Below are 72,089 nucleotides of genomic sequence, written 5' to 3'. Positions count from 1 at the left end.
ATCATGTTACAATCCACAAACAAAGCGAGGCTGAGTAACAAGGAGGGCTCAAAAAGGGATGCACGAATCTCTCTGGGAAGGGGAAGTGGATCTTGGAGTAGACTGGCAGCGGGTGGAGTTGGGAATAGGAGGAATCAAGTTGGGGGGCAGAGGGAGAAAAGTACTGGGAGAGTTGGCTGGAATTAGGGGGCATTTGGGGTCCATGTGGAAACCTAGTGCAAAGGAAACCCTCTGGACTCTATGAGGGTGACTCTAGTGAAGACTCCTAGAAATGGGGATACAGAGCCTGAACTGGCCAGGCAAGGCTTCCAGTGGTGGGACTGGAACATCAACCTAATCACAAAACCTTCAACCTCCAATTTGTCCTTCCTGCAAGATGTTCTGGGGTAATGATGGTACAGAACGTGTGAGAGTGGCCAACCAATGATAAGTCCAAGTTGAGGTCAGCTCTTGACACTACCTAGATGGCTAGGAATCAGAGGCCGGATAGCCCAGAGATCTAGGACAGAACTAAAAAAAGTCAATGAAATGATTTCTAATGGTATTTTGCTATACTTATAGACCAGAGCCTCACCCGATCATCATCAGAAAGGCTTCTTCCAGCAAATGATGGGGGCAGATACAGAGACCTACAGCCAAACATTAGGCAGAGCTCAGGGAACCCTCCAGAAGACAGGGAGAAAGGATCGTAGGAATCAGGGGGTTTGGGGGCACCATGTGAACACACCCCATCAAATCAACTAAGCAGGGCTTACAGAGACTGAAGCAATAATCGTGGAGCCTGTATGGGTCTGTGCTAGGTCTTCTGCATTTCTGTTATGATAGTGTAGCTTGGTGTTCTTGTGGGACTCCTAACAGTAGGAATGGGGAGGTATTTCTTACTCTTTTGCCTACTCTTGGCTCCCCTTTTTTCCTGCTGGGTTCCCTTATCCAGCCTTGATGTGAGGGTTTGTATCTAGTCTTATTGTAACTTTTTATGCCAAGTTTGGTTGATATCCCTGGGAAGCCTGCTCTTTTCTGAAGAAAGGGAGGAGTGGATCTGGGGGAGGAAGGAGGTGGGGAGAATGGACTGGGAGGAGTGGAGGGAGGGGAAACTGTGGTCAGGATGTAGCATAAAAAGGTAAATAAATAAATAACCTAAGAAATATAGAAAACCTAAAAAAAATCCTTAAAACTTGACTTCATAAATAGTAAAAATCTTTATTATTCTAAATACTTCATTAATAAGTAAGACAAAAGTATTATACTCCCAACATAGAACACTAGTAACTTGATAACAAGATAAGCAAGTCAGGGCTAATGGGAAAGAACAGTTGCTAAAATGCCTTCTACATAATCAGGAAGACCTGAATTTGGATTATGTCTTAAGATTTCTACTGCTACAAGGAAACACTATGACCAAAAAGCAAGTTGGAGAAGAAAAGGTTTATTTGGTTTATACTTTAAGATTACTGTTCATCACTGAAGAAAGTCAGGGCAAGAATTCATTCAAGCAGGTCAGAATCCTGGAGGCGGGGGCTGATGCAGAGGCCATGGAGGAGTGCTGCCTACTGGATTGCTCAGTCTGCTTTCTTATAGAAACCAGGACCACCAGTCCAGGAATAACACCACACACCATGTCCTGGGCCCTCTCCCACTGATCACTAATTGAAAAAAAAATGGCTTACGGTTGGATATCATTGATGCATTTCCTCAACTGAGGTTCCTTCCCCTCTGATGACTCTAGCTTGTGTCAAGTTGACACACAAAACTACATTTCCTTAGAACCAACATAAAATGCTGGACACAGTGGTACATGCATGTATGTAACCCCAGTGCTTGGAAGGCAGAGAAATTGGGAGCTTATGGCCAACAAGCTTATCCAATCTGATAAGCTTCAGTTTCACTGATAGACCCTGTCTCAAGAAACAAGATAGAGAGAAAATGAGGAAAGATACTCATTATCAGCGTGTGGCCTCCACACAGGCATACATGTGAAGAGTCACTCACATGCACTCCTGCTGACAAGTATATACACCATACAACATACCTACTCACCCACTCCACACAGAAAGAGAAAGGAAGGAAGGAAGAAAGGGGGAGGAAGGAAGAGAAAATTTGACTTTTTTTAATGGACAAATAATAAATCCCATATCTATACTGGCCCTGATTTTCTGGCAACATCTCAAGTAGCCAAAAACAGTAGGTACACAAAAGGCACTGGTCTGGGGATCAAGAGAGTTCTCTTTGGTTCATTGGTCGACTTGTTGTGTGACCTAAAGAGGACCCTTCCACCTCTGTGCTCTAGATACCACTTCTGTGCAGGCACAGTTTTTACCTTTAAGCAATGTGTGAAGCCCACATTAATCAAACAGAAGGAGTTCTAGATGTACCGGAAGTTCTGTAGAAAAGAGGCAAATTGCTGTCACATAAATCCTTAGAGGTGGTTGTCACAGAGGGTTGCTACGATAGAGCCATCCCATCTGATTATCAGATAAAATGACATGATATATGTGTATGCATGTCTACGTGGTCTGTGATGGAGCACAGGTCCTCCTGTGTACATGCAGAGGACAGGAGTTGATGTAGGGTGTTTAATCACTCACCTTCTACGTTGCTTTTTGTGAGACACGGTCTGTCACAGACCGACTAGACTAACTGAACAGCAATCCTCAAGACCCACCCATCTCTGCCTCTCAGCTTTGGGATTGCAGGCACAAGCAGTCACACCCAGCTTTTATATTGATTTGGCATCTGAACTCATATCCCCATGCTCATGCGGCAATACTTGATCTACTAAGCCATTTCCCCAGGCCACGACCTGACATGTTGACACTCACGGTCACATACAGGCACAAGCATATGACATAAAACACATGAACATTATAGTCACACATTCATCTGTTCATATACTTAGAAGTGCCTGCCTACAATTCACCCACTCGGCCACATACATATGCAGATATATATAGACACAGGTAGTTGTACACACACATTAATAGGACTGCATTCTTCCGAAGCCTGCATGTAGTGAGCACAGGCAGGCACATGGATGTTCCCAGGCATCACATCATCATGAACATGAAGAGACACACTGAAATGGAGGCACACCCTCAGGCATGGAGAACTAGAGTACAAAGGAGTCTCACCCAGGGAAGAAGAAGGCCATGTATATGCTATCGAGCATGGAAGAGGTCAGGGTCTCCAATGAGGGAGGGGATCCAGGAAGGCTGCAGGCTCCTGAGGCATAGGGATGAAGAGCTGGCAGAGCTGAGGGACAATAGCAGAGGGTGTCCATGTATTAATAAGTAGTACCTGATGGGCTCCCAGGGTAGGCAGGATGTGCCTGTGTGTCTCCAGAGGTCCAGTGGGGACTTCAGAGCAGTTTTGTCCATAGCACCACCAACCAAGCAAGTAGGAGTAAGTGAGCAGGAGGCAGCTGAGTCTGGAGTTGGACAACCAGGAGTTGGATCACATAGTTGACTTTTAACACTGAGCTTTGTCAAATACAAATTGAATCTGAAGCATGGCCTAAAGTCAAAGGGAATTGTACTGCTCCATTCCCTGGCCCAGGGAGGGTGACAAACACACCTGTAAGAGTGCCATACCCAGGTTCTGTCCCCAGCTCCACCTTGGTCCAATTGTGTGACTGGGGAAACCATTCTTATCCTTGCCCAAGATGACATCTAACCTATGAGGCAAGATTTACCCAAGAGATTGTGTAGGCCTCTCTCACCCTGAACCAAGCTTGTTAGACTTGTTCTGTAAATGGCCAGGCAGAAAACACTTCATGGTTTGTAGCCTGAATGATTCTGTCCAACCACTGAACTCTAGATTTGAGCTATGAAAACAGTTGTAGACAAGAGGCTAGCAAATGAAAATGGTTGTGTCTCAATAAAACTTTATTAATAAAAATAGGGGATAGCATCATTTATGTCTTTTTGTTTGAACAAGTTCAAAATTCCAGGTACTAAAGACATACACACATCACAGTCTGATAGAAAAGCCATCCACGAGAACCCCAAACTATAGAGTAATGAGTAAGATGGAATGGTGTAGGGCCTGAAGCCAGCACAGTGGCATAGTTAGGGGCATGAGGGACTCAACAGTTAGACCACAGGACAGTGGGTGACTGCTATGTGACTCTATTCCTAGGAATATGTGGACAAGTGTCTACTCATCCCAGATAGGGAACTGACAACAAATCAAAGTATAGATACCCTTCAAGTCCAACTTGGTGAACCAATGATTTCTATTGGGGTTACTTTCAGGAGCAAAAATGACCCAAAGGCAGCTGCATCGTCAAAGCTCACCCCAGCACGGGTAATGCTCAAGAAAGTCGGGAACCTGAAGCTCAATGCACAGCGTGCAGACTGCTCAACAGTCTCTTTCAGGAAAATCAGATGGTCTGAGCCTCATCTAGGTCTGCTGATTTGTTGTTTAGGTGGACCAGCTGGCCTTTGCTTCTTGCCGGTGGCACTGTTATTGTCTGAGCCTCTTCTAGGCAGCTCAAGCTTGTCGGATGGTATCTCACAGTAGTCTTTATAGTTTATAATTATGCGGAATCTGGTCAGTTTGGGGGACTTCCTGAGGCTGTTGAATTGTCTTCTTCCTGAGCATAGTGAGTGCCCTCACAGAATGGGATGTTTCACCTCCTTGTAAACACCCTGTGTCTTAAGGAACTTCAGTGAACAATGGATGATTTGATGCAGGGAAATGCTAAGCAATAGTGACAGCCATGAAAGGTGGGGTGAAAGACACTCGCATGGTCAGACGCCTGAAATCATGGCTGTTCCTGGTGTCTTATTGAAAGCTGTAGGACTTACTGGTTGGAGGATAAACCAGATCATGGGGCCTTTTTCATCGCTGCACTAGACAACACACATTTGGAAACAAACAATTCTCAATTATTTACCTCCCTTTAGCGACTAACATTTTTCTTGGAAAGAGTCCATCCCATAACTGCTGATTTCAGTAAGGAGTTCTGATTAGACACTTTCTTCCGATTGCATAACAATACTGGATGTTTCTTCTCTGTGTGCACTGAGGCCCTGGGAGTGGTGATGGATGCCCAGGTGACCGGAAGAGGAGCCCAGGAGCTGAGCATGGCTGATTTACACCGCTGTAGAGTCCTGGGCTCTGGTTTCCTACTCTGCCCCAGGCCAAAGCGATTCTGCCTGTGTCATCATTATGCTCATCAAGGGCTGCTTTGTCTCCCCTGGTCGGCCTAATTGCTCTCCTCATTTGGACAGCCCTGGAGTCATTTAGTAATGAAGATCGCCGCGTGCTAATATGGCATCAGGAGCTCACCTGCTTGTTGGCATTCGGAGCAGTGTTTGGAGAGGGGAAGAGGCTCCGCTTGTCATTACAGGTGCAGAGCCTCGCCGAGCTGTTCATGTGCAATTACCATCCAACAGCCTGGAAATTACAGTCCGGTTACAGTGGCTGCTAACGAGAACTAATTATACCACCGCAGAGCTGCCCTCAACACTTAAGACAAATGGCCTCTGTGGGAACTTGGAGATGGGTAGAGTAATCCCGTCTGTTCTTGGAACAGAACAAAAAGCCACTAGAGGCTGGGCTGAGATTACATGGGGGCTCCTGGGTATTAAAACTTGATTTTCTAATCAATACAAACAAACCAGAATTTCATAAAGATGTCCATCCATCCACCCTTCTCCATTTATGCATTCTCCAGCTTTTCATTCTCACATCCATCATCATCCCTTATTTAACCACCATCAATCCAACCATTCATTCACCCGTTCACCTTCATTATCTCACCATTGTCCTTCCATATATCCCTCATTGTCTTTGATCTTTCCTTCGTCCCTACAACCAGCTCTCTATCCACCCAACAAGCTTCCATTAAACTTTTGCTCAGTACCTGATCAATACTTAATGGTGAAGCCAGACGTAACTAGAAGAGAACTCACACATAGCAAAGAATAATACCCAACAAACATTTTGGGGTGGATAAAAAACAATGACTATTTTCTTCAGAGAGGAGAAAATTGTAGAGAGTTAAGAGAGAAGGTAAAGGAAGGAGAATACTCCATGTGAAGGAGAACCATCGACATGTTGGTGAAGGAGCCAGCAAAGGAAGAGGGATTAAGATGCCTATGCTCTGTATTTGGATGTGGTGAATCTCAGCATCCCTGCCCACAAAATGGAGAGAAGCTAGCACCCTTCTCATGGAGTTATCGTGAGATCTCTTAGAACTGTGTGGTAGGAAGTAGGTACCTGATAGGAGTGAGGGTTTCCTGTCATTGTCAACTCTTTTGTGTTGCTTTTCTCTTGGAATCTGGGTCCCTGTAGGTCTGACAAGCCTACTGCCCATCTCCTCTGGGCTTTGGAGGCTGAGTCAGAGTCCTCCTGGCTTGGAAAACAAGCATCCTAAAAATCTGTGATGAGTACATGCTTATAACAGGGGGAGGTCTGGTATTTGTGGAATGCTGATTCTCTTATGACTGGAGCCCAAAGAATGGGGTCATAGGCATAGAAAGCAGTAGGGTCAAAGCCATCCTGATATAGGGACAGCTAAGGTTAGGGATTGGCTGAAAGGAGGATGGGAGTCCCTGGAGGACCTAAAGCAGTCTATTCGTGTTTAGTATTGCCCTGGATAAGGGAACTGATAATTGCTAAATGATGCTTTCTTTGTGGGGAACTAACTGTGGGGGGGACGACTGGGTCAGCATGATTTGGGCATTGTTCCTTCATGGTCCTTGCTGCCTACAACTCTGGTCTCTAGGTTCTGAGCCCATTGTTTCCAACCTACTCTAAAAAAATGGCAGAATTTGAGAGCTGGGTCCTAAGGCCTCCCCACTTCCTACCTCCCAAAGCTCAGAGAACTCTGCTGGGTGGCCATTTCATTCCATTCTCAGTATACGCCCCCCCCACCCATGACAAAGATATTACTCTTCGCTGAGCCAGCTGGATCCCTTTTGGCAGAAAGCCCTTTGTCATATTAAACTTCAATCCAATTCCCTAGACTCTATTCTCCCTCTTCTACTACTGAAAGGCAAGATAGAACGGCATTCTGTGGCAGCCCATAAGCACGGCTCATCCAGGATGCAGGCTCAGTGTGTATGAAGTGGATGCTTGAGTGGCTGCCACTGGGCTCATAATAGGGGTGTTGATAGTCGCCAATATACTCTACCTCCTTGACGTCATTCTCTCCCACACTGACTACTTTTTACCACGTGACTTATCTTTGCCAATAAAGTCTGCTCCAGTTGGGGTTAAGTGAGTTCAAACTTGCTTTTATGAGACCTAAGAGCTTCTACACTCCTTGATACTGACCTCTTGAAATGTGAGTCATACCAGTAACCAAGGGCTGGTCCCATAAAGAGACCCCACAGAGGGAGGTATATGGCTGCCAAGGACATCCCAGCTTCATATGAGCTTCCTGAGAACTGCAGCCATAGGGATTGACCTTCCCTGGGTCATGTGGGTCCCACCCATGTCACATTCAGAAATATGTATTTTTTACTGCTGCTCTCTACCACACAGTATGGCCGTAGTTTGTACACAGTAGGGAGTGACTGACTGATGGGGGATCCTGAAAAGTATTTGCTGCTCATCCCTGGACAAAGGAAAGCCCCAGCAGAAGCCAAAAGGTTTGATTCCTGCTTCTCTCAGTTCTAGCATCTCTGTGATGAGGTGGGGACTCCAGATGAACTGAAGCTCTCATTCCAAGAGAGGCACCTTCTCCAGCCATGGGTTAGTGGTCAGCCTCAAGACTGACAAAGTAGTCAAGTGACAGTCCTCCTGGCTGTACCCCCATGGAAACATGCACTTCCAGACCACTAAAGTCAGTCAGCCTACTGTCCCACCAGACACTTGCAATCAGCCATTGCAAGGATGCTAGCTGGCAGGGCGTGTCTAATCATAGACTGTGAAAGATGGATGAGCCTTTCACTGCATCTTTATCCCTCCTTAGGCTTTGGCGATAAACGATTCATTCCAAAGGTGATGGGAACAGGCGCTAGTATCTGCAGTCTTTCTCCTCGGATCACTTCACGGTCTCCTCTCTATTTTATTATGCTATCAGCAAAAATATAAAATAAGATTAGGATGTTTATGCAAATTATGTTTTTATAATCACATCTGAAGGAGTCTGTGGATCAAATTTTCAAGACAGTTTCTCTAAATGTGAGCTTTTCCTTTATTGATGGCGAAGGATGCTTCTAGGAGATTACACTGCATCAAATTTGGAGCTAGCAGAACCGGGGAGGGTCAGTTACAGCCATCGCTTGCAGGGGAGGGCAGGTATCTGCCCTAACACACACACTGTAATAGTCTGGTTTTCATGATTATCACAAGATAAACAGATGCAAGAAACTAAAGAAAAGAGGGGTCTTTTTAGTTTCGTAGTTCACTTTTCTCAAAGGTCCAGTTCTAGCTATACAGTAGGATTAATTTCCATTCTTTTCATAACACAAGACTCCAGGGACCAAATTCCTGACTCAGGTCTAGTGACAAAGTGATATCACAGCAAGTTCCATCCACTAAACTTACCAGAATCTCTGGGTCCAGGAAAGAGGAGCTCTGAACAGTATGTGTTAAGTCAAAGCACTGAAGAACAGGGAGGGGTCTGTGCAGTCAGGCAGAATTTTCTAGAAGTCTGAGTTATCCGAAGAGTGAGCTACTTTAAAAGGATGCACAAGACACAAGAGCAGACAATACCATAACTCAAGAAGCAAAATGGTCTTCCCAGGGTCACAAAGCTAAGCTGACAACTAGAGACTGAAGCAAACACAGCTCTGGCCACATAGATCCTGGAAACTAAAAAGGGGACAGGGCATGTCCCACTCACCCCCAAGGCATATTTGTTGGGCAGGTTAGTGCCAAAATCCCCCGTCCCTCTAAGGGCTTCTCCTCCATGGTGAGGGGTTGTAGGCGGGCCACAGTTAGAGCCGCTTCAACTGCTGAGCCTGGAGGGAGAGCCCACCTGATGAACCTCTTCAACATTTCTTTTCCCAATAGATCCAGACCACTCCAAAGAGACACAATATTACATTTCTTAGACATTTCCCCAAATACATATTTATCAGGGAAGCCTGAATAAGCTAAGAAGGGCTCAAGCCTATTTATTTATGTATTCAGTCATCTCTAGGGTACAGGTTGTGCCGGCGTTAACAACGGGAGACTGCAATTAGATTGCATTTGGTCTGATCCCCTGCTCCCGGGATGGGATTAGGGACTGGATGCCAGAACCTCGCAATTCTCCACACTCATGATGCCTTTCTTCCAAGTTTATGCCTCCGGGATGAGAGGTTCTCAAACTTGGTTTCATATTGGAGTCACCTGGGACATTTTAAAAAAAAATAATACCGATGCCTTTATCCTGCCTGCGGAGATTTTGACTTTGAGAGTAGCTTCAACATGAGAACTTTGCCCAGCTCCCCAGATGATCTACTGTACAGCAAGGTTTGAGGTATGGACCAGGTAGACCAGGCAACATTCGCCGGTCAATCATTCTCCTTCTCTGATTTTGACAAACAGGAAGGACAGAGCACCAACCAAGGCTAGGTTAAACCTCATGGACAGCTTCACAGAGTAGCAACCTGAGTAGTCATAGGCTTGAGCCCTTCTTAGCTTATTCAGGCTTCCCTGATAAACTTTGAACTTAGAGGAACATGTGCCTGCATTCAAGTTCCCTTGCTGTTGTCTGGAAATTCTGAATCACTATTGAGCAAAACAAAAAAAAAATCATTTTTGTTTCATCCCATGAATTCTATAACTGAATCTGAATAGAAGACCTGGGGCTCTAGACTCAACCCTGTCTTGACAACTGACTTGCTGTTCAGCCTCTGGCAAAGCTTGCTTTGTCTCTGGGTCTGTGAAAGAGAAACATCTTGGGGCTGAGAGGAATGGCTCAGCTGTTAAGAGAACTTACTGCTCTACAGAGGACAGGAGTTTGAACCCCTTAGTATCCCAGTACCCTCATCAGGTGACTCACAAATGCCTATAACGCCATCTCCAAGGGATCCTAAGCCTGTTTCTGATCTGTGTGGGTGCTAGCATCCCCAGCCCCTTGCAAATAAAAGTTAAGACAAATAAGTATAGAATCTTTATTCAGAAGTAAAATCAGTCAGTTGGAGCATTTTCCAGAGCCCAGCTCTGTCTGCACACACAAACAAGACCATTTAAGACACAGCCAAGCTACCTTCACTCAGATAGTAATAACTCAGGATGACTGGCTAGTTCAGAGTCACTTATTGCTTGATTGAATTTTGCAAGGCTCGCCTTCCTATTCCGCCCCCCCCCCATACCCATAAACAGGTGTATGTCTTCAGAACTGGGCCTGCTTTAACCCAGGGCACAGATTACAAATGGGAAAACATTGCCAGTTTCCCTTCTCTCTCCCTCTCCAAATAATGGAAAACCATTTGTTCTTCACCACTTTTTCTCCCAGCAACCCCTCCTGTGTCTTCTGAGCAGAGCCCTGGCCTTGCCAACTCAGTGCCTGGGCTTTTAGACAGCACAGAATTGGATGCTGGTGGGAAACTGGGGATGGGAGAAGAGAGGGCTGGAGCTTTGCATTGGAATAGAAAAGAAGGAAAAGCATCCAGTGGGTGAAAGGGGAAGGTGGAAGAGGGAGGGGCCATGGGAAGGCAAGATGATGGGGAGCTAGGGGGAGAAGAGAGAAAGATATTCGAGGAACAACTGCCAGATATGTGGCTATGGAAGGTGGCAATTGAGGGGGGATCTGTAAGGTATTTGCTGTGCACCCTTCTTCCCCTATGCACACATGACATGGCTTTCTCAAGAGGCTACACATGGATCACATTGATCTCACTACATTCTACTGGTAGGCTGTTCCCTATGCAGAGACGCGTCCACTAGGGACCCTGGTTATATTTGAAAGATACTGCTCAGGCTGGGCTGGGCGGGACTGACAGCAGTGGGAAGCTGGGAAGCCTTTTGCCATCTGGTACAGGCGGTTGGCTTCATAGACTCCTGAACTCTCAGAGTGGGAAGAGGATTTTAGCAACAGGGATCTTAGGAGATGCAGAAATAGCTCAGTAGTAGAGTTTTTGGTCCATCCTCTGTTCCTAAAGCCCTCTGAGAGGCAATGCACTGCCTGTATGGAAAGTTTCTCGCATCAGAATATAGATCTGGAACGTAGACTCACCCATCCACACTCTCAGCTCTATTAGTGGTGTGAATTGTGACGGTCCCACTGGGCTTCACTGCAGAGTCCTGCCGTAGCTTGAAATCTTTGTTGCTTTGAACCAGCAGGCTCACGTCTAGGAAATAGGTGCCACTCCCACTCCCCCACAGACATGTGTTCAGGTTTACTTATGTGGAAACATAGCTTGCAATAGTGAATGTCTAAAGCAACTTCAATTTAGGTCCATGGAGGATTGCCCACAGGCCATGAAACTATGGCCGATCTATAACTGCAGGGTAATTCACACAGCTGTGCTAAAGGGGAAAGGCTTTTCCCTATCTTAGTTCATTTTCTATTGCTAGAACAAACTATCCAAGATACAGTAATTTATAAAGAAAGGGGGTTTATTTGGTTCAAGGTGTTGGAGACTGCCAGCATCTGCTCACCATCTGGTGAGGGTGTTCCTGCTGCTTCAGAACATAGCCAAGGGTACCACACAGGAAGATGGACATGTTGGCAGTCCAAATGTCACTTCCTCTTTGTAGAAGGCTGCTAAAGCTGTCATGGGGGCCATTCTGACAATTTCATCTCACCTAAAAACCCTGCAAAGCTCTGCTTGCAAATACATGAGCGTATGATTTGAGAGTCAGGGGTCAACAAGGGAGCATTTGGGTGATGGGTTCAGACAATACCAACCTCCAAGACACAGCGAGAGGAAAGCGTCTACAAGGGAATGAGTTAGCAGGGAGCTTGTGTGTGTGCAGACTGTCAAGAGCAGCAGCAACAAAGCCTCAGATCCATCCATTCATGGGAACTAAAGATGAAAAATATACAAGAAAAAGAGCCAGTATCTATAACATTCTTAACAATTGGTCATTAGAGATCCACAAATCAAAATCACAAGATGCTGCTTCACGGGGATGGCCACTGGTGCTCTGTGTTGCTTTAACAACAAATTCTGACACAGTGAAGGAGGAACCAGACCCTTCATCCCTTGTCACTAGGAATGAAAAATGGTGAGAGCACTTTAGGAAGCAGTGCATCCCTTCCTTGGAAAGTAAAAACACAGAATCACGATGAGCTACAGCAATTCCACACCCAGGCATGCACGAATGCAAGCAAACTAAAATCATGCATTTATAAGAAACTTGTGTATGAATATTCATAGCTGCATCATTGACAATAAGCAAAAGGTAAAAACAATCCGAATGTTAGTGGATCTAGATGTGGTATATCCCAAAGGAGTGGACTAGTGTTTGATCATGAAAAAGAATATTAAGCACTGAACCAAATTACAGCCTGAATTAAATTTGAAAAGACTATATTAAATTAATCAAGGCAGTCATCAGGAACTGCATGCGAGCAATTCAATTTCTGTGAAATTACCAGAGTGGGAAAGTTTATAGAAGGCAGAAATTAGATTTTTGGTTACTTAGGGCTTGAGGAAAAAGTAGACTAGAGATTGATGCTGAGAGTGATGGAGCTCCTATCTGGGACAAGGAAACTGTTCTAAATTTTAGACTGCTTTGATGGTTTTCCGTCTCAGAACATACTACCAAACACCGGACTATGCTCTTTAAGTGGGTGCACTGTGTGGCATATTCATATCTCAATAAACATGCTGTGTAGCACAGGGTGGCCTTGAACTCTCTATCCCCCTGCCTTAGCATCTCCACTGCTAGGATTACAGCCAGGCCTTACCCAGTCAGCTCTTTGGTAGCTTTTTAAGCCTTTACTTGTAGCTTTCACATGGGGGGAGGGTGTTGCCTTAGGAAGTGAGGTGACTTGCTTATCTGGCGACGACGATTCCCATCAGGTAGAAAGACTAGTGACTCAAGCTTTCAAGGAGGAGGTCCAGGCAGATGACAGATGGGTGTCTAATTCTTTGTCAAAGCCAGTTCTGTTCCACACCTCCTTTACCCTTGGGGCCAGTGGCTGTCCTCCACAAGTGACACAAGGCCCTCAGCAGCTGCATGCACACACAGGTGAATTGCCAGCTTTCTCCTTCTGCCTTGGGAACTTGTCCTAAAGGATGTTCATTCCTGTATTCCATCAAACCTTCTTACTTAGGGGAAAGCCAAGGCCACGTTCTTTCTGGTCCACTCATTCCTGATGATCCTCTGTCCCAGGGAGAACCACATATAGGAAGGGGCACTGAACTTACCAGATATTGTGGTGACAGACAGGAGACTGGACAAAGTCTGACTGCAGCAGGAGAATTCATGCAGAGACAAGGGTGGCCCTCCTTTGCAGACAGAGGTGGAGGACAGCCCCAAGATTGGCTGGCACATGGCCCGTAGGCCAGCAGGAGTGGACACAGCAGAGCACCTCTGCAGGCAGGAGTCCCATGGAGACCACCACAGTCTACCAACAGGAGCTGAAGCCTGGCTGGCCTCTTTGTCTAGGATGGCAGAGTCTACAACACACCTCACACAGAGTTGAGAATGACACGTCCAGTACAACGATAGCCCGAAGCAATCTGGTACATTCTCAAAGAATAGTCCTATCCACCATACCACTAATTCACAGCAACCAAAAACTTACACAAATGTACAAATGCAGACAGAATAGGCTATACACAAGCAGCCTGCTCAGTGGTTAAGAGTGAGTACTGTTCTTGGAGAAGGCCTGAGTTCAGTTCCCACCACCTATTTGGCCTGACAACATTCTGTAACTCCAGCTCCAGGAGACCTCCCACCCTCTTCTGGGCTTCCTAGGCAACTACACCTACATGCAATACCCCAACATAGAAAGGTAGGAATGCATACATGTGTGTATTTATATATAACATTTATATAATATAAAATTATATCAAGATATAATTTTAAAACTAAAAATAAATCTTAAAACAAGAATACTGTACACTTAAGTCCAGTCCTGAAAACTAACAGATAAACAAACAGTACAGGTCCTCGCCCTGCATATCCACCAGACTATCAGCACTGATCCAGACAGCTGAAGCTCCCATTCCAAACCCTCATTGTGGGTAAAATCCTTGGTTCACATCCCTCCATCTCTCTTCCTTCCTCTCTCAATACACAGACACCGTTTGCTCAGTGTCTTGGGACTATTGGCTCGTCTGTTACCTTTCCTCCTAGATAAAGATGCCTGGAAGTGAGGACTGTGTTCTCTTTATTTCTGTCTTTGCCTCTTTGCAGGCTCTGCCGTGAGGCTCAGGGTTAATGTGTAAAGTTTAAATGAATGAATAAATGAACAAAGCCATCCAAGTGTATGTTTATTAGAGAGAGTGCTCAACCTTCATAACTCTCAAAGAAAAGCAAATTAAAATGAGATGTAATTTTACACCTATTAATTTAGCACAAATTAAGAAATCTAATTATCACACCCAGGGCTGAGACAGTTATGGTCTCACCAAGGCATCCACACACGGCCAGTGGCTGTGTGTAAATTGGGAGCATCCCCTTTGGAGAGCAATTTGATAATCCACATCAAGAGTCATTAGAAGACCACAGCCTCTGGCTCGATGATCCCCCTCTTGGGAATTGGTGTAAAGGAAACTCCCAAAGGGAGAGGAGCATTCGCTGACTGTCATCAAAACCTGTTTATGTTCTAAAGACCCTGGTCACCAAGCCAAAAATGGAGACACATTCTGGAACACTCAGTTTGGGAATGACTGGGTAGAACAACTTTGGAAGAACTAGAGATAAGGCCAACTCTGACTAACTTGGGAACATTGAACAGGGGGTGTACGGTCCTCAGGGATAGGGAGGTGTGTGAGAGTCACCCTGCATTCCCAGCTCCCAGCAGTGAACCTGGTATACAGCAGGGAAAATACTGCGCAATAATGATAGTGTGATGCGGCTGGAGAGATGGTTCAGTGACGGACACTCACTGCTTCTGCAGAGGACTCCAGTTTTCTTCTCAGCACCCATATAAGGCAGCTCACATCCGGGGATTTGATGCTTTCTTCTGGCATCCTTAGGTACCTGTTCACATGGGACAGGTACTCCCATAGACACACACAGACACAATAATAAAAACAAAAACAAATTATTTTAATAATGATAAGAATAATCATAGTAATGGAATTCCATGATTAATGACTATCTGATAAGTATTAGGCAGTTTTGCCATCGTGTGGCCATCACAGAGTGGACTTGCATGAACACAGATGATACAGCTGAGCCACCTGTGTGTCAAGCATGAGGGACAGAAGCCACCATGATGTGGAAGGTGCCACACTGACAGGAAGCTATGTTTTTCTTCTGTGAGTAGAAGGAGTACTCTCTGAACTAACAACACAAGGAGAGCTTAGTAAAAATGCAAGAGCAGCTACAGTGCACTGGCCCTAGTTACACAAAAGAACTTGGTTGTGTCATCAACAGACGTGGTACAATGCCACAGTCAGAGACCTTTCTGTTAGTCTTATGGTTCACCAAACATGTGGTCTGTCTCCGATGCATAGTCATAGTAGTTAAGTCATGTGTGTGTGCGTTTACTATTCTGCATATTTTTATTTAACAATAATTTACACCTAGCTACCTACAACACACACAGACACACACACACCACACACTGGGTAGAATGCTGTGTGGATATTCAAGGTTCCATGGATATGCAAATATGTCCTAAGATACAAAGCTATAGAGACGTTATTCAGACAACTTTCTTCTGCTATGCAGCCCTGCTGGGGCTTCCAGGACTCCTGTCTAGCTAGGACGGACGGACTGAGCCACTGCGTTTGCCTGCATTCAGAACGGTGGGTTTTCTTCACAGAGGAGGGTCTGAGCTCAGTGGCCCAAACGCCGATTGAAAGGTGCACAGTATTAAGTTATAGAGCCAGACTTAGGATTCAAGTCTATGTGAGACAAAGAATTTCAGCTCTGTGTGGGTGATTTTAAGTCAAGGTGACAGTCTCAAGGACACAGCACCTAAAATATTTTTTCATAACAGTGATTTGGACTCCCTGGCATCAATGGGCCACTGTGCACTGAGCCCTAACTCTGCCTGAGACTTTCTTGCTAAGATTTGGATTGGCTCCTATCCCTGTCTGGGCCTCAGTTTCCCCTGATGCATGATAAGGCAGTTGGAGTGAATGAAAAGGTTTCATGGACCTTTTACCCCAAAAGCATGACCACATCCTTTCCAGGACCAGGCAACCAGAACTTTTCTTTTGAGAACATGGGCTCTAGATTCTGAATTCCTGGGATCCTAAGGTCCTAGGGATACTCTGGGTGCTGAGGCTCAGTGGGGTCTGACATCCTGAAGTCCTGCAGACCCTAAGAGTGTTCCAGACAATTATTGATAGTTATACAGGAAGAAAATGCAGTCTGCCCTCATGGGTCTCTGGCAAGGAACTGAGCACTCTGGAGCCTGCAACTCCTTGTAAAAAAAAAAAAAATCCTCCTTCAGGGTCTGAGGACGGGGCAGTGAAGTCTATAGAAACTTCTTTGTCATTCAGCCACAATGAAATCCATCCCTGAGGAGAGAGAGGCCAACAGAAGAGGTGGAGCAAAAGTGTGGCGATGGGTGTGAGGGGAAGCTACGGCTGTGCCAGTGTAAAGTGAGAGAGGCGCCCACATGTGGAGACCCGAGAGCCCATGGTTACTGGGTGTGATAGCGCATGTCTGACAATGCATGCTGGAGACTCCGACACTAGGAAGGCAGAGGCATGAGCATTGAGAGCTCAAGACCAGGCTGTGATGTGGGAGTGTCATATATCAATCTGTTGATTTCATTGGTTAAGCAATAAAGGAACTCCTTGGCCCTGATAGGTTAAAAGATAGATGGGAGGAGGAAACAGAATAGGATGCTGGGTGGAAGAGGAAGTGAGGTCAGACTCTGCTCTGCTTCCAGAGAGACTCGACAGCTCTGTGCTGGAGCAGAGACACCAGGATGGATGGAGGCTAGAATCTTCCCGGTAAGCTCACCTTGGGGTGCTTACACGCATTATTAGAAATGGGCTAGTCCAGGTGCGAGAATTAGCCTGTAAGGGCTAGAGTTCATGGGCCAAGCAGTTCTTAAATGAATACAGTTTGTGTGTTGTTATTTCGGGCATGAGCTAGCCAAGCGGCCGGGGTGTTGGGGACGCAGCCCCGCCGCCGCTTCATATTTCAACAAGGCTGGATCTATAGAGGATGCAGGAAGGACCTGAGAATTGATCACAAGGGTGCTGAGGTCTTGAGGATCTGATGTCATGAATGTCCTGAGGGTTCTGAGTGGCCTAGGCTCTTCCTTTCTGAATTCCTGGGGGTTCTTGGTGTCCCTAATGTCTCAGCTTTTGAAGACTCTGAAGCCCTGAGAGTCCCTGATGTCCTGAGCATTCTGAGATCATGAAAATTTTAAACATTCTGGTATCCTGAAGGTTCTGATGCCCTATGAATTTTAATGTCCTGAAGGCACATATGCCCAAGTGACCTGTGTACTGATGGTCCACATTGTTGAGTCCTGACTGATCTAAACTCTAACATCTTGAGTTTTTGAGGGTTCTAATGTCTTAGGGCTTCTGATATCCTTAGGGTTCTGGGTTCCTAGGGTTATCAGATCCTGGGAGTGCTATGGGGTTGAGGGTTCTGAGGGTTTATGAGTGTCAAATATTAACCAAACCTAGAAAATTATTACTGGGAAGATCCTAGTAACATATTTAAATGCCTTGCCTCAAATTTTGCCATTTCCCACTGAACATTCACAACATACTTATGCTTAGTTTTGTCTCCTCTCATCTGGCATAATCCAGTCTCATGACTTTTGAGGAATCCTGTGTAGTTATTTGGAAGATGGTTTCTCCGCTGAGTCTTGTCAGGTGTTGCTCATGACTAGATAGGGTATTGGTGATACCTGGCAGAAGTATTCTGTGTCCTCCTCAGTCCGTCATCTTATCTATAAGTACACAAAACCAGGATACCTTGTTCAAGGTGATGCTCGCTAATTTTCTCCACCAATCTCCTCTCTTCTTGTAAGTTCCCTTCACCTATCAAACACTAGAATAATCTTTGTCGCTACCCATGACACTTTCTAAGCTGAAAGCCATATTCATATCTCTTATCTCATTGGAACTCAACCTCAAGATGGAAGGGAAGTCTATACATGGAAGAAAAGGGGGAAGCAATGGTGTTTGGATTTCTCCTGTGGGCCAAGGACATGCCATGGGCTTTTCTACACTGCTCTGTCCTATCAAAATCCTTTTAGTGACCATGGTTAATTTACTTTGTGGGGATGACAGACCTCAGAAAGATCAAGGTGTGACCCAGGTTGACTCAACCAGGACATGGTCTGTTCTAGAGCCCAGTTTTTTTTCCTTTACAGAAGACCTGTTTATATTCTACAATAAAGTATTAATGTCACTGAGTCACAGAACCAAATTCCCAAACAACCTCTCTTGAGAGGCCTGGGGATCAGTGCATTAATGCTAATAAAATTATATAGTTCTTTGTAATGGACAAGCACTCTGTCTTGGGCTTTACAGCAGACTGAGAATTAGGTGTCATGGTTTCCCTGTGTAGATGAAGTTCGGGGTTAGTTGATCTGCTTTGTTCCACATTTCAGCCAGATCAAAGCAGACATGGGATATCAACTTACAGTGTTCCAGACCCCATCCTGCAGTGCCAAATCCTGCCTTTTAAATCCTTCTGGACAGTAATGTGTTGGCATCCAGGCAGGATGAGCAGGTGGAGGCCAGACTGTGGTAAAGGCTTGTCTGTTTTAGAAGCACCTCTGTCTCCCTGGCAGTTCCACAGGTGTCTTGTAGGTGATCTGCATACTCCACAAAAACCTAATTTATATGATGGATAAAATTTTATGTGCTTTGTTAAGACATGTTAAGCAGATGAGGGAGATGGCAGGACTCTTAGATCTCTTTGCTGTCCCGGGTTTGGTCAGTAGCAATTGCCCTTTATCTAGAGATTGTTCTGTACTGGGAGTCCGTTCTTGCTCAATCTCCTGCATAGCATATCTGAGGCCCCACATTCATCCTTCAGTACTGCAAAACCTACCAAAGTAAAGACTGCTCTACACGCTGCCCTAGACTAGGGAAGGGCATTAGATTCGACCTTAAGCTGATGCACAGAGGCCATCCCAGGGCTGAGAGTAGGGGGATGAGGCAGACAGTAAGCTCCCAAGAACAGGGCAGGAAATCTCCAGGACTTTAAGTACGAAAGCATCCTGAAAGGCTTTCCAGAGGAGAGAGCATTGGAGGAGTCTTTAAAGCAGTTGGAATTTAAGCAGATAGGAGTTGATGGTCACAGTAAATACAGGCTGTGGTGTGGGTTCCGGGAGAGGAGAAGGAAGGAAGCTGGTGTGCTGGTGGCCTTTGTGTCATGATCAAGGTTGCTTTGAAACAAGATTTGAGGATAAAGGAAACAGTAAGTCCTGATGGGCTAGGATACCTGGACCATGAGACTTGTCCTTTACCTGCTATCAGAAGGAGAAGCTCCAAGTGCAGGAAGAGTACAGTATTCCTTTCCTCTACCAAGACTGACCCTCATGATCCCTCAAGAGCACCCAATCTGCAAAGGGCAGGGGCAGGTGATCCTAAGACCTCAGATGGCCCGGGACTGCAACAAGATTCCCCCCAGCAGTACAGAATAGCCCTGACCTGTTGCTGGCTGCTTTTTCACTTTTGACTCTTTGCTCTTTGGGGGCCTGCCACCCAGCTCCCAAATAAATCACACAGAAACTTATTCTTTCTTATGAATGACCGTCCTTAGATTGGCTTGTTTCTAACCAGCTTTTCTTAAATTATCCCACCCACTTTTTGCCTCTGGACTTTTATCTTTCTCTATTCTATATACCTTCCTTTACTTCTCACTCTACGGTTTACTGTGTAGATGGTGGCTGCCCCCTAACATCCGCTCCCTCCTCCTCCTCCTTTTGTCACCCCTTGATTCTCTTCCCAGATTTCTCTTACCTATCTATCCTCTCTGCCTGCCGGCCCTGCCTATCCTTTCTCCTGTCTAGCTATTGACCACTCAGCTCTTTACTAGACCAGTCAGGTGTTTTAGACAAGCAAAGTAACACAGCTTCACAGAGTGAAACAAATGCAACATTAAAGAATACAACCCATCTTTGCATCATTAAACAAAGGTTCCACAGCATAAACAAATGTAGCATTATCTTTAATATTCCACATCATGACTGTCTCTAAGCACATGCCTGGGGTCTTGGAGTCTCTTGACCATGTGAAGGGGAGATCCTGCTGGGGTAGGGGCAGGTGGGTTCCTTGTGCTCTTGGTATTTCCTAAGCCTTTTGGGTCACGCTGTTTAATTCAGTTCCTCCCCAGGAGCCCGAGGAGCAGGCAGAAGCCTCCATCTTCATAGTCATCATTTTCTAGACAGTCCTCCTCCCTCCTGTGCTGGTCATGCTTTCTGACAACACAGCCACCACAGACAGCTTAGAGGGAGGGGATGTGTTTCAGTTCCCGGTTTCCAGAGTCTAGATCTGTGATCCTGGCCTGCGCTGATTTTACGTCCCTGAGGAAGTAAAGGATCATGGCAGGAGACTCCAGTGGTAGAGGTTAGTTACTTCGTAGCCAACAGTAAGAGGAGGCAGGTGGGAAGACAAACATGTATAACCATTTTAGGCACACCGTTGGTGATCTTGCATTCTCCAGGATGCCTTGCCTCCCAGGTTTCTACCACCTTCCAGAATAATAATTCATGATTAGATCTGGGAGGCCCGAGTCTTGAGGCTCAATGGCCCCTTCCTGAGGCTGCTCTCAATTTATGCCCCTCCCCTCCATTCTTTCCTCTTCAATCCTGAGTCCTCCGTAATCAGATTGCCCAAACCAGTTTATTCTGGAACCCTGGTGAGTTGTTTGATCCCATTCCTACTAAGTCACTCACACTCCGCTCTGGGCTGTTGACAGTCTTTGGAGAATGCTCTCTGCAAGATGTTGATGGAAGCCATTTCCCTCCTTGGGGACCACGCATAGTGCTTCCTCTGTGTTTATATGCACAGTGACTTTGTTCTTAACCAAGCTTTGTCTCAGGCATCATCACCTCCTCAGCACATCTCGGCCATCCCTCCTCCCCCTCCTGACTTTCTCATCTGCATTCATGAGAATGCTGTCTCCAAGGACAGAGACTGGCCTCTTCCTTCACCTACAAATTCTCTCTAATGCCAGGAAGAGTTTACACATGGCAACGCTCAGTACCTACTTTCTGACTGAGCAATGGTGGTTTTCTGTCTTTTTTTCCCCCTTGATGTGATTAATATGCATGGGTTTCTCATCAAAGAGCAGCTAGTGTCAAACTCACCGAGGGCCTGCCTCTGCTATGGGTCAGAACTCATTATCTTCCTGCAGCAAACTGAAAGAATCTTGGACAGAGATTTAAGCAAATGCTGGAGCTGCGGCCCTGACCCAGCTGACCTTCTGGTGAGTTCAGAGTCAAAGACTCTTACTGTCTCCACGGGTGGCAAGTACCTGGGGTTCCTCTTGGCGCCGGGTGTCTCCTCCTGAAGCAGGAGTTCATCTTTTCTGTCTGATGCCCAGCCAGGAAAGACAGAGTTTTCTGTGTCCTATGCGAGGCTGCTCTTGGCATCTACAGTGGCACTCTGGGACCACAGGCAGAGTCACGGAGCCCTGAGGGTTTTGTTTGTTTGTTTTCAGAGTCTGAAAGAACTAGCAAATAAGAAAAGACTTGCCTGCGACTGTGCAGAGCCTGGATCACAGCCCAGTCTCCTATCTCCCGACCTAGTGCTTCCTCACTGTTCTGGACTCTTAACAGCTCCCCTGAAAAGAAGTTGTGTTGAATTCTCCAACCGTCCAGAATGTCAATGATTGTGGGCAGTAGGAAGGCCACACATCCAGAGCCAAATCGTTCGGGGCTATCATAGGCCTCCTAAATGGTCATTTATTGCCCACTGTGTATTCTGAGGAATATAGCTAAATCTTTTGGAATGTTTGCACAGACTCCTGGAGTTTCCATCAACCCAAAGGCTAAGAATGTCATTAATTAGTTAATTAATGCTAAGATTAAGTAATCTTGGGCTGATATTGGAGATTCCCCCACGTTGTTGTCACGGGCCCACCTGATCTTTGCCCCCAACGCCCTTGTAAAATGTGCTGCTTTATGACTTCCTTGGTTCTCTTGGCACAAAGACTTTTTGAAACTGTCACTGCATTGGATCGTGGAATCCGGGGTAACTTAAATCTGTCTCTGGGCCACAGTCACTCATATTTGACTCCATCTCTTACACCCTTTAAGGTGGGAGCTGTGTTTTGGGCAAGTGCTCTGGTCACCAGCCTGCGACACTCATGGGGAATGAGGAAACCTTCAAGAGGTGGGGCCTAGTCAGAGGAAGAGAGATCCTGAATATCCCCTTGAAGGGGACATTGGGATTCTTATTTATTTTCCTATCTAGTTTTGGTTTCCATCTGCTGTGGGGTCAACAGTGTCCTCAACCACATGCTGTCACCATGATCTTCTGTTTTGCCAGAGATCCAAAACAATGGGGACAAGCAATCGTGGATGAGAACTTCCCAAACTGTGCGCTGCATTGAACCTTTCCTGTAAAGAGACTGTTACTTGGTCTATTTACATTTTGTTATAGTTCATTCCCACTCCTGGTGTTTTACATTCTATTCCCTGTGCTTAACACCTGTGGGACTGCACAAAGCTCACTCTTGCCCCCGGCCTTTGCTGCAGTTAAACACTCACGGGTGCAATATCCGTGTCATGTCCAGAAGATGACATTTCATGGCCCTCTCCCCATCCTCCAGCTCTTACGTTCTTTCGGGCTCCTTTTCTGCAGCATTCCCTGAGCCTAAATAAGACCTCTCCATTTCCTGGATTCTTCCTTCTTGTGTCCAGGGGCTCATTGAATCATCGGACAGAAATCATCAGAAAGATGCAATAATGTGTTGTTCAAAAAAACTCAAGTAGTTCCCGTCCACTCAGAGGACTGCAATTCAACTCTGCATTGGTCTTTCTGCCACTGGGTTTCATTCTGATGGATTCTTCGGATTAAGTGAGAGTAGCTTCTAAAGCCATTCACTCACATATGTTAACTGATGCTCAGGAATGGTGTAAAATAACTTGACTATACCACAAGAATGCTGTCTACCTGTGCCAAAGGTCTGGGTTACTAAACCAGAACCAACCCCAGAGGGAGCATTGCTATTGCTGAGCTAGTGTTTTGCCAAGCCTTATAGGAAGAAGAACCACAGAGGGGACCCGCCACAAGGAGAAGCATTGTGTGTGTTTGTCTGTGTCTCTGTGGAGTTCAGAGGCATCGTTCTGTTTCTTGACTGTTTTTTGGTCCTTGCCTTCAGTTTTTTCAGAGCAATGCAAAGTCCTTGCATTCAGTCCTATGACTGCTGTATCAAATTGCAAGGAACACAGTGGCTATAAATGACCCAGACTATCTCACAGGGCTGGAGGTTGGAAGAGGCTATGTCTCACTGGGCTAAAATCAAGGTGACAGCAGAGAGGTATCCTTTTCTGAAAACTCCTGAGAAATCTATTTTCTTGCCCCTTTTCATTTTCTAGAAATTTCCACTTGATGCCTTCCATCTCCAAACCAGAAATATGTCTTTTGGTTTTTGACCCCTCTAATCGAATACTGGACATGTTTTCTATTTCAGGTCTTCTGATTGGCAACCTTGATTCTGTGTGCTGTTGTAATTCACTTTGTCAAATCACACATGCACAGGTTCTGGGGATAGGGGTGTAGATACCTTGGGCAGTGGATACAGAGAACATTAATCTCCCTGTCACTGTCCTCCAGCTGTTCTAAGCTGTAGTTCAAGTTACTTTGTCACTTGGCCTTTTGAGAAAATAAAGTCCACGATGCTTAAAATGTCATAGCAAATTGGGAAACCCTATTGCAAGCAGGATAAGCCCTAACCAGAAAAATGACAGTGAAGCCCTTTACAAGTCGGTACATTAGCATATGAAATTCTTTAGAGAGATAGATACCAGATTGCTGCTTGAGGGACAGAGGCCCAAAGCTCAGCTGTCTAGGAGTTATCAATTCACTTGGTCATGAAGTCTAGTTTTCTTGGTGGCACTCCATCAAGAAAGTGACAATTTACACAGGAAGGGAACTGCTCGAAAGGGTCTTGAATAAAGTGTCCATGCAAACCTGGATGGAGGGTGTGGATCACGATTGTTCTCGAATCCACTATCATTGAGTCAACTTTGTCAGAAAGAACAGTTAGCTTTATTCCTGTATCCACTGAGAATCTGAAGTCTGCGGTGGCCTGAGCTTGCTTGAAAGCTAACTATAGTTGGCTACAGTGTCGTGGGTGCCAGCAGAAGACAGGGTCTCCTGGACCACAGAAGGCTAGCACAGTGGGCATTATGAGCCCCCTATTTGAACTGGTTCCTCTGACCTCTAAGATCAGGAGCCAAGCAGATACTGTCTGTGAAGTGAGTTTGTGTCACAGCTTAGCAGACTCCAGCATCTTATGAATCCGCTGAAAACAAACCCACTTCAACCTTTGCCCCAGATGGAAAATTTCTCTTTATTATCCTGGACAACAATCAAATCTTCTCTCTTCCCTGGAGGGAGATGATGTATCTTCCAAGATTGTTTGCTGTACAAACATCCTTGAGAGTCTACACAAAAGCTGTCTGTTCCAAAGATCTGCAACAAGAGAGACCTGGAGAAAAATGTCTCCCCACATGTCATGGCGATAAGAACAGAGGGGCACGGTGCCTTCAGATCCCAGGCCTTGTTATTTCTGCTTTACACTCGGTGGTTTATTTAATCCTTGGCAGAGTCTGCTATTATTCCCATTTAGCAGAAGACCATGACAGCCCTGGATGGCAAACCATCCATGGAAGACCTGGGAACACTCAAGCCTGGGTTTTAAATGGAGAAGTAGCCTGGGTGTGTCTGTTGTGGAAGGGGCTGTGGTGAGATCTCCCCAGAGCACTTTTTCCTTTTGGTAATTGAGGTTTGCTCTTCTTTACACACTGTGGCCTCACCACTCATGGGCTACCTGGGGGATTTTTATACCATACCGCATCTCAAGTCTATGGAAAAAGCCAAGAAGCTCAAAGGAGCAGACACAGATGACTGAAGCCTGTGAGTCTCCCTGGTTTTATGGCACACTCTATTTCAGCAAGTAGCTGCCTTTAAAAACATGTGAGTGGAGGCTAGAGAGATGACTCGGCAGTCGAAAGCACACGCTTCTCTTGCAGAGGGCCCAAGTTCAGTTCCCAGCGCCCATGTGGGGTGATTTGCAGTCCCCTGTAACCCCAGCTCTAGAAGCATTTGATGTCTGTGATCACAACAGTCACCTGCATCATGTGTGCACTCATGTGCATGTGTGTGTGCATGCTCACTCACACACACATAAAATAAATCTACTAAATTATAAACAAATAAAAACCTTTGAACACTTTATCGAGAAATCAGCTAGTGAGATAGTAACAGCTAAGAGCCCTGGGTACTGTGGGATGGACTCTCTGAGCCCATGCCTGATATTTAGTGGAGAAGCTATGTCCCCACCCTCATTCATAATGTTCCTGAATCTCCTCATGCACCTGCTTGTAAGTTTTAGTTACCCAGGGAAAGGAAAGGGTGGTTCCACAGAGGAGATGTTGGAATCCAGGGTCACCCCGGTTATTTTTAAGTTCCTGGTGTCATTAGAGGAGCAGTTAGTTTCTCTGAGGAGAAAGAGCTGATTGCTCCATGAAAGCAGGGTTTGGAGTCTGGGTTCCTCTAAGGGAGCTGGGAGGGTGTAAACAGGAGACAGTGTAGACACATCAGCATTGGAAGACACCCAAGGGTTCAGTGTTTGTGTTTATTTACCAGGTGGACAATCTGAGTCAGCTACGTGCAGTATCTTTGCAAAGAACTGAGGAGCAGTGTGGTGTAAAAGCCCCAGGGAGTCTGAGAGTGGTGGTCTTGGCCAAGTCTGAGAAAGCAGAGAAGAGCAAACCCCAACGGCCAATAGAGATGTGCTCTGGGGAGGTCCCCACAGTCACCAGCAGCTAAGAGAAGGGAATGACAGATATGAGCTGTCCTGTGGCTGCTACAAAGGCTACTACTTTTGCATGTATATCTTTAATCTCTATGAATCTTATTATGGCTTCTCATTCATATCTTCAAGGTGTATGAGCAAGAAGGGTTAGACTCACTGTTGGGCTCACAGTTGGCAGAGTGTCAAGACGGAAGCATCATGGCAGAACACATGAGGAAAGGGGAAATTTTCCAAAGATCTTAGACTGCAAGGCTGGACATGGCCTTAGGAGGTCACCGATGGGACAAAGAGAGATGAAAGTCTGTGGTTTTGTCCATCAGTGACTTTGGTATTTCTCTTAGAACTCTCCCAAGACCCTGAAGTTACTAAAAGTCGCAGTGTGTGTATGTAGTGTGTGTATGTGGTATGTGGGTTTTTATGTTTGGTGTGTGTGTGTACAATGTGTGTGTATATATATATATACAATGTATATGTTTGATGTGGATATATGTGTGTGGTGTAGTATGATATTGTGTGTGTATTACTATGTGGTATATGCATATTGTATTGCACTATGTATATTTGATGTGAATATGCATGTATGTATGGTGTTGTGTGTGTGTTTGGTGTTATGTGGTATGTATATTGCATTTTATGGTATGCATATACGTGCTATGAATGTGTTATGGATGTATGTGTGTGTGTGTGTGTGTGTGTGTGTGCGCGCGCGTGCACATGTACACATGCCGTGGCTTTGGTACAGAGGACAGGACATCCACTAGGGTTGAAGAGAAAGCCTATTAAGGCCAGAGAAGCAAATGGAACCCAGCATCATGTTCAGAGCAGCCAACTCAGGCTGAGTATGATTTAGCTGAGTGAAACAGTCTGCATTAATGTTTTATGCAGGCTTTGGTCACCATCCAGAAGTTAAGACATAAATCTTTGAGTCAGACTAGCAGGTGAAGGTCAGCTTCATTCCCCAATCATTTTAAATACTAGAAAAATTCTAAGAAATTCTCTCTTAGCCTCTATGGAAAATAGCACGAAAGTTTCTCAAAAAATTAAAAATAGATTTGCCATCCAATCCACCAATTCTATTTTTGGGTCAATACTCAAAAGAATTAATGGGATCTTGAGGGGATGTTTATCTACCCATATTCAGAGATGTTTCATTCATAGTAGCCAAAGAGTAACACAGGGTAGAAGCAAGAGAGAGGGAGGGAAGGAAGAAGAGAGAGTGTTGGGGGGGGGGTAAGGTTGTCTGGGTAACCAGGGTCATGTCCAGGAGCAGGCACGAAGGTTCCTCATGGTTGGAGTGTTCTGAGAGTGAGAATGAGCATGAAGCCCCCAGAACAGCCAAACTGCTGCAGGCCAGTTACCAGAGGCAGAGTGCGCAGCTGACAGTGCCTCACTGAAGGCCATGCGGCCGAGGGTCTGGATACGCCACCTCATAGAAGCCCACTCTGTCAGTTCCAGTCACAGAAAAACAGCATATAGGGTGCTTCGTGTAAAGACTTCAAGAAACTCAAGAACAAAGCTTTTCCTTCCTTCCTTCCTTCCTTCCTTCCTTCCTTCCTTCCTTCCTTCCTTCCTTCCTTCCGTCCTTCCTTCCTTCCTTCATTCCTTTTCCTTTCTTTTCCTTTTCCTTTCCTTCTTTTTTTTCTTTTCTTTTCTTTCTTCCTCTCCTTTGTTTGACTGACCAAAGCCACAGTTTGTTTTTGTCTAAAATAGAACCGTTTACCAAAAGGGCTGCAGTTTCCTTTAGCTTTTGTGTGGAAATCAATCAGGTTTCAGTAACCTGAGTCTGGTTCTGTCTTAGGGATCTCTGGGTCCTAGTCTTCATTAACATTCCCCATGGCCCACAGTTGAAAATGTGTGCTATCCCACTCAATAGGGGTGTGCAGGCATCTTATTAAAAGCAAATCTCTGAACTGAGAAGATGACTCAGTGTGAAAGATTGCTTTATTTCTAAGCATTGGGACCTGAGCTTGGAAGCTAGTACCCACAAAAAAGCTGGGCATGGTTGTGCACACACATCCATGGTGTAGAAGGCACAGGAAGATTGCTGGGGCTTGCTAGCCAAAAGCCTGCCACTAGGATCAGCAAGAGACCCTGTGTAAAGGGAACAGTGCAGAGTGTTAGAACATAAGCATTTGTTTCCCCTACATAAACACACAGCACAAGGGAGAGAGAAGAGAGAAAGAGAGAGAAGCAGAGAGACTTTCAAGTAATCTAATATGCAGTTGAGCCTGAAGACCTCTGTTTCAGAGACTGAGCTGGTGAGAGACAGACATCAAAATGTTCACCCCGGTAGTGAACTGTCTGTCTGTCTGTCTGTCTGTCTACTTATCTATATATCTGTCTGTCTATCTATCTATCTGTCTGTCTGTCTATCTATCAAAATAACCATGTTGGAGGAGGGAGGTGAAGGGGAGCTGGTAGGAGGAGGTAAAGGAAGGAATGGGTCCCCACCACAGGGCAAAGAGGAGAAAGCATGGCTGTACTGTTTCCCTCTTTCCTTTGCACCTACTGAGCTCAATGCTTTGTAAGGGCAGGGCATGGTAAGCTTGTGATGTGGGAGTGATTTCTTATTAATAAAGAAACTGCCTAGGCCCCTTGATAGGCCAACCCTTAGGTGGGTGGAGTAAACAGAACAGAATGCGGGGAGAAAGAAGCTGAGTCAAGGAGTCGCCATGGTTCTCCCACTCCAGACAGATGCAGGTTAAGATCTTTCCTGGTAAGCACACCTCTTGGTGCTACATAGATTATTAAAAATGGGTTAAGAGGCTGAAACTAATGGGCCAGGCAGTATTTAAATGAATACAGTTTCTGTGTAATTATTTCGGGACATAAGCTAGCCATATGGGCGGCCGGGTGCCGGGGACGCAGCCCGCCACTCTTATTGCAACAAGCTTGGGTTTCCCAGGGTTCAGGAATAGGCAGCCAAAACATAGCCTCACCCAGTTCTCCTTCATGTTTCACCTCGAGGCACAACTGCTGGATTCAGAGCTTGCATTTCTCAAGTTGGTTTCGACAGCCCAAATGTGGAACACTAGGAACAGGTGTGCCAACTGTCATTCATTTATGGCCCCTCACTTGAATGCTTATCTTTGCTGCCATATTAATGTCGACAGCCTTCCAAGGCATCTTCATGCAGATAACATCATGAAGATGGATGATCCAGTTGCATCCAGACGTGGGTGTTCCATGAAGATCTCCTGCCTCTTGATGCCTGATGACTTCCTGAAAGGGCTGTATCTGGTCCAGATAAGATAAGGGACATCCCAATTCAGCACAAGAGCAGGAATGAAATTCTGGGTGGTGGTTAGCAGGAAGGTAGTGGGGATGGAACAAAAGTATTTCAGCTAGAAAAGAAATGAATGGAGGATGAACCTGAACTTGCTGGTGTGTACATAACCGGTAGTGGTGAGATGCCTGGACTAGAAAGAATGTTGACTCTACAGGAGCCCAATCTCTGGAAAACAGCATGGCTTCTCTTTCTTAAAGCAGACCAGATATATTGAACATGAGTTCTGTGTCTTTCCATTTTTTTTCAGTGGTTAAAAAAAAAAAAACAAAACCAAACTGAACTCACTTAACAACAACACATTTACAAACAGGTAACTGCGGTATTGAAGGAAGTACCACACTGGGTTGGTCCCAAGAAGAAGCCTCCCTGACTCTGGGCATCTTAGGCAATCTTCACCATCATGATCAAGGCAAATCTGACATCAGCACAAGCATAAGTCTATAGAGAGCTTCAAATCCTGCCCCTGCCACGTAGAGCTGGGTAACATAGGTGGGCCCATCTGTAAAGTTGAACTGGGATTTGAGAAAGTGTGATGGTTAGTGTTAATTGTCAAATTGACAGGATCAAGACTCTCCTGGGAGATGGCCTCTGGGCATGCCTGTAGGGATGATCGTGATTCCACTAAAGAAACTGGGAAGCTATTCCCTACTTGGGCTCCTGGACTGCATGAAGAGAGGCATAAGTGCAATGAGTACTAGCATGCTTTCATTGCTTTCCTCTTCTGATTTCTGGGGTGCAGCACTATCAGCTTCAAGCTCTTGCTGCCTTGACTTCCCCCACCATGGTGGGCTATGTACCTTGAGCTGTGGGCCAGAGGAGCCCTTCCTTCCTAAAGTTGCTTTGGCCTGAGCATTTTTATCATAGCAACAGGGAAGAAAACAAAGACAGAGGGTTATTGGAGAAGGCACAGAATGCCCTCTGCATGCAACTGGATCTTATTGCATACCAATGATTTTAAAGAACAATGCTTGTTTTTCTGTTCGGCACTCACACACTGCCTCTCTGGTCTCCTGGCAACGGTTCCAATTTTGTTTCTGGATTGTTCCTCCGTTAATCTCAGTCATGATCCAAGATGGGGCATGCAGCCAGGCTAAAGCTACTTGGTGACCCGATCGTGACTGGCTTCTATACATCTGTTTAGAGAGTGTCACACTCTTTCTGTGAACATCAGGATGGAGATGTCTTCTGTCTCCTGTCTCCACTGTCTTTGTTTCTAGAAATTAGGGTTGCTCTAGCCTCCAATGCCCATGTTTAAGGCCTGAAGAAAGAACTCAGTGAGAAAGGGATCAACTGAGAGGGCAAACCAGAGAGAGAGAGAGACAGAGAGAGACAGAGACAGAGACAGAGAGAGAGAGAGAGAGAGAGAGAGAGAGAGAGAGAGAGAGAGAGAGAGAGAGAGAGAGAGAGAGAGAGAGAGAGAGAGAGAGAGAGAGAGAGAACATGGACCTATATCAGCTATATGGTGTTCAGTTATATGGCAATCTTATTTTGGGTTTTCTGCCACTGGCAATGGGAAGCTGTAGGCTTGTTGGAAATCTGTTTCCCCAAAAGCTATAAAAGAGAATTTTCAAAATCCCAGGTCTCTTTTTCTACTTCCTATTTGGCTGCTGAGGAGTTAGACCCCAACTGTTGCATTTGACACGTTCCTTCTGTGCTGGAGGCTCAGCATTCTAAAAGTAAAGAGGCTGCCCCTGCCACCTGTCACTTCTGGAAGAGATTAATTACCTTTGCCTGAAAGAGCTTCTGTTACAAAGGGAAAACCCGCACTTGTGAGCCACAGGCAGGGGCCCAGCTGTCCACTTGCTATGCCAGGTCACTGTCTTATCACACCCCCAAATAAACAAAGCCCCCCCCCTTGTCACTGTGCTGCTTAGGCATTTGGGTGGATCACTGGAGTGTAAGCAGGTGAGAACTTGGAGGCTGGCAGGTCATGTTCCTGGTCCTCCACGCTGTACCTGCCCTGGTTTCTTTGTGGCTTAGTTTGTTGTTGTACAAATGTTAGAGACTGACATCTAAAGCTCTCATCACCTAACCATCATCCATTCCAAATAAGGGATCTCATTGCTCTTCAACATTTAGAAACGGGCTGTGCCCAAGTCTCCTGCTGAACTTCCAGCTGACATCTAAAGCTCTCATCACCTAACCATCATCCATTCCAAATAAGGGATCTCATTGCTCTTCAACATTTAGAAACAGGCTGTGCCCAAGTCTCCTACTGAACTTCCAGCATATGAGAAAGATTTGGTTTGAATGCTGCCAAGATTGCACTTCTGACTGGGATCAGGAATGGAAAGGGAATGAGGGCAATGTGGGGGAGGGGTTGAGGTACGAAAAATTTTCCCAATGGGTTTTGAGGGACAACAGTCTCTTCCTTCTCTTTTGCAGGAGACAGTCTCCATAGGTTCTCTGGGCTAAGACGTGGAGCTAGTCAGGTTCCTGTTTGCAGAAAGCCATATTAATACAGGTGAAGCATGCATGAACCCTGCTGGCCTTGGCCACATAGGAAACTGGAGCTAGGCCGTGAGAGAAGAGGCTGAAGTCTACTCTTCCCATCCTAGACAAGGGAGAGATGGAGAAGGAGCCAGAGGCAGAAATGCCCCCAGTCTCCTGCATTTTACCTGCTAAGAGCAAAGGAAGGATCATAGCGTTATCTAAAAATGATAAGGGATGTGGATGACATCTCTGGTGCAGTGAGAAGGGAGCCCTCATTGTCAACGAGCAACCTAGCTCTGACTCCTGGACAGGCCGCTATGGGCTTAGGCAGTAGGAGAAGACTTGAATGAGGAGTAGTTCTAAGAGATGAGGTCTCTGGTTCCATGCCTGTTACCTGACCCCCACTCTAGTTTTTGCGCACCCTGCTGAAGCAGAATTTCTAAAGATGCAAAGTGGCCTGACTAGGAAGCTGGGTCCCAAGGAGGTGTCAGCATGATGCTTATGAAGATGGAGCAGTGCAGCTGGATGATGCGTATGAAGACGGAGCAGTGCAGCTGGTACCCAGCAGCAGAGCCAAGACCCACAGCACCTTCTGTTCTCAGCCGCAAAGGTGGGGAGGCTCCCAGATGCTTAGACACCACCCCAGAGAGATGCAGATGCTGGAGGAAGAAAGCCCGGAGATGAAGACCATGTCAGAAAGGGACCAAGCCACTCAGAGAGAACATCACATTATCTGAGTCAGAAGCGCTGCTGATTGATTGGCAAGTTCGACCTTCATCCACACCCCTCCTCTTTAAAAAAAAAATTAAAATTCTAATTTATTTTACATACCAACCAGAGTTTCCCCTCCCTCTCTTTTTCCATTCCCTCCTTAGCTGTCAGTCCAGAGTCCATGAGCTCCCACTAGCTCAGGTCAACTGTCTCTGTGGGTTCCCCCTTTATGATCTTGACTCCCCCTTTGCTCATACAGTCCCTCCTCCCTCTCTTCAACTGGACTCTCCAGGCTCAGCCCAGCACTTACTCTAATTGTCATTAGAGAAGCTTCATCCAGTCACTGATGGAAGCAGATGCCGAGATCCACAGCCCTCCTCTTGTCTTGAGGTGAGTGAGCCAGGGAGCTCCCTGGCTGGTGGGGATATCAAACCACTGGGGAGAAAGAAAGAAATCTGATGTATTTTCTTGGCCCATTTGAATAGAATAGGGTAAATCTGGCCCTGTTATATTTATTTAAAATCATATGAATTGATGTAAATTTACTTTAATTGCATAAATAATGTATTTATTGATCCTCATGGAAAAAGTTCTAACAATAAAGTTAAGGTCCATATGTGCTGGCCATTACTGCTCTCCTCTCTAGTGGGAGCTAGCAGAGTCTCTGTAGTGTGGAATATTTTCTATGTAATTGTATATATAAATACATATTTTGAAAACATTTGGTAGCCTTTGAATTTTTCATAAAGAGAGTCATTTATAAGTATAATTGTGTAGCTTGATTTACTTTTTTCCTGGGAAAATGTCAGCCCATGTATCCATCTCATCACAGAAACGCTGTACAGGATCTTGATCTTGCAGCACCAAGAGCTGGTGGCTCCTCTCCTTTCTTATGGACAGTCAACCAGTTCCCATACTTTGCTCTTAGAAAAGGACAACGCCGAAAAAACCATCCATGCCTCTGCGCATAGATAAAAATCTCTCTGAAACTTGCTTTGCTGCAAAAGCTGTTTGCTTATTATCTTTTATGTCTCAGTTTGCAATTCTTGAAAAAAAAACAGGAAACATCAGAAAAGAGTGGCTCTACCTGCCCATATCTCCCTCCCATCTTAGCTAGACTACCAAAGTGATCCCTCGCTGGCCTCCACCGCAAGAGGGGCAGAACGGATGCTGTGAATTGGACTTCAGGCAGTCACTAATGAGGACCGTCAGGTATCTGTGGTCACTTTAGTAGCATCAGGAGCAGTCCACCACATGGGGCAGCCCTGTTTACAGAATGATTGATGAAGCCACTTGCAAAGATCAATGTCTAAAGTTCTATAAGGAGGTGGGTGGAGGAATGTCTGGCCCAGAGCCGTAAAGCCCCTGCTGTTTACCTTTGAAAACCCCGACTCTAACACAGCAACAAAGTTCTGCAGTGGTCATTCTGCTTTGCTTCTGAGGGTAGACATACCAGACATTGCCTCTCCCTGATCATGGGCAGCATGTCTGTATGCCCCTATGGTGGCTCGCCACTCCTGAGCCCTCTGCTTGGTTTTCTTACACTAGGTGAGGCTGGGAGACCCAGAAGCTCTGGGCCAACTTTATGTCCTTCCTCAACTCTTTGAGAAGTTCACTGTTGACTTTAAACATCTTCCCAGGACTATGTGTGATCAGGAGACATCCCAAGCTTCTTTGTAATCTCTTTCAGGGTCTGGGATCTACCCCAGTTTCCATCCATATCCTCTGGCTAAAATTCTCAGCTCAGCTAGGGAGCTAGCATTTGCACTGTTGGCGGGTGTGTAAAGAACAGTATTCAAAAGGAGTTGGGTTCTTTCCTGCTCTGGTACCAGCTTCCAAAGCAACATTGACAGAGTTGAGAGCTGTCATTGAACTGTTCTTCACTGAGGAACAATTCAAGCCTGTAGGGGTTATCCACCCTCTTCTTGTAAATTAGATTGTATCCTTCCAATTTGCATATTAGTGCTTCTCAGCCATTTGGGTGTTAGGGGACCTATAGGTTTCCTGTGCTCAAATCTTGTTAGCGTTAATAGACATGAGTGCCCAAGAGGCCACAAGAAACTTAAGCCACTAGATAAAACTCCATATAGATACTCCTCCCATCAGCCTATGGGATATCAATTGTCATGGTGAAGGCAAAGAGATTAAACCAGAATGAAACTGAGAAGTGTCCGCAAACTCTACCTTTGCTCCTGCCGCATACCTGTCCAGAGAGGTCATGCTCTCTCCTCCCATTGTGGCAGTCAAGTAGAGGTCAACATGATGCTTTAGGCCGCTGTATATTTTCCCAGAGATCCAGTAAACCGTAGTCACCCGGGAGGCCACTTGAGGCCACTAGAAACGGTGGCAATGCAAACATGCAGGTCATATTTCTGAAGTCTCACTCAGACCTTTCAGGCCAGACTGGGTGTCAGAAGTAAGCTATGCTTGATAAGTTTCTTGTTGTGGCTATCACTGGGCAGGTGTGTTAGTTATTGGCAATAGGTGGCAGATTGAAAATATGTTTCATATCTGTTATCCGTCTTACTCAATTCTTTTGTTTGTTTGTTTGTTTGTTTTGTTTTGTTTTTTTGAGACAGGGCTTCTTTGTAAAACGGCCCTGACTGTCCTGGAACTAGCTCTTCTAGAATAGACTGGCCTCAAACTCACAAAGATCCACCTGTCTCTGCCTCCCGAGTGCTGGGTGCGCTACCACCGCCTGGCCATCTTTCTCAATTCTTATATCATACCTGGGCCGTGAGTCTCACTATATTCTACAATTCAGTAATCGGAGGTTTAATACCATTTACATAATGTACATATGACAGAATCTGCATCTGAACCCAAGCTCTATTATCCCAAACATGGTAGCAATGTGTTACTCTCATGCTTCCGTGGGTTGAGAATTCAGGAGTAACTTAGCTGTGTTGTAGCTTAAGGTATTTCATGAAGCTACAATTAAAACAGTCAAGGATGCAGTAGTCACCCATAGACTTGTACGAGGGTAGACTATCTGTTTACAAGATGATGCCCTCACGTGCCTGTCAATTGGAGGCCTCAAGCAAGAAGTGTCCTTAGGCATGAAAGCTGTCTTCTCTGGGTGAGTGATCTGAGAGATAGCTCAGAGGAGGATGTGATGTCCTATGATCTAGAGTTTTGTTTTGGGGGTACTGAGGATTGAACCCAGAGCCTTGCATATGCTAGGCAAGCACTCTGCCTGAGTTATATGCCCAGACCTCTTTTTACTTTTTGATTTGAGTCAGTCTTACTAAACTGCCCAGGTTGTCCTTGAACTCTCTCTATAGACCAAGCAAGCCCTGAACTTACCTTTCTCCTCTCTTGGCCTCTTAAGCAAAGCTCGCAGGCCTGCCTTCATGATCTCGTTGTGAAGATGACACACCACCAGTCTTTCTTGCTATACTCATTAAAAGTAAGCCATGGGATTTGGGTATCAGGGTAACTGTAGCATCATAAAAAGAGTTTGGCAATGTTCCTTCTGTTTCTATTATGTGAAACAATTTGAGGAGTATTGGTATTAGTTCTTCTTTGAAAATTTTGTAGAATTTTCCACTGAAACCATCTGGTTCTATGGGTTTTTTTTGGGGGGAGGGGGTTGTTTTGTTTTGTTTTTTGGTTGGGAGACTTTTGATGACTGCTTCTATTTTGTTTTTAGCAGTTATAGGTCTATTTAATTTGCTTATCTCACCTTGATTTAATTTTGGTAAGTGATATTTACCCAAAAGATTGTCAATTTCCTTTATGTTTTCCAATTTGTGGAGTATAGGTTTTCAAAGTGTGACCTGATGATTCTCTGTTTTCTCTGTGTCTGTTGTTATGTCCCCCTTTTCATTTCTGATTTTATTAATTTGGATATTCTCTCTGTGTTTTTTGGTTAGTTTGGATAAAGGTTTGTCTATTTTTTGATTTTCTCGAAGAATCAACTCTTTGTCTCATTGATTCTTGTATTGTTTTCTTTGTTTCTATTTAGATGATCTCAGCTCTCAATTTGATTATTTCCTGCCATCTACTCCTCCTGGGTGAGTTTGCTTCTTTTTATTCTAGAGTTTTCAGGTGTTCTGTTAACTCTCTAGTGTGGGATTTTCCCAGCTTCTTTAGGTACACATTTAGTGCTTTGAACTTTCCTCTTAACACTGCTTTCATTGTGTCTCATAAATTTGGGGAGATCTAGTCTCTGTGTAAAGGGAAAGGGGGTTTGTCGCCACCTTTTGAAGAAAGGAGTGTTGAAGAATTTGCATACATATTTGAAAACTAAAACACAAACACAAATTCTAGAGCTTGTGTTATTTTCAGGGAGGCTAGGCTGTGCTCACAGGTGAGTTTGCAAACTTTCCCCTACTGTTTCCCCACTCCTCCCACTCCTACCCCACCCCAAAATCTCACTTCTCTTCTGGGGTTGTCCTAGCTCTGGACAGACTGTCACTCTATCCCATCACTCTGTCTTCTTAAACAACCTTTGTTTCTTCAGATCTGATGCTATGTTTTTGTCCTTGAATTTCACCAAAGGTCACAGACACCTAAACCCTACTCCCACATGCATTATCTGGCGACCAGAAAACCCTTGCTTTCCATTGTTCCACAGTGCTCTGATACCTCACATAAGCTCTTGGTCAGCTCTCTGACTTTCCCTGTTCCATTAAGAGCATAGATTTGTAAGAAGTCCCTGGAACAGGCCCTGAATCTTTCCTTCCTAGCTTCCTCCTGTCTCTCCACCCACTGCTCTCTGAGTTCTCTTTCTAAAGCCCAAATGGAATGAAGTCACATTTTGCCCCAAAGTTTTCAATAACTCTCCATTTCTCCCAAGATGCCTTTGACTCTGACTTTGAGACCCTTTAACCACAGGAGTCCCGCCTGCCTCTTCCCTCTCGTCTCTAGACAAACTGGACTCTTTGCTATCCTGGGTGTCATGTTCTTTTAAGGTCTCCCACTTTGTGCGTGCAGTTCATTCTTCCCGGAAGGAGATTCTTCTCTTTGAACAATTATCAAACGCCTTCAAAGTCCAGTTCAAACATCACCTTCTCCTGAAATCCTTTCTCCACCGATGCCTTCCTCTGAGCGTCAACCAATAAAAGCTTATGCAGATGAAGGTGGTTGTTTGAATCCAGGCTGCTACCTGCTGGCTTAACTAGGTTAACACTAATTAAAATCACAGAACTGCTGAATCTAATTTTTGACAGTTGATAAAATGCCAAACATCAGTGGGGTTTTCATTAACACACTGCATAGCTATGTTTTTAAGTCACTGGGAAGAAGCCGCTTTCTTAATCTCGCCAAGGCGGTTCATCTTCTGTGCAGACATCAGAAAGGATTGAATTTCCTGACTCTCTTGGCTCTTGTCATGTTAATGGTATAAAGTGATTTGAGAAGAAGTCATTTGCCATGGGTAGTGATGTCCATTTTATTTTTATTTCCATGCATACGAAGGAAGACGGTGTAAGTGTCACGGTAATGATGGGACACTGTCCTTCCCTGCAATTTCAAGTGAATTTGAAGGGGATTGTTTGGTTGGAATATCGGACCCTATTCTATTATCAAATTTATGTTACTCCTGAGCTTCCAAAGAGAGTCAGGCTGAATTTGTCAGGTCATATTTTAATAAAGGATAGTCTTGCCGAATTCAGCTCAACCCCAATGGGCCAGGATTCATGACATCCCAGACTAAGAATAACATATGGACAGAAACCCGCAAAGCAATAAGAAACAAAGAATCCTAAATGTGCAGTCACCGGGCTTGGTGCTGATTCCCATCACCTGTCACCGCTCCAGTCCGTCCTGGACCAGTGCTCAGCAGACAGATGCACACAGCATCAGATGCTTCCTCCAAAGAGACAAGAGAAGCAAGTGGGAATGGGGGGCGCACCCACAGTGTGCACTCAGCGCAAGAAAAGCGATCAAGGCAGCGACAGCCCTGTTCAGAGCAAGCCAAGCAGGGACAGCACAAATCTGAGGGTGGCTTGGGTTATGTTCACAGATGGTGGGGAGCAAGCAGAACACTTCACCTCCCATTTGGCTCCTGTCACCTGACTGAGAAGACTAATCTTCCCCTGTGAAAAGGTAGTGCAATCACTTTGTTCAGAGGAAATTGCAGGCTGAGGTGTGAGAAGAGTTTGGACAAGAGCCTAATGGCTGGGTGTTTGGCTGATGGATAGGTAATTTAAACTCCTTCAGGCAGGCAACAGTTAATCCACTGTAGGTCCAAGGGAGGAGGGTCAGAGCCCACAGTGCCTGTGGTTGGTATTGCGTTCCTTCCCCCACTCCACAAACCTTAATTTGTTTTCCCTTGATGTAGTGTGGAGTGCAAACCTGGATTCCAGTCTCTGCTACAATCTGTCACTATCAATAATCAATCATGAAAGTTCTATTATGGTCAAAGGTTCAGGCTGACTGAAGACGAGGAGTGGGACAGTCAGGAAAACAGAAGCCATGGCAGGGACTTCAAACGCAGCATGGGAAGTGGGGGCGTGCTTACAGTGTGGGAAGTGGGGGGGTGCTTACAGTGTGGGAAGTGGGGGGTGCTTACAGTGTGGAAAGTAGGGGGTGCTTACAGCATGGGAAGTGGGGCATGCTTAACAGCATGGGAAGTGGGGTGTGCTTATGGGGAAACAGAAAGAGAAGCAGTTATCTCTAGATGCTTGGAGAAATATATTGTCGGGGGATATGAATCCAGAGAAGGGCCGCTGAGAGGGCTGTCCCACATGCCCTTTCAGTGCTGTGGCTTGCCACCAATGGCTCATTCAGGTCTTCTAGTAACACTTTCTGAGCAGGGAAAATTTTTGAGAGTATGAAAAATCGTAGAGCTTGGGATAGTAAGTTATGGGGGTTGTGGAAGAAAGAACTGAGGTGTGGAGGCTTTGTGGTAAAGCTTAGCTGTAAGGTTGCTGAATTTTAACCACTCACAACTTGACAATAACTTCCAGAAAGGCAAGGCCAGAGCTGGGTGGGTATTAAGTGGCCATTGCAACCATTCAAGTGTGTTGGTTTAGAGCAGAGTGAGGCGGATATTAAAACGTCCATTGAAACCATTCAAGGGTCTTGGTTTTCCATTGCTGAGTAATGAGGCGGCACACATTTTATACCACAAAATACCATGTTTATTATTTCCCTTTATGCCTGTCGAGTGTCTGGGCGCCTTAGATTGGACCTCAGTTGAGAATCTTTGATCAAGACTCCAGCTGGGGCTGGGATCTCTGCTCACGCCCTCTCTTAGTTCATATAGCCAATAACACCTGGTCACAGTGCCTCTTCAAGAGAGAGGGCCTCGAATTTTTTAGCCTCTTTTTTATAGCTGGACCTGAAATGTGCCTACAAGGACTCGTGTAGTGGAAGTTAGTTCCCCCGTGTAGTGAAGTTCAGAGGCAGGGCTTCTGAGAAACACCTGGATCATGAGGGCTTTGACCTCAACGGTGGATTAGTCTATTGATGCATTCATAGTCTGACAGGCTATGGGAAAGTGAGGGAAACTGAGGCAGTAGTATTTGTTTGAAGGGAGTAGACCAGGGTGGCATACCTTGAGGGCCATGCAGTGTCCCTGGCCCTTGTTCTTCGTGTCGTGAGGTAAGTAACTTTTCCCCACTTGTCTCCTGCCATGACACTATGCCTCATCACAGGTTCAGGGGGAGGGAAGCCACCTGGCTGCCCCTGTATCTACTCTTGCAGGAGCTGAAACAGCAGCCAGCAAATGAAGGGGGAACTGAGCAGAGTCAGGGGGAACCAACTGTGCCCTTTCTCAAAGATGGGGACCCTAGGTACAAGTCTACATGTATAAGGGAATGGGGAGGTCGTCCCTCCTTAAAGTACTGCTTGATATTTGGGGCCAGACACATTTGCTTATGGCTGAAAATTGTTACAGAACTGTCCACTGCCCAAGGACATGCAGGGAAACCAAGGACATTTCTAGTTTCCATGTAGGGACAGGTGGAGATGGCTACCCCGAAAGAGTTCTAAAATTCAATTATCATAAAGTTACGTAGTGATCCCATCGTCTATACTGTGCTCCTTTGATGTACTGATACTTCAGAGGGCTGACTGAGGAAAATCCTGACGAAGATCAGAACATGGGGAGACACTGTATAGGAATGTCGTTGTTGTGTCTGACGAGTAAGAGACGGGGAGGTAAGTCAGTAATTCGGTAGAAGTCGGCAGGAACTAGATCAGGATGGGGTCCACAGACCGTGGATTTCCTCCTAACTATAGTGAGGAAGGTTTTAAGTGGGAAGCAACATGGTCATTTACATAGTAGGTGCTCTTCTGGAAGCTTTGCACGAGACAGTCCATATCCTCACCAAAGCTTGCCTGCTTGAGAGCTTTCCCCCCACATCAATGGTTACGCTTCCTTCTGTTAGGATTGTCTATGAGCCTTGTTGGTACCCTAGGAGGAAAGGTCTCCAGCTTTGTCATTTGGCACAAAGCCCTGCAAGTTATCTAAGTTCAGGAATAAGTCAAGCATTTGCAAACCTGAGCTCCCAACACACTGATTCTGTATCAGAACGGCTGTGTCATTCAGAGCTCTTACACCAGAATAATACACGTGGGACCTAGGCTTCCTGGGGGTGATGTGATATCAGTCTTGTTCCCTACTGAATGGAATGAAGAGGATAGAAAAGTTCTCTTTGAGGTGGTTTAATGGTGGTTACTTCCCCAAGGGCCCCAGCCCCTTATTCCAGGTTTACAACCACTGAGTCCTGTGTCTGCTGTTAAGAGGAGTACTCCTTGACAGACACATGGCTGAAGACTCCCTGTGCTTGAGTAGGATGAGTTCAAGTCCTCTGTTGTGAATTCCTCTGCATGGGTGTGGTGGAGTGACTTACTTCCTTCTACTTCAATCTCCAACTCTACCCCATTCCTCCCTCCTATTCATATCCTCGTCTGTCTGCTCCATGCAGATCTAAAGACTAAATTCAGGGTCTTCCCAGGAATTGCTCTATCCCTCCACTAGCACCCATTCACACAAATGGATGAGAGATTATAGCATATGTTCCTGAGGGGGAGAGGGAGGTAGCAGAGGAAGCCTACAGCACACATCTTTTCTCTCCGTGCATATGCCAGTTTCTCCATGTCTCAAGTCTCCCTATCCAGGGACCACCTTCTCTCTGAACCCAGCTCATCCACTCTAACAGGCACAGAGTGCAATTCCGTTCTCTCCCATCTCTGCTCTGTTATCTAAGGCTCCTTACTGTCTCCAATATGCTAGGATTCTAGTATAGGGGGACAGCATAAAGCTCTACTATGCCACCAAGTTTCAGAAGATAAATGTGGGCGGATGCAGGTTGGGCTTCATCCGCCACCTTCATTGTCATAAGTTTCAATTTCTAAAACTACCATGCTTTCCTTATAAATTAAAGAACTGATGTCCCATTTGAAGTACTGGGGGTCAGATAAGGCAGTAAGTTGTGCTTTCTAAAGATGGCACCCAAATCTCTCCCATTTCACAGTCTCTTCTAGACCTCACCACCCCCAAAACCAGAAAGGTTTCTGTTTCTTTGTTTTCGAATTAGAGACTCTTTGTGACTATGTCAACCAAGAGACAGAAATAATGACATAGATTTTTCAGGGCCAGGTTACAAAATGTCTGCATCCCCTCCTTGTTGTGCCAGGGACCTCATGCTTAGCGCTTATTTGTAACTCAACAGAGAAGTCGGAGCAGTTCATAAAGAGGCCCTCAGTCCACCCGAACTCCCAGCCACCAGCTGTCAGCTTGCCAGCTGAGTGCATTTGCCCTTTTTGCAAGTACAGACTCTGTCTCTCACCTAGATGGGAAAAAGATTAGCCACCCCTTCTGAGCCCTAATCACAAATTCATTAACTAAAGGTTATTCTTCGCTACTATTTGAATCTGAATGTGAACCCCCACCAAGGTCTATGTAGTAAAGGTATGGGCTGCAGTGTGTAATAGTAAAAGACACAGTGAATCCTGGGAGTCTTGTGTGAGGTCTCCATGCCGTCAGAGCCACGCTACCAAAGAGGATAATGGCACCTGATCCTGCGATAATGAGGCCCCTTCCTCTTCCTGTCTTTTGCTTCTTTACCACATCCTCCCTCCCAGCATGATGTACTATCCCGCCATAGGTCCAAACCTGACCTGGGACTTTAAAACAACTTTAGCCAAAATAAACCTTTATTATTTTTCAAGCTGTTATCTCAAGTATTTGTTACAGTCACAGAAAGTGACTAGTACCCTGACTTAGCTTATTAAGCCTTGATATTTAAAAGCCAGCGGATGACTGATACTAACAGGCTCGAGAAGAGAACCTGGCCAAAATCACAAAGGTGGGATTCAGAGTTGTGACTTTCCGGCCCCCCAGTCCTCATTGCCTATCACAAGGCTGCTAAGCCCATTGCTCATAGTAATCACTAAAGTACATCCTTCCCTCACTTCCCTTTCTATCCTGTGGATTCAGAGTAGAACACGCATTGGTGGCCTGGTCAGCCTAGCCAGGAGTAGTTACATTTCTGCACGCAATCTTTCTTCATAAAAAGCTACCTAGCTATAGGTGAGGCCACGCCTTCTTGGGTGTGCAGAGCAGATAAACCCAACTCAAAGAGCTCTACTTCTTTATCCAAACAGTTCTGAACTGGGAAAGCTTTTGTAAACAAGCATTTTGTCCATTGCTGCCCTTGGGGCTCATGAAGAAAGCCAGGGTCTCTGAGGAACATCCTGATATTCACACTGGTTGTCAGAGAAAATCCGAAGCTGTCCATTGCTGGTGCCTTTGGGCAGTGGTTTCCCTAAAGGCCTTAAATTGCTCTTCATTCTATGTAGAAATCGATACAAAATAGTTTTCCTTTGACTTTTCCTATAGGGTCCACTGAGGTAGAACGACTTTTAGGTATAGATGAAGAGACCTAATGGGGCTGGGACTGAAGTGATGTTCACAGGCAGGTGTGAACTATGGGGTCTCTTCAGTGTCTCTATGCTGACCCCTCCCCCTCTGCATCTTGCTTTAGTTACTAGACTTTCACTTTATTAATCCTGTTAGGACAATGTGCCAAGAGATTGTCTTGGATAGACAAGGTATCAGACATCACCCCCATTCCTAGCTACCCCATCCTTTGTGACTAAAAATGAGATAGTTCTTAGTAGTTTACCTCTTTAAACTTCTGCAGATTCTTTTAGCCTAGACAACTTGTTTGTAAAACTTGAATGAATGTATTTATCTGTTTGATTGCAATTCTACACATCACCCACCCATCTACTTGTATATCTGTCTTTGGTTTAGATTAGGAGTCTTAGATCAGTGTTGGTGGATTCTAATCCCGTCTTATTAACTTATTATCCAGTCATCTTAGTCTGTTTACACCTCATATCCTCAAGTGTGAGGCAGGAGAAAATACTAATATCTCCATAATGGAGTTGTTGAATAATATGTACTTGTGTGTGGCACATGATCAGTACTCCATGCATGTGAGCCTTGTTTTATTGTTACTACTGGTATTGTGTTTTAAGTCTGTGATAATGTTGGGGGATGCACAGCAGTTGGGTTTTGGAAGTTGCAAACAAAAGTTGCAAGAAGACCCAAGAGAGTCAAGATTTGTCTTTCACTGCTGTTTTAGTACAGACTAACAGTGTAAAGACACACCTCGGGTCACCTGCTGTCCCAGCTTGCTTTCTGTTGCTTGGAGAAAACCAATGTGGGGAGGAAAGGATTCGTTTTACTTATACATTCCAATCACTGTCCATCACTGAGGGAAGTCATAGCAGGAAGTCAAGGATGGAACCTGGAGGCAGGAACTGATGCAGAGACCTCGGAGGACTGCTTCTGACTGACCTTCTGTCCCTGACCTGCTTAGCCTAATTTTTTATACAACCTAGAATCACCTGCCTGAGGTGGCCCTGCTCACCGTGACCTGGGCCCTCTCCCCTCAATCATTACTCAAGAATACATTAGAGGTAATTTCTCTTCCCTCTTCCCAGGTGACTCTGGTTTGTGTCATATTGACAAAAATTAACCAGCATGCCTGTGATGGGCTAATGTCCCTAAACCACATTGCAAATTAGAGCTATGTTTGTAAGTTTGAAGTGCATCTGATTCCCTTGACCAATGGGAATTCCTATCTCACCGACACCGTGCACCTTAGTATGCATGTTGTTTTTCTTGGTGACTATGGCTGCCTGGGAGCTGTGGCTCACTAGTGTTGCTTAGCATCTTGAGAAATATCCAGACCATGTATCACTAGACTGGAAAAATCTAAAATTCAAGCTAAAGCATGGCTTCTGGTGACACTATTCCTTTTGCAACACTGCAAGGATGAAAATTATCTTACGTTGAACCACCCTGAGCCAGGGGCTGCTGTTCTATGTGCCAGTTAAATGTGCTCGCAGTGTGGCTCCTGTTCTATGTGTCAGCCCAATGTGCCCACGGTGTGGCTTTTCTTCTATGTGCCAACTTAGTGTGCTAGCAGCGTGGCATCATTTCTTTAAAGAATCTCCCCTGCCTCCAAGAAGAGAAATGCTTTTTCCAAATTTGCATGGTTGAACGTGGGGGTCACAGCCTGGTCTGTCTCATAGGTGCTACAGTCAGCCTCCTCCCTGATCCTAAGACTGCCTCCCAGGCAGTGCAGTCAGCTCAGGTCTGAGGACACCACTCAAGGCCGTGGCTGGGCTTTACCTGCTTTGAAAATTGTTTCAAAGTCACTGCCTGGCCAGCTGCTCTCCGGGATGCCTTTCAAACCAGCGCCTTCTTCCCGTGAGTGCCAGTGGCAGTGCTGAGCAGCAGGGCTGATTGGCTTCCCAGAGCACACTTTGTGCTGCCTCTTCTCCTTGTTTGAACTACAAAAAGGAATTTTCTGGTCTGAATAGCAGCTTTAACTTTCGGTCTTATTCTGTAAGAAGAGAAAGCGCTCAGAAATAGGTGGGATGCTATCAGCATTTTTCAGTTTTCAAATGAGTTTTCCAAAGCCAGTGGCTTCTTTTGCTGGTCAGTGCAGTGGGGGTCCAAGAGCTGTAAGCGCTGAGTCAGATTGGCTAAGAATTGGCAAACACTTCCAGGGGAAAGGGTATGTGAAGGACAGTTCTGTGTTTTGTTAGAGGAGCAATCCATGGGACCAGGGTGGTAGAATCCTGTTAGCATTGGAGCCCAAGGTGAGCCAAGGTCAAGGTGAGAGCCTCTTAACCTGGTGCTGGGTTAGCAGAAACATGGCATGAATGGTGAATCCAGGAAACAACAGTAGAGGCATCCCTGGAAACGTCAGTGAGGGACAGAAAGGTTGCTGGGGTGGTTCTCTCTCTCTCTCTCTCTCTCTCTCTCTCTCTCTCTCTCTCTCTCTTTCTCTCTTTCTCTGCAGAGCTCCAACTTTAAAGGCTGAAGTGAGTTAACAAACTTTTGCCATGGGTAAGAGTAAATATTTGGGGCTTTACGGGTCACATATTGTCCGCTGCAGCAGCCAGGTTCTGTCTTTCTGGCACAAAAATAGATACAAGTCAGTTAGTGTGGCTGGGCCTTGATATAAATGTCCAAGGGGCTATAGGTGCACTGGGTTAGCAGGCAGCAACACACGGTCACCAACCTTCACAGGACTGGAAGAGGCAGAAGAACCAGGGTAACAGAGGAAAGTGATCTCTCTCTAGCTTAGAAGTGAGGTGGAGGGAGGAAGGAAGGGGAGTTAAGGGGGGGAGGAAAGGAAGACGGGATGGAAGGATGGAGGGAAGGAGAGACAGGGGAGAGGGAGGTAGGAAGTGAGATGTTAAAATTCTCCACAACCCTTTATAGCCAAAAGGCCACCCACTTTCCAGGTCTGTACTTACTTCTCAGGTGTCCATCCCTTTGCATGAGCCTTCAAGGTGTGAGGGACTAGCTGTCCAGGGTTCCCTATTATGTATGGAAACCCCGAGCCCATCTCTAAACCCTCAGTTTCCTGACAGGATTCTAGGTCTCCTCATTGCTTTGTTCTACTTTCTGCCCTGTCTCTCTTTTTTCCTCTTCTTCTATTCAGTCAATTCCCTCTTGGATCACAGGGCCTATTCTCAAATTTCTGCAGAATGCTGTTCACCAGAAACCATTTGACATGGGAGGATTTGAGGAAATTAGGTTTGAAAATCCCTTGGCCTGTTCTCACAGGACTTCCTTTTGATATCATCCTTTCTTGTCTAAATCCTTCCTCCTTGAAATCACAATGTTCTACAATGTACAGACAGGATCCAACACCTATACTACAATGTCAAGTGAACATTCTTTGAGGGCATGGGGGAGCCGGGCACAGTGGGAACCCATGAGAGAGACCACAGAAGTCCACGCAACTCAGAGTGCATTGGGGAGGCTCCAAGAAGAGGCCACGTGAGGTGGGCTGCTGAGATGAGCCGAGAGTTTCAGCAGATAGGAGAGAGGAAGGACGTTTGGGGCACAGAAGAGAGCTTAGGAGAGGCTGGTGTGGCCTCGAGGAGGAAGTTCATCTTTTTGCATCGATTTTCACTGGTCTGTTTATTAAACTCATCTTTCCTTTTCAAAAGGAAAAGCTATAATTAGTTTCCTAATCTTTATTTTCTTGGGCCATTGAAGTATTTTTGAATCAATATGCTTGAGACATTCATTTCCTTGAAGTGCCAGAAACAATGAAATAAGAAATGTTTTTATATAAAAATTCAATTATGAATATTAAAATGTTCCATGTAACAAGATCTGTAAATTGATGATAAGCATTTTTCTGAATAAAAATTCTGGTTGTTAATGCTTGCAAAAACAACTCTTTAGATACATTTGCAAAAAAAAAAAAAAAAGCAATTTCACAGAGCAGCCTGGCCATGCTGAACATTTGCGGGATGTCCTCAGGCTCCAGTGTCATCTAACTGGAGATGGTGATTTCTGTGTGGGGACTCACATGGCTCTGGGGAAAGTGGCTATACTGCCAGCCTGATGGGACACTTGACCTGTGTAGATCTGTCCATTCCTCCATCCCTCAGGTCACAGCTCACAGTGAGGGCCAGGTCAGAGCTGGCCCAGTCCGAGCAAGGTGTTCCTTCTGGGGCTCCTGAGAAAGACATTCTCTCTTTCTCTGAGAGGGCGCTGTGTGGATGAGAAAACAGCACTCTCAATTGCTGTAGCCCAGAAAGAAGCCATCCGGAGGACAAAATAAAGCCAAGAACATGGCAGGGAAGACAAAGCCAGGGCTCTGAGCCACCCAGAATAATTGAATCACATTGTGCCCGAAGCCTGCCTACTTCAGGAATTTTCCTTGACTGCTGAAGCCAAGTTGCATTAATATCCCTTTCTAGCTGAGAAGTTTCTCCAAACCACCCTGGAACTATGTTCACCATTTACGGAGACCTGTGATGATCTGGACTCAAAGTTTGGGAGCTCTGTCGATGGTGCCTGGGGTGCCCTGGTTAGCATCAGTCTGGCTGGTTTCAATGTATTCAGAATTCGATGGTGCCTGGTTAGTAACAGTCTGGCTGGTTTCAATGTATCCAAAATTTGCATTAAAAGAGAACTCGACTGTGTAGAGGAGTCAAAGGCTCGGGAAGGTTGTGCATCTGCTGTGTTGAGAATTCTTAGGAAAATCTCCAAAGAGGAGGCATGGCTGTAGTGCTTTTATTGGATCTAGAGTCTCAGCCAGACATCTTTCCTGCTGGGCTTTGCCAGGCAGGAACTGGGAAGTAGCATGTTGGACCGGCTTTATAATGCTCAACCTGGTTAATGAGAGGTACAGAGTTCAGGAAATCAACTCCTCAAGGGCCTGCAGAAGGCAGCAAATCTTTTTCTTCTCATTAAAAGTAGTATATGAGCATCACAGACAATGCAGAAAAGTATAACCAAGAAAAGCAGCGAGCGTCTGAATTCCCTCACTCAGGTGTTCCCTATTGTTATCTGCATAGCCTCACGCGTTCCAAATGTATAATTTTCTGTCAGAGCAATTTTCTCTCAAAAATAGTATCTTTGTAGTCAGTTCCGTGGCTGCATAATGTTTTGCTGTTGGGTTTTCTTTGCATAAAGACTTTTCCTTTGTTGAATATTCAAGTAATTTGTCAGTTGTTTTTCTTTTGTTTAAAGGAGGCTTTGTTCTTTAGGGCAGTTTGAGGTACACAGCAAATTTGAGGGAAAAGGTAGAGATCCTAGGTACACCTCAGAAATGCATGGTGATAAAGTCACATTCTTGGTCTCTTTTGTTCCCAGGCTGGCTTCTCTCAGGGCCACAGCAGCTGAGTGGGCTGTCCTCCCATCTACGTGGTGACTACTCAAAAGGAGAAAGGAAGCCTTGCCCGGAGAGCCCCTGTAGGGACAGTACTGCTCTGACTGGGCCAGCCCTGGCCAAGAACTCTCAGCGAGTTTCTCCCTGAGGGAAGGTGGAAAGTCTACACACACAGGTCAAGCATCCCAGCGTGACTGACAATGGAGTCAGCTTTCCCAGAACTGTGCACAGCCCTAGATAAAAATCACCTCTTTCACCAGAGTGATACATTCATTAACAATTAAAGATTCAGCCTGGATCTGGCACTTTCTCTCAAGTTCATTCCAAGGTTCAAGTTCGTGCCAAGGTTCACTCTTATCACTCCAAATTTGGCAGATTTACATGTGTCTGCCATTATAGAATTATGGGGTGATTTCATTATCCTAAACATCCTTCCCATTTATCTTTCCCTCCACCCTAATCCCTGACAGTTGCTAATCTTCATAGTATTGTCTCTTACAGAATGTCATATCATTGAAATTGTATAATAAATATACAGATTTTCCATACCAGTTAGTTAGTTAGTAATACAGATTTAAGTTTTTACTGTGTCTTTCCATGGCTTGAGAGTTCATCACCTTTCATTGCTAAACAATATTTCATTGTTTAGATGTTCCACAGCTTACCTACCCAGTCATCAGCTGATAGACATCTTGCTTGCTTCTAAATTTGGACAGATTTGTATCAAAATTCTAAAAATACTCATGCTCAGTTTTTTTTTTTAAAGTAAACCATGTACTGGTTAGTTTTTACCATCAGTTTGTTATAAACCAGAGTGGCGTGATAAAGGAGGGATTCTCTCCATCACGTTGTCCATAGGAAACGTCTGAGAGACATTTTTCTTAATTGCTAATTGCTGTAGGAGGGCCCATCCCTAGGCAGGGAACCAATGCTGTATAAGAAAACAAGCTTAGCAGGCCAGGAAGCTGCACTCCTCCATGGTTCTGCTTCAGTTCCTGCCCCTGGACTTCTGCCTTGAGTTCCTGCTCTGACTCCCTTCCATGATGGACTGCAAGCTGTAAGCTGAAATAAACCCTTTGCTCTCCAGGTTGCTCCTGGTCGTATTTTTCTCATAGCAGCAGAGAAGCAACTAGAACAGACCCTTTCATTAGGCTGACACAGGCCTATTTCTGGGACCTTTATTCTTTTCCATTCATCTGCTGGTTTGCTCCTTTACCAATACTGTGACGTTATATTACATCTCGGAGTCAGGGAAGTCTCCCAATTTTGGTTTGTTTTTCAATATTCTCTTGGATATCCCTGACCATTGGTCTCCTTATATTAACTTTAGACTTACATTTTTGATATCCACAAAATGAACTGCTGTGAGTTTGACTGAGTGGACTGAATCCAAACCATGATGAGAAGACTGACAGACATCTCCACACTGAGTTCCCTGTCCATGAACAGGGTGTCTCTCTCTCCACTTGCTTCTTTCTGGATTTCTCTCACTAGAGTTCTGTGCATACAGATCATGAATTATTTTGGTTTATTTATATTTAAGTGGTTTGGAGCATCCTTATATAAGCATTGTGGGTGTTTTGTATTTTTAATTTGCCTGTTTACTTACCTTGAATAGGAAATTAATTGGCTTTTAGACACTGACCTTATAGCCCGCTATAAGAGTAGTTACATGAGGTCTTTAGCATTTGTTTAGAATTTTTAAACAGGTGATCAGATATCTCTCCAAACAAAGAACTCTTCATGCTTCTTATTACCGTCTACATACTTTCCATGTCTCTTTCTTGTCTTTCCATTTCTCTTTTTTTTTGTTTGTTTGTTTGTTTGTTTGTTTTTCGAGACAGGGTTTCTCTGTGGTTTTGGAGCCTGTCCTGGAACTAGCTCTTGTAGACCAGGCTGGCCTCGAACTCACAGAGATCCTCCTGCCTCTGCCTCCCGATGCTGGGATTAAAGGCATGCGCCACTACCGGCCCGGCTCCATTTCTCTTTCTTAAAACTAAGAAAACTAACTCTTCAGTTAGCCAGGAGAAGAGCAGTGGAAAAGGCTGGATTGGCTTGCTCGGGGTATTAGTGGGAAAGTGCTGAGTTTCTCTGCATTAGTGTGATGTTGTCCACAGACTTCCACAGAGAGTTTTCTTGAGTTAATGGGCTTCCTATCCATTTCCATGTTGTTGTTTCTTTTGTGCTTTGCTTTGAGATTTAGGCTGGTGTTGGCCTTGCCAGGTGCCTCTTATTGCCCTCATTGCTGTAATCGGGAGTGCTTGTGGAGGCTAGAGGTTGATACTTGGTGTCCTCCTCCATCATCCCCCCCCTTTTGTTTTGGCACACCATCTGCTGTGGGAGCTACCTCTGCTCCTTCAGCCAATAGCCTTTAAGATACCAGCCCACCTGGGTGTGGCCTCTTTGTTTTAAAATGCAGTGGTAGCCCTGTGCTCCTTCTCCGGCTTCCAGCTCTGCTTCTGGCTCCTAGACTCCTTTCCTGATAGGGCAGAGGGCTGTTGTCTATGACTGTGGTCTGTAAGTTTTTTCCCTTTAAATAAATAACCATTTTATTAATCATAATTCCAAACTTGTGTGGGATTGTTTGTGACTTACACCTCCAACCATCACTGAACCTGGAGTTAGCTCTTTCAGCTAAACTGCCTAACCAGTGGACTCCCAGGTTCTGGCTGTCTCTGGTCTCCCAGTGCAAGGTCATAGATAGGCATTCATTGTCATGGTTGGTTTTACATGTGTCCTAAAGGGACCCAAGCTTGGTTTTTGTGGTTTTACAGCAAGCACTTTACCTCTGAGAATCTTTCCAGACCATAACAATTTTCTTTTCATCTTTCTATTTACTTAATAAGATTTAATTTTTATTTCATTCATTATTCCTGTGTTCATGTGCCACAGAGCATATGTGGAAGCCAGGGAGCCACTTCCAGGACTTGGTACTTTCCTTCCGCCATGAGTTCCAGAGGTCAAGCGCATGTCATCAGGCTTTCCAGATACACATTATCGGTCCTGGCTCCGTCTCTCCGCCCTAGATGGTGTGCTAATGTTGACTGGCTAGTATTATTGGGCTTTGCATCCGTACATCCAAGACACTGGTTTGCAGCTTTCTTCTCCCTTAACCTCTGCGTTAGGGCGATGGGGGGGCCCTCAACGAATAAATTGTGAAGTAGCTTCTGTTTGTACCTTCTCAGAAGTCTACAAAGGATTGATTTCTTCCCCTCCTTTAATGTCTGGAAGAGCTACCAGTGAACAAGCCTGCATCTGGTACTTCCTGTATTATTTACTGACTCAATTTCTGTAATGAGCACAGATCGTCTCTCTCGGTGGGAGTTTTGGCAGACTATGGCCTTTGGTTACTGGTTCTCTTTCACTGGAGCAATCATATTGCAGGTCCAGAGTCACCCGTTCACCTATGTAATTCCCATGAGGTCTAGGGTTCCCCTCTTTCATTGCATCTTCCTTCTTTTTTTTTTAAGTCTGGAAAAAGGCTTACTGATTTTATTAAATAAAAAGCTTTTGTTTTTATTGATCTCTTCTATTGATTTCCTGTTTTTAATTTCATTGATCTCAGTACTAACTTCATTGTTTCTTCTTTTATCTTATTTTGGCCTTAATTTGGTATTCTTTTTCTAGTTTCCTATGGTAAAAGCGTAAATAATTGGTCTTAGACCTGTGTTCCTATCTAATACACGCACAAAATAACGTGTACTTGCCTCTCAGCATCCTTTTCCTGTATCCCGCAAACTTCCATAAGCCATGCATTTATGGAGTTTAAAGTATTTTAAACTTTTTCTTGGACCAATATTATTGCTTGATTGTCATTAGCAGGGGTTGGGGTGGGGATTCCAGCATCCTTCCCTTATTGCTTTCTGGCTCTTTTCCACTGTGCCTTGCAAGCAGACATTCAATGCTTTCTGCTCTTCGAGGTGCTAAGATGTGTTTGCATACCCTTGACATAGTCTGCCTTGGTGAGCACCCCACTCCCAAGTTAGCCTGCCAGAAACAGGCCCCTCTGCTTCTATTGGATGAGCATGTCTATAAATACCTCATACATCCAGTAGATTGATGGTGCTGTTGAGTTCAGCTGTGTTCTTACTGATTTTCTGTCTTGTAGATGTGTCATTTCTTATAGAGCGTGCTGAGGACTCCGTCAATAATAGTGGATTTATCCATCTCTACTTACAGTTCTGTTAGATTTTTGCTACATGTATTTTTACTTTTTGCTGTTACACAAAAACACACTAAGGATTGTTGCAACTTTTGGGGAGATCCACTCCTTTATCGCTAGGTAAAGCCCTCTTTAACCCCAATGCTTTTCTTGTTTTCAAATCAGTTCTGCCTGGGATTTACACAGCTACTCCTGCTCTTGATTTCTTCTAGAATGGCCCATCTTTCTCTCCCCATTTATTCTTAGTCTATATAATTATATTGAAAAATAGACTTCTAAAAATATTTTTATTAGTTGCGAATTTTGATCATACTTACCCTCTCCCAACTCTTGCCACATCCACCCACACTTTGCTACACACTCAATTTATGTCCCTTAAAAAAGTAACCTTGCTACAACCATAGACACAGAGAAGCTAAATAACAAAGAGAGCTCAAGAAGAGAGGTGGGGGTTGGCAGAGCATGAATGAATCTACCTGGGAAGGGGAAATAGAATAGATAGCACAGAAGGAGGAGGTGGTGAGGATGGGAAGAGGAGAGGTAGGGGTAGGATGGATGGAGAGAGTATTAGGATAGACAACTGGAACTGGGGTCATCTTGGGGATGAACTAGAAACCTGGGGGAATAAAAATTCCCAGGATAACAAAGGTGACCCTAGTTAGGATTCCTAGCAGTGGGGGACATGGAGCCTGAACGTGACACTTCCTGTTACCAAGCAAGACTTCCAGTGGAAGGGACTGGGGCACCAAACCAGTCTCATAACCTTCAACCTACACTTTGTCCTGCTTAGGAGGTGTGGGGTATAGGTGACACAGGAATTGTGGGAGTGGCCAACCAATGACCCATCCAGTTTGAGACCCATGCTGCAAGAGGGATCCTGAGTACCAAGATCCAGAGGCTAGATAGCCCATAGACCTAGGATGGAACCGAACATGACTGACAATCATTTCATGTTTGAAATGATTCTTAATATTATGCTATACTTATAGATTGATGCCTATCTTAGTTGTCATCAGAAAAGCTTCATCCAGTAACTGATGAAAACAGATGCAGAGATCCACAGATAAAAATTGGGCAGAATTCGGGGAATCCTGATAAAGATGGGGTGGAAGGATTATGGGAGCCAGAGGGGTCAAAGACACAGTAAGAAAACCCATAGAATGGGCTCATAAGGGCTCACAGAGACTTACCAGACATTCAGGGAGCCTGCATGGGACTGATCTAAGCCCTCTGTACATATGTTACAGTTGGGTAGCTTGGTCTTCTTGTGGAACTCCTAGTAGTGGGAGCAGGGGCTGTCTCTGACTCTTGTGTCAGCTTTGGGGACCCTCTTGCTCATACTGGGTTGCCTCATCCAGCCTTCAACTTGATATGCCAACGTGTGGTTGATGTCCATGGGAGGCCTGCTCTTCTCTGATAAGAAATGGAGGAGTGGATGGGGGAGGGGGGGATCAGTGGGCTGAGGGGAAGGAATTGAGAGGAGAGAAAGGAGGGGAAACATTAGTTGTGTTGTTAAAATTTTTAATTAATCAACTAATTTTTTAAAAAGTACCCATCAAGACCAATTTGTGTTGCCTAAATATTTTTGGATATGTGACCTTCCTAACTGAAGTCAAACTCCCATGTTCGGGGATCATTGTGTCAGAGGAGACAGAATGGCTGTAAGGGGTTCGGTACAGAGGAACAGTGCTTTCCAGACACAGTGGGGAAGCTGCATAGAAACTCACAGCGGGTGCGACAACATGCATAAGACCCATGCAAGTTTAGGCAAGGACAAACCCCAGCATAAAGAGGAGCTGGAAATGAAGCCCTTACCCCTTACCAAAGAGCTGTTGACAGTTGTTAGCTGCTAGGAGAGGGAGAGTCAGATTTCTCCAAAAGTGTAGCTCCTGGTAACTAAAGCAGACTTCTTTTTTTAATAATTTTTTAATTACTTAATTAATTTATTTATTAAAGATTTCTGCCTCCTCCCCAACACTGCCTCCCATTTCCCTCCCCCTCCCCCGATTAAGTCCCCCTCCCTCGTCAGCCCAAAGAGCAATCAGGGTTCCCTGCCCTGTGGGAAGTCCACGGACCACCCACCTCCATCCAGGTCTAGTACGGTGAGCATCCAAACTGCCTAGGCTCCCACAAAGTTATTATGTGCAGTAGGATCAAAAACCCTTTGCCATTGTTCTTGAGTTCTCAGTAGTCCTCATTGTCTGCTGTTTCTTACAGACAATGGATAGAGGCTTGTCTTTGGATCCACTCGGACAAACTGTCTTAACTGGTGCATTCAGACATTGACATGCAAAATGGTCATGGATGAAGCTGGGTTAATATCCACCTTACTTGTGACTGTTTTCTATTTGTTGACTCAATTTTTGTTCCACTTAAAAATGTTTTCACTCTATTTCTGACTTTTATGTAATTCTACTTGTTCTTTTCTCTTACCATATCACTGTAGCTTCTTTTCAGAAGACTGTTTTTGGCTTCCCAGAATATGCAGGCTACAAGGACAACTAGCCCATGTACTTTGCAACAGTGCAGCACCATGCCATGGGGAGTGCTGGTGCCCAGAAATGACAAAATATCCAGATTTCTCCTGCTTATTATTTATGTCACTGTTGTCATAATTTTTGTTTAAACATAATCATATATATCCATAAAATACACTATATATAAGCTGTTTCATCTATTTTGAGATAATTGCTCCTATTAGATACTTTATAAATAAGACTAAGAGTCCCTATTTCAGATTTACTTATTCATTCTCCAAATCTCTTTCTTAATGTGGATCTGAGCTTCGGATATTTGTGGCTTCTGTTCAGCTGAGAGAAAGTCTTTATTTCCCCTTCCTTTTGGAAGATAGACAAGGTGCCTGTTGGATGCTTTGCTACTTGTGCTTGGTGTGCTCTCGGCTTCGGAGTATGTGGTTTGGTGTTCAGCATCAAACTGGAAGAAATTCTAAGTGCCGCTATTTCAAATATTTCTTCTGCCCCCTTTCTCCTTTCTCTTCTGTGTTCCCATGACACTTACATTATCATCTTCTGTAGTTGTCCACAGTTCCGGGCACTTCCTTCTTCATCTTCATCATTGATTTTACTGTTTCTCTTTGCTCTTTCAGCTTTGGAGGTTTCTGCCGAGACATCTTCACATTAAAGTTCCTTTCTCAGTCCCCGCCTATCTACTGAGAAGACAGTCCTTGTAGTCTTCATTGCTGTCAGAATTTTAATTTACTGAGGGCATTTTTTGTTCAACTCATCTTTCCCACCTGTTCTTGCATAGGGTCCACTCCGTGTAAACTAATCATAGTTATCTGTGGAATCCTTGGCCTATTGATTCCAAAACTCCCACCACATCTGAATTTGGTTCTGATGCTTCCTTATTGCTTTCAATTGTGCTATTGTTTGCCCTTTATTTTACACTGTATGTGTTTCTTGATGGTGGCCAAATATGTCCTTTGGGTAGACAGAAGTATTTGGGGAAGATACTTGCATTTTACAATGGTGTTGAGATGTAGATTACCCTAGGACCATGATTGGGTCTTAGTCACAACTGTGGGTCACAACCCATTTTTGTGAGTCACATATCAGATATCCTGCACATCAGATATTTACATTTATGATTCATAACAGTAGCAAAATTACAGTTATGAAGTAGGAACAAAATAATTTTGTGGTTTGGGGGGGTCACCACAACATGAGGAACTGTACTAAAGGGTCGCAACCCACAGGTTGAGAACCTCTGCCTTAGACTGTGACCTTTGTGCCTCCTTCTCCCTCTTCCCCCACCCCTCAGCCTTAAGTGGTACAGGATAGCTAAAATGAGCCTCCAGCAAGTTTGCCACAGCTGAGGCCTCTCTATCCTCACTGGTTCCTGTTTCAGCCCATGGGTCTCTGGTCTGCTAAGTTGCAGTTCTCTGTATTCCCCCACTGCTCCTTCCAGTCTGGGGTCAGTGAGGCCGTGATCTTGCTCTTTATGTAGGTTAAGAAGGCGTATTAGGTTTGTCTAGCTCATTGACTGTTACAAAAGAATAGCAGCTTCCAAGTCACTGCAGATTGTGCACAGGAGACCTTGGCTCTTGCCTTCTGCTGAGTTGAGCAAGGAGGGGCAGCTTTGTGTAAAGACTTGTTCTGCGTGCTGATGGTATTCTTGGGTGAGATCCCTAGAAAAACAATGATTGGATTAACAATAACCTTTTGCATTTTAGGATATAATTTTTCCAAAACGCTTTCCCTGAATGTTTACAATGAAGGGAGAAAAATACTTCTGATCAGAAGTAGATGAACCAGTAGAAATCAGAACCAAGACGAGTCACTGAGTGGCCAGGAGCATTGGCCAGCGCTGTGCAGACTCTGATGTGGTGTCAGTTGTTTTACTCAGTAGACTGGAATGTCACACTGTCCACCAGTGGAATGTTCACAAGGTAGAAGAGGACTTGCTCTCAAAACAAAGCTAAACAGGAGCCCACATTCTCCAAGATTCCGCACAGTTATCCCCCAAGGACTCATCTTCCATTCTCTTTTGTTTCTTGAACTGAAATCCCAAGAATTGGACAAAACAGATAGACAGCAATGAGGAGAACAAATAGGGAAAGACACTTTGAAACAGTAGGAATCTGAGGCACCCCTGGAAGATTCCACCACCCCAGCCTTCCAGGAGGAAAGGGTAGATGTCACAGGGGTAAAAAGTGCTCCAGTTTAGGAGAAAAGTTCCCTGTGGTTCTCATCTGTGGGTGACAGTTGTTAGGATTCCTGCATTATATTGGCCCCTGTCACCTGGCAGGATGAACCCAGGCAGTACACTGGCCAGCCCAGGGTGCTATGGCTGGCTACACCTATGCAGGTGCAAAGGTCTCTTTAAGAGACAAGCTCTGCCCACTCCTGCTCTCTTCCCACTGTTCTTCTGGAGAGGCCAGCAGGTCTTTGCCTTGCTCTCTCTCCCTCCCTCTCTCCTGCTCCCCCCTCCCTCCCCTTTACCCTTCTCTCAATAATCTCCACACTCAAACTCTGTCTGCATGGCGTATTCATCTCTGTCCCACTGCCCTCACCTGCCAAGGTCCCAACTCAAGCCCTAATCCTAACAACAGTCTCCTGCTTGGTGCCAAGCTATCTACCAATCAGATCCACAGGTATTAAACCCTTAAACTACCCTCAGGGAATCTGACATCGAACAAGACAGTCCTCTGCTCTGGGACTGTGGCAGGGATTTGAAGTCACTGAGGGTAATGCCTGCTTACTCCACAGCCCAAGTTGTGTCTATTAAAGCCAAAGAAACAAGACCCATATCTATGTTTCTAAATTTGACTCCAAGTCCTCCCTCAGGGCCTTCGGTCTCCAATTATGGCTTTGTTCCTACCCAAGAGAAAAACCAAAGGTCATCCGTGTTATTTTGATGCTGTATTCCTTCCCCAGAAATAAAAGTGACTATAGTTTCAGGACTCAACGGGCCAACAGGCAGGCTTCTGTTAACAGAAAGGCCAGGTGGAACAGGAAACAGAACGTAGTGGCACCTTAACAGGGCTTGTCCCAAGCTCCTGGCTTGCAAAGAAACCATCAATTACCTTGGGCAGACATCAGAATTTCCATGAGGCAGATGTGGCCCGGTGCCTGCTGGGATTTAGCTGGAAAGCAGAATAACTTTGCATAGTGATTATGGGAAGCTGTAAAGAGTCAACTGTACAGTGTGGCGCAAATATTAGCTCTCTGTCTCTTCTGTTCTTGCTTCCCCTTGACCATGTGGCCGGAGCCCTTCATCTGAGGAGGTCTAAGCATCTGGGGATAGCTGACATCTGCCAGAGGGGCATTGAGAACCTCTGCACATTAACTCTCTCTGGCTCTCTCTGGGCCACTTCTGATACCCTCATTTGGAGGCAGAGAATCCAGTCCAGGCAGAGAGACAGAGGCAGTGTGGAAGTCAGCCCGTCCTTAAGGATGATAGACTCACTGAGGTCTCCTTGTTCCTGGAAAAGTATCCTCCTGCCCCCTAGAGCCCTGAAGCCTTTGAGAAGCTAAAAGTCAGAGGTACATGAGTCCTCATCCTCACTGTGGGGACATCCCGCTCCCAGCACGGCTTCCATATGGCTTAACACTTTGAGATTTCTTTCACGTCTCAAGGGAAGGCTGTTCTTCCTACAGGTTTCCCGGCGCGTGTCTCCTCTCATCCATAAAAGATTGGGTTTACTCACTGTGGAAAGCTGAAAGTGAAAAACAGGTGCAGCTATATAATATTTCTCTTTAATTACTGTTTATAGGAGAAAAAAACCAAGTGTGGAAATTAATTATTCCATATTGTTAGAACAGGGCGAACTGCTTACTAATTTTAACCCTGGCTTTTATGGGGAGTCTGTTGCTCAACATCTTATTAATGTGGGTAAATATTAACAAACAGTTCACACACCTCCCCCCCCCCAAACCCCCAGCATCTCCCTGTCCTCTGCATCACCTTCCAGCACAGTCTCCTGGGGAGGAGGTTCACGGGCTTCTCTTTCCTTCCCTGTGTGGTGCTGAGCTCCCATGCTTCAAAACTTCCTTTCAAGAACTGGGCTCTATTTGCAGAGCTGTTTCCCTTTTTTCTCCAGCCAGGTATCCTGAGATTTCTGGAAACACGTAAAAGGCAATGTTTTTCTATTGTCTGATGCCCATTCTTCATGCCTGGGTTACTCACCCTCCTAGTTGGCAGTCTCCGTCTGATTTGTAGCCGTTTTAAGAGAGCCATAGGAAGCCAGTGATCAGCAAGGCAGATTAGCTTGGATGAGATGGGATTGGAGAAGACCCCCAATGCTCCTCTGAGTGTGTCTTCTGGAGCATAGAATAGAGAATTAACAAGTTCTGGACTCAAGCAGGCTGGGGAATGACGAAGGAGAAGAAGATTAGGCGAGCTGGCTTTAACATATTCTCAACAGAATCCACACAGTGGGTGTACTAGTTCGGCTTCCGTCTGATTGTCTTGGCTGTTTTTAAGATAGAGCTTTACTATGCTGACCAACTTGGTCTTGCATTTGGGAGCTCAGGTGATCTAATCTCTGTCTCCCAAGGAGCTGGGACTACAGGTGTGTTCCATGATTGGCCTTTACTGTCTCATTTTGGGTTGTTGTTCTAACAAAATACTCAAGGAAGGGTGCTTTATAAAGAAAAAAAGGTTTGTTTAGCTCTCAGGTCTAGAGGTTCAAGGGAATTGCACCTGCGTTTGTTTGGTTCTGGTGGGAGTCTCGCGATACTGGAAGGACAGTGGCGGGAGAATGTACAGAACTGATCACAGAGAGCAAAGGAAATGAGAGGGATTCAGGGGCCAAGCTACTTTTAAAATATTTTTAGAGATGCATTTTATCTTTAATTTTAAGTACAAGTATGTGTGAAACTGTATAGGGTTCTTGTGGAGGTGTTTGCAGAGGCCAGAGGAACTGGGACCCTCTTGAGCTGGAGCTAAAAGCTGTTGTGAGCTGCCCAGCATGGGTTTTGAAATTGAACTTAAGTCCTCTACAAGAGCAGAATGTACTCTTGACCACACCACCATCCTTTTAGCTCCCAGCCTTACTTTTTGGTACTTTTTTTTGACAACCAAGGGTACCCTGGGAACTACATCAATCTCTTCCAAGGATGGTACCCCCATTGACCAAATCTCATTTCACTAGGCCCTACCTCTTAAAGGTTCCCCTATGTGAACGCTGCCACCCTAGGGACCAAACCACCAGCATGAAATACTTTGAGACACATTGAACTATATTTGTAGAGTCAAAGACTCATCAGATCCACTTGGAGTAGCAGTGGGGGTGGACAGAAGCTCCTGAGACTTTTTCTGATACAGTTTAAAGATAACCTGTAGCTCTCAAAGCCATGTGCAAACAGTTTAGCTACAGAGCAAAATATCCACGATGTGGTGGCTTATGATAAGTAATTAATTCAGTGTGTCTTATGATAGGGGGAGTCAGGGGCTAGGGCATTGCTCAGCTAAGCTGGGGAATCTGGGGAATTCTTCTCTTCCCCATGAGTAAGTCTGGTGTGGCCAAGATCTCTGTTCATATGTCTTGGGCATGGTTGGGAGGCTGAACTTCTCTTGTTGGACTCAGGATCTGTACATAGCTCTTTAGAATGGTGTTGGGACAGTTGGATTTCTTATCTGGTGGCCCAGCTTACCCACAGAGATGATCTGAGATACCCAGGCAGATGATACAAGACTTCTATCCCAGAATGCCATTTTCATGTCTTCGGCCAGTTAAGCAGTTGCTGGTGCCAGCCCAGACTTAAGAGGACGGCATCATGGGAAAAGCAGCAAAGGTGCTGGGATTACCTTTAACCTCCGTCAGCATGTAGTTCTACTTAAGGATGCCTTGGGTTTCGTAGAGGTTCCTGGGCTTTCATAATCATTTTACTCAGAATTTTGTTACCATCTGGTCTCAATCACTGCTCCTCAGTTCTGTTATAAATAATAAAAGCATCAGAAGATTAAGTTAGACACATCTAAAAAGCTAAGACAAGAACCTGGAATTCAGAAGGGACACTGTATACAGAGCTCTTGATATGAAGAGGACTGTTCAATGTGATATTAATGCAGGATGAATATATGAGATCTGTATGCTTACCAAAATGTGGGGCCAGTCTCATCTTTGATCCATGCAAAAATAATGACATTATAAAAAAATAGAAAACCAAAAGCAACAATAAAAAGCAATAAGCCATGGCTCATACAATAAGGGGAGATACATTTTCTATAATTTGATTTTATACATTCATGTTTTATAATGCATCCATGTCAAGAGGTGAAATAATCTGTTTCTTTTTATCAGATGTATTTCTGAGGATCACTGTCAAGCTGCTGAGAGAACGGGTGTGAAAGACCTTTGCCAGTTGGTCTGGTGCCACCATTCAAAAGTAGGGCGACCCTTGTTGTGTGGGGTGCATCTGAGACCAGCTGGCTCAGAGGCTGAGCTGCTTAGTAAGCGTGCAAAGAACACTAGGATCCTGGTCTGTCAAAACCAGCAAAGTCATGTTACCTGAAAGCATAGCATTCGGCCTGGCATCTCTCCTGAATGTCACATGCTGTCCTGAAAACTGGGTGGGCACAGAGAAGCATCCTAAAAACCCACTATCCTCCCCGATCTCACCCCAAGTGTCTTAAGAGGAACAACTGCTTGTTCTTTCTGGATCAAAAAGTATTTCTAGCAGAGGAGCGGCGCTGAGTGTGGATTTGAGGGGAAGTGGGGATAAAAGATGTGAGGATGAAAAAGAGGTGTGAACTCCTGTCTGCTGACTCCTGTGTGTCTCCCTGAGATGGTACCTGTGCCAACTATGTGTTCCCAGCATCTCAGCTGCCTGGGACGACCACCTTTCATGTCATAGATGAGGGTCTCAGTAACTGATCTGAAAGTTAGTAAGAGCTGTTTCCTCGAGCACCCTTCCTTCCCGCCCCCTGCCCATTTCCTTGCACTCCCCATCCTGCCTACCCAGCTCAGGTCACAGAAATCTCTACCCACTTTCCCATGGTGAAGTCCTAAACTCAAGAGCTGCCCGTGGCCCCGTTTCTGCAGATGGAGGAGCGCATTCTCCAGGAAAAAGCACAGGGGAAGGAGGCGGCAGAGTCATCCACATCCTGTCTGAGTTCTCTGATGGGCTGCTTCAGGAAGCCCAGCTGTGTCCTTGTTATGATGGCTACACAGCTGTTGAGCCTCACTCCTCCCTTTGCCGAAGCTCGTTTGAGATGGGCTTCTGTCCTTTGCGTTTGATAGCCTTTCCTAAATACTCTTAAAAAGAAGCAAGTTTGTGGGACTGGAAGGCATAACTCCGATCACCATCATTTTTCCTGAGCCTGCTCCATACTGGGACCATGGGCTGCCAGCTCTCCCTCCCTTCCTGTCCAGGTGTCGGCAGGATGCACAACCCAGAAGCAGGTGCAGCAGGAGGGAAGTACCAGCCAATGCACACACTGGGTTTGCCAGCCCTCCCAGTTCCTCCCAGCAGGAACTGTTGAGGGCAGCCAGTTCTTCCCCCACATGCATCCTCCAGGCTCCTCCATGCTTAAATGCCATGATCTCCACCGCGCCAGGGGCTGCCACATCAGGAGCTGTGGATTAAGTGATTTGTCTCCCTCCAACACAGCTGCTCCCTGGTTCCTGTCTGACAAATGCGGTTCATTAGGGCTGACAAAGATGAATGTCCTTGTTTATAGAAGTCAGCTAAGCACTGTTCTTGGGGAGCCCGTGGACCTGGATCGGAAGCAAGGTACACATCAGGTTGGCTCCCCAACATTTCTCCTCAGCCACAGGCTACGGGGGGCAGGAAAGCCAAGTCCTTACCACCTGCCAAGAGTAGATCCCACAAGAGTCTCTCGGTTGGTACAGTGGGATCTGGCAGCTTCTCTCATGACCATCTGAGAGACAACCAAGTGCTGGAAAGCAGGGGCTCTACAGTGTACATAGAACATCCACAGCCAGTAGGCATCTGGGCCATTGCTACCCATCCAGCAACTGGCAGGGGTTGAGTACTTATAGCTGGGGGTGTATGCTGAGAACCCAGGCATGGATTCTAGGGAGGTAAAACCTGAGAGACATAGTGTAGCCACACATACCCCATTGTAACTCCCACCGAGTCCAGGAGAATGAGAACAGTGGTGGGCCCTTCTGTCCTAAACATGACTCCAGTCATTATCCCGTGCTTATAAAAGCTCCTGAAATGAAGCCATGATTCTCAGCCTGGCTGGGCAGCAGAGGCACATGCAGCTGTGGATTTCAAGTTTGGAATTATTTTCCGTGGCAAAATAATGTATTTTATATCATAGCCCAGGAACACACACACACTCACTCACTCACATGTGACTCCAATGATTTCGCCAAACAACATTCACCTTTATTGAAGTCATTCTGATGTTTTCTCTTTTATTCAATTTCATAGATCTGGTAGGTGCTGCTTACAACCTTATAAGCTAATTCTACAATCACCAAAAGGTTAAAGCCACTAGTTAAAACAATAACAACAATGCTGACCCGTGATGATTTTTTTTTTTTTGACCTTGTTGGGTCAAGTCCTCTGGGGAAAGAAGCACACACAAGGAGAGGCCAGAAATTCAGCCCTGCTAGGGCAGGAAGATTGGAAAAGCTTACAAGCCGGGCGGGGCTATCCTGGGGACTAGGACTCTGCTGAGGACAAAGAGAAGCTCCTGAAGGACAGACAAGGACAGCAGGCAACAAACTGACATTTCCTACAGTTACTCCTATTGTGAAGATGGATTCAAGGCACCAAACAGCTAGAGTAGGTTAAAGGGTAATGGTAATGGATGAGTGTACCCCTTTCTCCACAGCCTCTCCAGCAAAGGCTATCATTGGTGTTTTTGATTTTAGCCATTTTGACAGGTGTTAGATGGTATCTTAAAGTTGTCTTGATTTGCATTTCCCTGATTGCTAAGGAAGTTGAGCATGACCTTAGGTGTCCTTTGGCCATTTGAACTTCTTCTGTTGAGAGATCTCTGTTCAGCTCAGTGCCCCATTGAATGGGGATGTCCTATCGGGAAATCACCAAGGCCAGCTGGCCTGGGTCTGAAAAAACCTGGGTTAAAACCAGTCTCGCTGAACATAGCGGACAATGAGGACTACTGAGAACTCAAGAACAATGGCAATGGGTTTTTGATCCTACTGCACCTATTGGTTTTGTGGGAACCTAGGCAGTTTGGATGCTCACCTTACTAGACCTGGATGGAGGTGGGTGGTCCTTGGACTTCCCACAGGGCAGGGAACCCTGATTGCTCTTTGGGCTGACGAGGGAGGGGGACTTGACTGGGGGAGGGGGATGGAAAGGGGAGGCGGCGGTGGGGAAGAGACAGAAATCTTTAATTAATTAATAAAGAAATAAATAAATTAAAAAAACTTGAAAAAAGGGTAATGGTAATCACAGGCATGCGCCCCCTGCAGGCATGAGAGAGTAATACATCTTTTTCTGGGTCTTAATGTGATTCAGTTTCAGGCCCCATCTACCCTCTGGCCTGACGTCATTGACGGGGTCTTAGTGTCTCCTGTTGCTATGATAAAATACCCCAACAGAAGCAACTCACAGAAGGAAAAGCTCATTTTAGCTCACAGGTGGAAGCACAGTCTGTCATAGCAGCGAAGTCAGGCGTCAGGAGCTTAAATCAGCTGGCCTCACTGCCGTCATGTAGAAGAGAACAGTGAATGCTTCTACTGCTTGGCTTCTGTTCCCCATGTATATTGTCCAGGATCCCAGCCAGGAAATGATGCCACCCACAGTGGGAAGGTCTTCTTCCTCGTTAATATCATCAAGATAATCCCCCACAGGCATGCCAGAGGTCCTTCTCCCAGGAGGTTTGAAATTCTGTTAAGCTGACGCCACCAACCATCACACAGGGCATGGTGCTGCAGCAGCAGCAAGCAGATGCTCGAACCTAAGCCTTCCTACTCCTTAGGTGGGGTTGAACATTCTGCTTGCAAGTATCTTCATCTCCCCAGTGAGGATTACAAACCGAAGTCTAAAAAGGTAAATGTTTCCAAGTTCAAGTGACTAGTAACTAGTAAGTAAAGGATCCAGATGCAAAAAAAAAAAAAAAAAAAAAAAAACCCGCACCTGCCTGGCTCCAGAGCACTGTAGGAGCCAGGATCCCAAGCTGCTTAGGGGCAAGAGAACACTAGGGTTGAATAGTGAATTAGGTGGATTGAGGCAAGACAGGGGCACTAGATCACACTGAAGACCTTTGGGGGTAGTTCACAGCTCAATTTGGGGGTGCACATAAGCCACTATATAAAGTCTGGGGTTCCATCAGGTTTGAGAAAGCCATGTTGTGACGTCAGAAACCAGCCTGGCACTGTCCACCATCCACCAGCAGATGCTCCCCAGAAGGCATCTGCACACACACACACACACACACACACACACACACACACACACCCCTTCCTCCTCTTTATTCTGCACTGAAGGTTTCCTGTTTCACACTTCCACTTTTTTCTTCTTCTGGCTTCTGTTGAAATTAATTCCACGACACTGAATAACCTTCCCCCACAAGGTTGGAGTTAATCAGGCTGAATTTATTAAGATCTCTACAATTATATGAGCTCATACCGGGAGGAAGAAAGTTACCTTATTATCCCATTTTTTAAGAGCTTGAATCATTTTTGCCCCTATCTTTTACTGTTGACCCCCAGTTACTTCTGTCACTGTCACCACACAGGCTTCTCCGCGGTTCCCATTCCTGATGCAGGAGGAGCATGCTCATACAAATGAGTCATCCCCCAAGAAAATCAAGACAACAGAGGACAAATTGTCCTGAATAAACAGAACCTGCTCTTGCCGTACAGGCCAGACTTGAGCTCAGGAGGGTAAAATATACAGGGAATACTTTTCCCCTAGAGGGCCCTGTCAGCTTTGTCTGCATCTCTGCCCCACCTGCAGAATTTGATTCTGTTACCCCAGGGAAGGGATTCAGGTCAGAAACGGCCTCACTGCTGATCCCTTCTGTACCTTGACCTCTTGCCTTATTTCTGAGCACCACCCTTAACCATCCTTGTGTATTAAGGCTCGGGGTTTCCTTGCTTTTGCCTTTCCACTTTTGTTCATCAAATCTGGGGTTGAGCATCACGCTTAGGACATAAACCTGACTGGATTTATGGCCATCCTTCCTGTTCAGCTGCCTCTTGGAAATGCCCCAATTGCTTGTGGTAGGGGCTTGATGTAAGTCACATTCTCCCCTCCCCTGCCAAATATATAAAAAGCTTTGCCTGTCTGTCAATGCGACCTTGTTTGGAAATAAGGGTTTTGCAGATGTATTCAAAGTAAGATGCCTCACATAGAGATAACAGAACAATGATATTAAGTAGAGGCTGGAAACAAAAGCCTTCAAGTCAAGGCACTCTGGATATTGCAGGCAACACCAGAAACTATGAGGATAATCTGGCATGCACGAACAACCCCTCAGAGTTTTCCAGAAAGAACAAAACTTGCTGATATTTTGTGTTAGAACTTCTAAACTTGGGAAGCATGAAGAAATGAATTTCTCCTAGATAATCTACAGAGGACACCCATCTAAGGCCAGTGTGGCCGCCAAGTCCCTAAAAAGCTTGTGCTTTCTCTCACCCTTGTTCACAGGTTACCAAATTCTGCCAAAATTGTTATCTCCCTGCTTCTGACAAGCTCCTCTTCTTTTCCAATCACCAGCTGAGGCTCATTGAGCTTTCTAGATCTAGGTGCCGGATTGAGTCCCCAGCATTACTCCCTGTCCTAAACCAACATATTTTGAGATTGCCCCAAGATTCATGTTACTGTGTCAACAAGTGTTCCCCCATCACCCCGAACAAAGAGTTAACATCCATCAACAAGCTTCAAACAACAATCTGAAAGCTTACAGCCTTTTCTCAATTATAGACTCATGCCCACATCCTCTTTAACACACTTAGGTTCTAAGAGACGTGAACAGACACAAACCGCTCGCCCGCTCAGCGAAGTGATTTGATTGTGGGCCAGCTTCTGCCAAGCACCATGTCTGCTTTCCAAGTGCGACCTGGTGATGAGTTAACAGGCAAAACACCATGGCTCTGGAACCACGTGACACCCAGCCCAGCTAAATCCGGGGCCATATGCTTATCTAGCCCTTGCAGGCTTCATCAAATGTCAGGGGCAGACACCACAGGTGTCCCCAGAAACCCTGTCTGATTCCTTAGGCTCAGTTAACCTTTCCCTTCATGGCATCTTCATCTACCTCACAGCTCTATCCTCTCCACATCTCTTCCTGCATCTCCTCCAAAGAAGGAGCAAAGCCGATGATGCCTACTGTTAGCCTGGTACACAGCTGGCACTCTGTGTGTGAGGGTTCGGCATCCATGACTTGAACCATATTTGAGACAAAAAAATTGCCTTGCTGAACATGTATGCAGTTCATTGTTTTCATTTCCTAGATAGTACAATACAAGAATTAATTACACAGCATGGGTATTACACTGATATTATAAGTTATTATAAGGAGTTATTATAGGCAGTTATTATAAATAAGATATTATAAGGAGATTAAGGTGTAAGGGAGGCTGTGCATATGTTTTATGAAAAAGCTACAGTACTGAATAGAAGTGTCTTGAACGCTGACATATTCTCATGTCTACAGGGGATCCTGCATCAATCTCCCACAGACATGCAGGGAGAGCTTTATACATGGCTCTTCCTTATTATAATGCCATTGCCCCCAGAGAGGGACCTTCTGACAAGACAGTCTGGAGGTGTTGGAGAAATGGTGTGACTCTTTGCCAGCTCTTAGCTGCACTCAATCAAACCTTATACTCTTGGCTCGCCTCATGCTTTCACCAAAAGAACTTAGCAGGGAAATGGCTCAGTGAATACGAACACTTGGTGTGCAAGCTTGGCCATCTGATTTCATGTCCCAAGCACCCAGCTGCAAATACACATGTGGCAGCACATGCCTGTGGCCTCAGTGCTAAACTGTAGGGAGCTAGGAAGACACTAATTGGCTACCAGCCAGCCTAGCTGAAAAACTGTAAGTTTCAGATTTAGTGAGAGACCCTGCCTCAAGGGAACAAGGTAGAGAGTGAGAGAAAGTAAGAAAAAAAAACTTGGTATCCTTCTCTGGCTTCTACATGTGTGCCCACAGATGTGTCTACCTGCACACACACACACACCACATACACACCACATACACACACATATTCATGCACACATAAATAAATAAATAAATAAATAAATAAATAAATAAATAAATAGACAAACAGACAGACTATGGGTGTTCTGCAGCTCCTAGCTCCTTGTTTCATGTTTCTCTGTAAATATTAAGCAAATATTCACATTCTCAAGACTAGGCTTGTTTTAGACATTGTGTTTCTACTGATCACACTCAACTACCTCTCTTCTAGTCAAAGAATTCTTCCCACTTAGCCCCTATCATTTTCCCCTGACCCCCCCTCTCTCCCTCTCTCTCTCTCTCTTCTCGTTGCCATCTTGACTCTTCTTCCCTTACACTTTTGATTTTTCTGGTTCTGTGAGTAATGCTTTTAGGTTATAGATCTAGAAACACACACAGTTGCTACCTGTGCATCTGTTCAAGCCCTCCTGAGGCTCTGTCTGAGCTTTCGCCTTCGCCGCTGGCCTCTCATTGAAAATCAGGACCCTGGAGAGCTCCGAAAAGCCCCCTTTAGGCCCTGGCCCAAGAAGGCCTCAGGGAATAGGAACTCTCAGGGCACTGCTCAGTGTAGTCTGGAAGGAGGGCTGAGTGGAGGAAGATGGATGGACACTGCAGGCTGGCAGGATAGTTTCTACAAATGGACCAAGTTTCAGAACAAGATCTAGGGCTCTTGGGAGTCTGAGACATTTTAGAGGACCCCCCAAGGCCAGAGTGATTTTCATAAAAATAATGATATGCTATTTGCCTTTTCCACCATGAGCTATTTACACGGATGCTGATGACACCATGGCTGAAAATGAGGACAGCAGCAGCAACCGAAGCAGCAGCCGTGTGTTTCTCAGCACCAAGCAGGAGAACACACCAGGGTCACTCGTGAAGGTTTTAAATAAAGCAACAGACATTTTTCCATATAATTAGCAATTGGCTTTAAAGAAAACATCTTTTTGGGGCTAAGAGATAGTTCAGCCAGTAAAGTCTTTGCCACATCTGGACCCGAGTTTGCCCCCCAGAACCCATGCGAAGAGCAGACACAGTGACACAGGCTCATAATCCCAGTAGTGAGGAGGCAGAGACAGGCAGGTCCTCGGGACTTGCTGGTAGCCAGCCTAGCTTCATTGTTGAGCTTCAGGTCTCAGTGAGAAATCTCACTTCAAGAATCAAATAAAGAGGTAAGTAATAAGAAACAACACCCAGTGTTCATCTCTGGCTTCCACAAGCACAGCTACATACATGAACTTGAGCTCCACATGTGTGATCACATGAACACACACACACACGGGATGGAGGTTGCACTGCTTGAACACTCCTTGTGACAAAATAAGAGGTGTACAATGACTATTCCCGGAAAGGCTTTCATGTGATCATGGAGGCCGTGAGCTCAATCAATCTTTCTTATGGAACTGTGTATTTAGGTGAAAGAATAACTGATAACCATGCAATGCTTAGCCAAGCTTAGGTATCTTTCAAATTCTTATTAAAATGTGTTCATTTCAAGAGAAATTACTTACAGTACTGGTTGTCAGTGACTTTTATTTTTAAAAGAAATCAAATTTCCAAATGAAAATGAGAGATTCGTAGATGCCATAACTTCTGTAATGAGCCCAGGAGCTTTCAATATTTAAAGACCTATTTGATGAGATTTGTGCTGATATTAACAGATGTAAATTTATAATATCAGATAATGAAATGTGTCAACACCCAAAAGATCTGCATAACCCAGTGGACTGATGTTTTCCAAATGACTAACGCATGCCTGCAAAATTATACAGGAAAAGATGAATCCAAAGTTCAAGAGAGGCCAAATACTTTAATGTAACTGAGTTTTTAAAAAAGCAAAGATCATTGACGTGTTTTCAGATTCTCTGTTGTATCCATCCTTTGAGAAGGAAGATAATATGAAAAGAACATCTCCCGGGGCTGGAGCAATGGCTCATCAGTCAAGAGTACAGATTGCTCTTTAAGGGGCCCATGAAGGGCAGCTCACAACCACCTGTATCTCCATCTCTAGGGCAGCCAGTGTCTTCTGACCTCTACAAACAACTGCATTCACATGCACACACATATCCACACATGATGCATGCGCACATACAAAGTTAACTTTTCTAATCTTAAGAGAAAGATCATCTGTGAGACTCTTACTGAAATATTCTCATTTTTCCAAGCACATAAATAGATTGAAGAACATACTTTAAATGACACGCAAGGGTCACATCTTATTACGTTTGGACAGGGCTAATCTCTCTCTTGCCTCACCAACATCTTCACAAAGTTAGAGGTGGTAGTGATCCTGCCTTTCCTTTTCTTCAACCCACACCAAAGTTATACCCTGGAGGGTATACTGGGTTTCCAGAAAAGCTGCTTTGCTTGCATCTCAAAATGATAAAGTATCTGTATAAATGACAAATCTTCCACTTCCACAGGCCCAGACACTTCTCACACAACCTAGCTTCCACAAAGGGAGCCATTAAGGACACTTGAATGGCCAAGTATCCCAGTGACGCTGGTGTGTAGGTAGAGGATGGCTGTCTGTTGAAGTATGATCTGACCCTAGGATGTGGCTGGGCAGGGAAGTCCTATGAATAGTCTGAGACAGGTCCCCAGCCTGTGGTTTCAGCATGAGCAGTCTGAGTGGGATTTAGGAGCCTCTTAAAAGTGTGAGTCACTAGGCCCTCCCACAGACCTGCCAAACCAGAACTCTGTGAGCAGAGCTCAGCAGTTGACAAGGTCGCCAGGGGCTTCTAACACAGGGCAACATTTAAGATTCATGTCTGGAAGAGGTCTGGACTTCATCCTCAAGGTACTGAGGCTAATCACAGTCACTGAAGGAAAACAGTGATGAGTCTTGGGCTGGAGAGGGTGAATCCTGAGGAGACGGAGACGGGAACAGCACTCACCCAATCACCCAATCCCCGTGAATGCCAGTCAAGGGCTGCTGAGGACCTGGAAACAAATGACTCGTTTGCTGATAGGTCCAGCTATGGAAGAAGTGTGGCTCCCTAGACCATGGCAAAGGCCTCTGTAAAGCCCATCCCAGATCCTGTTCTTGGCACTACATTAGACACCCAGAGTCGGTGGGAAGGCAGAGCCCAGCTTCCTCCTGGTCTGTAGAGAGGCAACTTGACATGAAAGCACCCTCCACCTGCCTGCCTTCCCCACTTCTCCCCTCTCCCCTTTCTCTTACCCTCCCCAGTCATTTTTCTCTCTTTCCCCAACCCCACCTCTCTCTCTCTCCTCAATCCCTACATTCACTAGACATTTTCTGAAACACACAGTGCTTTACAGAAGTTATACTTATTCAAGTACTTAACACAGATCAACTCACTTAAACCCCTACCACCTCTACATCGAGGGACATCACACAACTATCATCCAAACCAAGACAAACCAAGGACAGAAAGTCAAGACAATATGCATGACCACACAATATCAGAGGCAGTTGATATCCCCATGTTAGAGATGAGGGCTGAACACATTATGTAGACAGTCTCCAAAATGCATGAAACATGGATGTTTGGTTCTTGATTCAAAGCTGGCTGGAGCCAGTGTGTGGTCTCTGAAAGCTAAGTTTGCTCAGAGTCTGTAGAAATGAATAGCCAGGGTGTGTTAGGAGGATGATGATCATCCAATAAGGGACGTCTCATAGGAAAAGGATGCTTACTGTGCCTGGAACATAGGCTTCTGGGAGAGAGTGTGGCATGGAAGGGAATTTTCCAATCCTTTGTTGCTTTCTAAGCTTTAAATCGTGCCCTGAGTACCAAGTAAGGGCTCCGAATAAGACAGCGATGTG

Source organism: Alexandromys fortis, unplaced genomic scaffold, assembly GCF_014885135.2.
Source record: "Alexandromys fortis isolate MF-2015 unplaced genomic scaffold, M_Fortis_MF-2015_v1.1 scaffold_84, whole genome shotgun sequence".
Lineage (NCBI taxonomy): Eukaryota > Metazoa > Chordata > Mammalia > Rodentia > Cricetidae > Alexandromys > Alexandromys fortis.
Note: the sequence above shows the minus strand (reverse complement) of the source record.